This window comes from Mytilus edulis, chromosome 14, assembly GCF_963676685.1.
Source record: "Mytilus edulis chromosome 14, xbMytEdul2.2, whole genome shotgun sequence".
Classification (NCBI taxonomy): Eukaryota; Metazoa; Mollusca; class Bivalvia; order Mytilida; family Mytilidae; genus Mytilus; species Mytilus edulis.
The window spans coordinates 59,334,840-59,400,345 of record NC_092357.1 but is presented as its reverse complement, the minus strand read 5'-3'; the positions used below and the strand labels follow the sequence as shown (position 1 = coordinate 59,400,345).

Below are 65,506 nucleotides of genomic sequence, written 5' to 3'. Positions count from 1 at the left end.
CATTATCATAAACCACTTCTATAAGATATTTTGTATTCTTTGATATCATAGCCATCGAAAATTCTCATTTTGCATATAAACTAGTCACCAACATCTATTATTCTGATAAGAGCTAAATCCCCCCTCTTTTGGACGAGTGGGGGATATGTGCAGATATGACATGTATCCCCCGCTAAAATATCTCAATTAACCGTTTCTGCATTATGCTCTACCGATGCCTGTAGATGCTCTCTATATCGCTCTGCTTCAATCGGTTCACTTAGTACATGTATTGGTTTTCACCTTTAATGCTATATTAGGTTCCCGATATAATTGTGAGAGTAGAACATCTTATCTGATAAATCAGAGCAAGAAAAAAGATTCTGAAAGGTGAATGCTGAGATTTTGCAAAGTCTATGCATTCTAAACCCTACTATTATAATCTCTTCATCAAAACGAAACTTAAACCCTTTCACATAATAGGGATAAAACATAAAGATGCTTAACCTAGGATATAAAAGTTATCTGTACGTATTGCCAAATGTCAACTTCAAAGGGATGAACTTACCACATATATACTTTGAGGTATTAACTACATCACTAAGTAGTTAACTTATTTTTTTATCAAGAGCCTACACATAGAGAAATCGACACAAAGCATTATATAATTCATTACATAGAATTAATCCAATCGAATCATATCTGCACTCAGGAAATGTTTCAAATATATTGATATAAATATATTATTTGGGTATATTGTTACAGGTACGTGCATTGACGATTTCATGAAATAAAGAAAGCATCTAGATCAATTTGAAATGCTTATAAAAATCGAAAAAAGATATGTAAGTTTTTTTTGGATAAAGGCAAATTAGATATTCTACAATAAGAGGCAATATATATATAATAAATTCAAGAAGATGAATAGATTGGACATTAAAAAAAACATGTCCGACGAATTTTAAGATAGTTTTCTTTCAGCTTTATTATTCAAGTGTATATATTCTATAAACAAAGAAAACGTTAAAGGTTTTTATCAAAAATTTGAAATTTGCATAAATTGTCATTGTATAACCTAAGAAGGTTATGGGCCTTAAAATGAAGATTTTGGCAAGTATTTACGATTTTAAAAAATCTAAACACGTTAAAGGAAAACCACAGCATCAACACTAAACAGCAATTCTATATCTAGAAATAGTTCTGCATAGCGGAAAATATCAGTCCCCTTCCAATAGGATTTATTCCCTGAGAGTCGATGTCTCGCCCATTATTTTTGTTTTGGGAAACAATTATAACGGAAGGTTGAAAATGAAATAAACATAGAAACAATGCTTGCCTTTTAATGTGGTGTAGATTCGTTTTATCTAAAATAAGATCAAAATTGGGAATAGATCTTGGGCAGGAAAAGATGTTAGATACGGCAGATAAGTCATGATATTATAGTAAGGTATTCAGGACTCGATCAACAATACGATTTAAATTTTAACGTAATCTATGATACTGTGTGTAACTACTTAACTTTTTAGAAAGGATATGTATAATGTTATAATAAACAGTGACCATTTCCGAAGATAAAGATTGATTCAGGTTGGAGAAACAGCTCTGTTTGAATTGGGCGCTTCGCATGATTCTGTTGCCGGAGAATTGGAATCTTCCAACAATCTTATCTTATCTGGAGTTTAAAACTGACATACATTATATTGTAAAGTTATTCATACTTAATTAAGTAGATTTGATCGTTGGCGTTTTTAGTTATTTTTATGCTCAGGTGAATTTGTATCTCGCCTTGTTCTTTCTGTATTGTGACCATGATGGTGGAAGTTTTTAACGTCCTTGACTGGCAATACAGCCCTCACACGTTCGGCCAATGTGGCCACAACAGACATATCGTATTATGTATCGCAACTCGGGTTAATTAGTGAAGATGTGATTGGTTTATCGAATTTCAATAGATAATGAAGTAATTAAGCAACCTAATCATGTCATGACCATTTGGAAATAATTATAGAAAATCGTTAGGATATACACATATATGACATTGTACTCAGCTGGACTGCATTTTAGCTTAGTACAATAAACTCATCAATGTTGCAATGTTGCCAATGCATGATATTTAAGGAATGACTAATATTTTTTCTGTCTATGAGGAAATAACATAAAAAATTTGGTGCACACTGAATAACGCGTGTGCACCACATTTTTTATGTTACTTCGAAAAGACAGAAAAAATATTACAGTCATTTCTTATAATTTAATTCTAAATTCCATTTTAAACCGTAGAAAACCATGAAAAAACGTTGATGACGTCACGGTCACAGGACTAAATTATGTCTATGGGCCAATAACAAATAACGTCAGCCAATCAGAAGACACGTTACATCCAAAATTAAATTATTAAAATATATAAACAGAATCATCGACCAGTCCAAATAAAATCATTTGTATCATTATTTTCCTCATATTCCTATTGCTATGGTTATCAAAATCATAAGTATCTTTTTTGGTTCATACTTTCTGCTCTAGATGATTCTAGTATGATATGTTTACCATTCCGGAGCACATGATATCAACCTCTGTTTTTCAGGGGGTTCGTGTTGCTTAATCTTTAGTTTTCTATACTGTGTCTGGTGTACTTTTATTTGTCTGTTTGTCTGTTTCTTTTTTTAGCAATTGTGTTGTCAGTTTATTTTCTATCTATGAGTTTGAACGTTCTTCTTGTATCTTTCGCTCCTCTTTTGTAACCTTTTCAAATAAAATCTTTGGATTGAATATCCGTCCTTGATCATGAGTTGAAACCGTCACAATTGCTAAAACCTCTGGATAAAAATCTGTTTACCACAACATACAGGTTTAAGTTAAGTTAAAATATATAATAGAAATATGGTTTTTTTTTCTAAATTATAGTAAACCAAAATTTTCATTCAGAAAAAAACGATGCTAAGTATCTGAAAATGGACATCACCTATCGAAAAAAAAATCAGCATGCGAAACGTGCTGACATCTATAAACCAAAAGGTAATGAAAGTAATTAAGTAATCATGACATTGCCATCTGGAAACATTTATAGAAATTCGTTGTGATATACACATATATGAATAAATAAAGGCAACAGTAGTATACCGCTGTTCAAAACTTATACATCTATGGACAAAAAACAAAATCGGGGTAACAAACTAAACCTGAGGGAAACGCATCAAATATTAGAGGAGAACAACGACACACCATTAAAATGTAACACACACAGCAACGGACTAAGCATTAGACAAAATCCGATGAAAATAACCAATATAAAATCAAAACCAAATACATGCATTTGGGATAGAAAAGTACCGTGACACGACATTGTACACATATTGCCTTTAGCTTAGTACAATAAACTAACTAATATTGCAAAGTTGTCAATGCATAATATTCAAAATGTACAAAGAATCATCGACCACTCCAAATAAAATCATTAGTATTCAGTACTTCTGTGTTGACATGAGTTATCATTGGTATGTTCATAATAATAAATTAACTGTTAACAAAACTTTAAACTTTTGAAATACTAAGGCTTTTCTACCTCAGGAATAGATTAACTTAGCTGTATTTGGCAAAACTTTTAGGAATTTTTGGTCCTCAATGCTCTTCAACTTCGTACTTTATTTGGCCTATTAATTTTTTTTTGAGTCGAGCGTCACTGATGAGTCTTTTGTAGACGAAACGCGCGTCTGGCGTAAGTGTAACATTTTAGTCCTGGTATTTATGATGAGTTTATTGTATCATTATTTTTTCCTTATACAGTGAATCCTGGCTAAACCGAATTCTGCGTAAACCGAAAACCTGTATAAACCAAATATGTTCTTAAGCACTGTCATATCAATTTGTATACGTTGTGGACCTGATAAAACTTAATATTGGCCAAAACCGAACACAATCTTAAGTCCCACAGAGGTTCGGTTTAAACAGGTTTCACTGTACATTGTTATAGTCTCATTTCATAGTAATTATCAAAATCATAAGCACAGTTTTCAGTTCATACTTTCTGCTCTGGGGCATTCTTAAGGTGGTACCTAACACTACAGGGAGATAACTCTATGAAATCAGCTAAACGTTTTAATTATGTTGTGTTGTTGAGTGAATATTAAGCTTCTCAGTGATCAAAATTAAAGTTTGTCAAACTGCTATATGACCAGTGTAATTTTTCTGATAAAATGGTTGGTTCAATTTTTTTTGAAATTTTTATATTTTTGTCAAAGGGTCAAAGTAAATACTTTGTCAAAATTTTATGAAAATTAAACGAGCCAAATAAATTTTCGTGAAGGTGTTGGGTACCACCTTAAACGAACACTGTAGAAAAATATCATGTCATACGGTTGGTTAGTGAATTAGAGTGAAATTATTTTCTCTTGTATCTTTCTTGATGTATGCGAAACCTGCTGAACTCTAGTCAAATTAATTTTAATAATATAACTACACGTGATGCAGTTTTTCTCTTATTTAGATAACTATCCGTTTAATCACCTTCGAGGGAAAATATTGGATTTTGATTACAATAGGAGACAGAAAATGCGTATTTGAATAGTATAAAGGTATATTTGAATCCGCATCATTAGACGACAATTCATATGTTTCTAATGTTCATTACTGCAATATTTTCAGTAACATCCAGTTCTATACGATGCTTTGGAATGTAAACAGATTCCGAGTAAAGCAAGTGTTTTTATTCATTTACATGTTATTGTTTAACCGATAAATATATTTGAAGTATTTGCTTAATGTCAAAGTCAACATAATATAAATAGATTCTGAGTAAAGCGAGTGTTTTTAGTAATTTCATATTGTTGTTTAAACGATTAATACCTTAGAATATAAAAACAGTATTCGATATTTACTTATTGTCATAGTCAACATGGTACTTAAATTGTTTCTTTTTCAAGCAGGTCGTTTTTTCTTTTGTCAGATTACATAATTTTTTTAATTATTTAACAAGAAAAAATCCGTATAAAATATTTAAGATGCGTATATTTTACGAAAATATCTAACGTTGTCTTCATGTTTCATATGTTTTTAATGTATTTAATGGGTTCTGTTTTGAGAAAATGGCAACAAAACAAACATTTTTTTTTTAAATCAGAGATGAAAAGATTGTTTTAAATAATTCATTTCGTTCTTTTGATAGGTAAAACATCATTTTAGAAATATGACCTTTTTGAAAATTTGTGTGATCCTTGTCGGGTTGTATTTTCGTCATTCTGCAAATTGTGTGAAAATAATAAACATTCTTGGGATGGAACAAGAAGATAGTTTTGGTATCAACAAACTTCCCGCAATTTTCCTTGGAGTGGAGAAAGTGAACAGTATTTACAACGATACATTTCAATTGAATTTGATACGGACAACTTTTGGAGAACGATGCAGCCCTAATGACAAAGCAGTGGCATTTGCAGAAATATATTACAAGCATCATATTTCTGTTTCATTTGGACCAGGTAAGTCACAATTTTTAACGGCACTGGGTCGATACTTCTACAAGTGGACTATAAGTCCCAGGGGTATCATCGGCATAGTAGTACGTACTTCGGTAAAATTTATAACAATCTTTCTGAAATTGTCTGTTTATCAATTTTAAAATCTTAAAGAAACTGAGGCTTCAACTCCATTAGACAAGGTGGAATTATATTTGAATTTGACAAGTTTAATGTAGTTTTGGTCATACAGCTCTTTCAAATAATTGAATTTAAGCGTTCCTGTTGAAGAGAAATCCGGAAAAGCGCTTCTAAGACATTAAACAATAACGTGTTGTTTTTATAGTTTTTAGAAAACCATTGCACTTATCTTTAAAAAAAATAATTACTGGTAAAGATGACCGTTAATAGTTCATGGGGGTATCTTCCGATAAAAATTGTAAACAGACACGTCCCACTGGCTATGATCCTCTTTTTGATATGTCCTATATATCAAAGGGTTGCAATTTTACCAAGGTTGAATGAGAATATGTCAGTTATTTTTATTATTGCATAACAATATAATATTTCCCACAGAAAGTAACAAAAAGTTAACGTTTAATAAATTATAATATTGCACTAGTGCAATAAATCTTCAAAATGCATGACGTCATCAACGACAAAATCTTAGTTTAAACCAATTTTTACTTTCAAATATTATATTGCTATACAATAAAAGGGTTATTGCATGAATATTGGGGAACATTGTCCCTCGTAGAACATATATTGCACTCGCAAGCTCGTGCAATATAAAATTCTACTCGGGACAATATTCTTCAATATTCATGCAATAACCCTATATTAATAGAAATCTGTATATATTCTGTGTTACAAACATAAATGTATACGGCATATATGAGTTATATATGAATTGGCTATGAAATATACCAATGTAAAAGGATTTTTTACAAGACTTCAATATATGAATGGGGATGCTTTGAAATTCCCGCATTAAGTCTATACCAGATATCCCATAATTGGACCCATATTCTCTTGTTATAGGATCTGTTAAATCTAGTATCAGTATTATTTTCAGATAACTAGAATTACATGCATCAGGATTTACTTTATGCAAAGATAATCTAATTAGATATTATTCATATCTTACAAAAAGAATAAGAAAAGCCAAGAATGAGAGTGACATCTATCGGAATTTTAGTACTTCCGAAAAGATTGAGACAATTTTGTTGAAAATATAAACAGTTTCCGTTATAAAAATTGTGTAATGCATCTTCCTAATGCATATTTCTGATTCCTTTTCCAGTTTGACGTTATTTTTGTTGCGTTTTGTTTTGTTTTATCAGATTTTCATTATTTTATAAGGTTTTGAATTTTCGATTGATTTGTCCAAGATCATAACTTATTTAGTAAAATTAGTACCGTTAATGTAACTCTTTTGTCTTTGTTTTTTATGTTGTGTTTTGTGTACTGTTGTTTGTCTTTTGATCGTATTTGCATGAGTAACGTAAACACAAAAAAATAATTCTAAATACATTTCAAATATCAAAGAACACCACGTGCAAATGGAAAGAGATATTTTTTCTTGTTCTAATAAAGTGTTGTTGACTTATTTGCATTGAATGCATTTCTAAGAATTACAGTTTATTGCGTTTAAGGATGTTTGCTCCTCTACTTTTTGAATTTTGCCAGATTTTCGGAATCCTCTGGTTTTATCCATGTATTACCATTAAAAAAAATTGCCCACTAACCCATACTTTTCTTTTCATATTTTTATTTCATATTATTTAAAAAGCCATATTTGAAAATCTCATGAAATCCTTTTTATTTTTTCATAGTTTTTTAAACAAAAAAGGTGTCAATGTTAAGTAAAAGAAAATTCTAGAGAGAATTATTTCCCGCCAAATTTTCAACAGCTTATATCTCGAAAACAAGCACACTTTTTTCTGCTTATTAAGTTTCGTTATTTATATACTTTCAATTTATAACAGTCTTTTAAAAAGCTTGTTATTTTTAAACAGAGTAGCGAACATCCTTAACGTATTCAAATGTTTGCTTAATCATACAATTATCGGTAGTAAAGAGCTGCATACATTTGCTTACTTATATTACTTACTGCATAGAAAAAAACTATCGTTAATTTAATAAAAGTTGTACAAATTCGACTCCAGAAGAAAAAAAAATTAGTTTACTTACTATTTTTAAAGCTAGATTATGAAAACCTATTTTTTTCAAATGTTGGGCATCACAATTCTTTGATTAGGTGCTAAATTACGTTGCAAAGTATTCCTAATATATCATCGTCGTGCACTATAAAACGTAATACGAATAACTGTCATATACAAATGTATTGATAGAAAACTAAACTTCATTGGCCTCGAATTTCGTACCCCTGCAGTAGATTAAGTGTGATTAAATATAGTTCATGCTCGTTTTCAAACGCAAATACTTTCAAATTCGCAGATTCGATTGAATGGAGAGTTGTCTCATTGGCACTAATACCACATCTTCTTATAGCCTTGGATGAGATTTGTCTCATTTGCACTAATACCACACCTTATCTTCTTATAGTCTTGGATTAGAGAGTTGTCTCATTGGCACTAATATTAATACTTCTTATATCTAGGATGACGTGATTGCATTTTTCGGTAGTTAAGTATGCTGTTTATTATGAACGTTGCAAAACCAAAGCGTTAAATTTGGATAGTTTTTTTTATGCCTTACATATTGAATGCTCATTGCTTGATAAACGATATAGACCTATAACAATAGAAGAATTATCGTTGGGATCCAAATATATCATTATTTTTATTTCCATACTACAAACGACTTATGTGTGGCACTCAAATATACGTTTTTTTTGTTTTTTTTTAATTTTATACGAAGATATTACATTCAATGCTTATTTAAGGTGTGATAAGTCAGTTATCGACAATAGTTTCCATTTTCATTTAGAAATAAAAGCCTTTCTCAAAGTTATTTTCCTTTAGATATTAAATTTCATCATTAAAAGCTCTCATGTAAATATCAAAACTGTCATTGAGGTACTCAATTTCTGAACATCTCTATTTGAAAAGTAAAGTTGTTATATAAACAATGCAATTCCAAATGTCATACTTCTAAATGTTCTCTAAGTTGGTTAGAAATTCATCTTATTTGTAATTTGAGACTCTAGAGAGAAAGAGTTGTAGAGTTTTCATTTCAAGAAGAATGGTATTTTTTAAATAACGATTTCAAACACAGTGAAATATATAATATTTCATTAAAATTGAATTCTATTTTATATAAAAAATGTAATCAAATATTTACTATATAATTATACAGTCTAAACCAGTTATCTTATAAGAGTATACGCTACTCTTCCGAAAATCATTTTAATTGTATTTTTTTTTCTTTCATTTTATTACTTGGACAAATTTTTTCTTCATCTTTAGGTTAACAACATCCCTATCATGGGAATTGACCATCATAACTGAAGACCTTTAAAATAACAATGAGGATAAAATAATTAAACCGTTCCAGTATTTATTTAATGAATGGTAGTTAAATCCAGAAGACCTCAACAGTCTATTGAACATTTTTAACGGTTTTGTTCCCGAAATTATTGCTCCTGGACATCGCTTTATAAGATCATGGTTGATAATGAAAATATCAAATGATTAGATTAACAGTTTTACTTTGAAGGTCATACGATTAGAATAGTTCAATCACTTTGTTTTGCCTATGCAATACTAATTATCACTTTGAAATGACTTTGACATTCACGTTGTATAAGATTAAAAAATGTAAATTAAGTAGTTTATCTCCCTCGTGCATACGTTTAGAACCTTGTCCAGGTTTGGATATACTTTTGGTCTTTTTTATTTATCGAGTTTTTAATCTTTATTTTAAGTATTAGGTATTCATATGACTTGGCCCCTAGCTTAACCGAAGAGTCATTGATTGCGCATCGGGTGCAATATAATGAGTATTTTTATTGTAATTACTTCAGCAGCAAACTGTGCTTGATTTCCTAGGAAAATTCGAAAGGTAATTTGTATAATGTTTATGTGGGTGATGAGCAATCAATAGACGATGACAATGAAATATATCACGAACGAGATAAAATCTTCTTTAGTTAATTTCGAAAGAATCAACATTCAAATAGAAGCTTAAAATTAACTAAATACAAATTATTAGACTAGTATGAAACCACACTTGCCAATTTTGTTAGACTTTAACTTAATTTATCACAACTTCTGGAAATTGGACTTTAAAAGCTTTTGTAATTATTATCTCAGTTATTTAGCTCTTAAAGTCATTTAATATAATTAAATAGAACTATATTTTTCTTTTTAATTGACTTTTATGTAATGCGTTGTAAATCGGATATTTAGTACGCGAGTACGATTTAGTGAGATTTTATTAACATTTATTTTTAAATTGTTATTTGGAAGGAGAGTTGTCTCATTGGCACTCACACCACATCTTTCTGTATCTATTCTTTATCGAAACGTTTACTCCTAAATAGTACTTTGTTGTCTTAAAAAAATGCCTATTTTTTAAAAACATTATCTCTCCGATTTTTTATATTTCGATGTTGGATGAATATAATTTCAAAAATACGCTTCAAACGCACAAAATTCATTTTAAATATCTTATTTTGTTGTTGGTTGCTGACCTGTTATTGTAGTATTTTACAATTTACTACACTTGTTATTTATAATTCATGACTTTTCATAAGATTCATAATTGCATATCCGTGACTTATTTTAACTTGTAAGAATGTTGATAAAAAATATAAACTTCAAAGTTAATACATTTTGTTGTTGATGATTAGCCATATTATCAATAGAGATATTCATGCATATTGCTAATTTTTTTTTTTATTACCATAAAAATCATATTTATGTTCAATATCATAACTATTTACACACATTATCCAGCGAAATTGTTTTTTTAACCGTAAATGAGTAAGGACCCAATATGACTGATGTTTGTTGTTTTTAACCAAATCTTTGTTTGCTACTTTGCTGTGTGTATTTTTTGGTTTTGGTTAGTGACCTGGATTTGTTTTCGCTTAATCGATTTATGACTTTTGCCTTTATTTTATATATTTGTGAGATTTGGGCATTGGAAAAATACTGTGAACTTAATTTCACTCTAAATGCTCCTAAAACCACAATTTATTGATATTTACAAGATGTTCTTAACTTTTGAGTTAATTTTCTTTGCCACCTTCTAACAAACGGACAAAAGAAGAAAAACACTACTTAAGACTAATTACCTGTTTTCAACATAAACCTCCACTTCCAATACAGTCATGTGTGATTTTCATTCTTATGATCTCAATCGATAAACTATAAAGTTTACATAAACACAATCTATAAAGATATATTTTCAAAATGAACAGGAATCAGTTAAATATTCATTCCTGCTTTCGAACCATGTTGTTTGGACACATGCAATTACAAAGTCTACGAACTTTTTGCCTTTTTTTTTTTTATCTTAGCTGACACAACCTTTTAATTGTTCTTTTCATTAAAGTATTAACCAAAATTCGAGGTCAGATCCAAGGTACATTTAAAATCAAAAGTTAGGATTTTCAACAAACGAAATAAATGGAAAACATCCGTCATATTACTCCCTCTAGACAGATGTTTTCAGAAAAATGGTTGGCTAAACCTGGTTTTATATAAAGGTAAACTTCCAACGTGTATAACATTTGTTTATTAATCGTGTGCACATTTTTAATTTTGATAACAAGATTGCAAGATGACAAGCATGGAACAAAATATTTATTACGTTTTATAGTTTTCCAAACTATATTTTTCTCAGACGTTATGTCCTTTTCAATAATTTGTGTTAAACATAAAACGATTGATGTCATTGGTTCTTTGTTAACCTGCATGTAGTTCAGAGTATACATTCAAAATGATAGAATTTGTTCATTCTTTGCAAACACGCAGTAGATATCTATATATGTTCAAAAATAAATTAAAAATTTAGAGGTCACCGCGCATTTTCTCAAGTTACAGGTTGTAACAAAGTGACATGTTGATTCCTTCAAAAATGAACTATTTCAGAGTTATGTACCATTAAAATGCCAATTTAAAAACATAAAAAAACAAGCCAAATTATCTACACTCGTAAGCATATTAATATTTATAAGTTATAATCTTCTAAAATGTGTTTTTTTTAATGAAAATTGACATAGTTTTTTGCATTCCTGCATCAAATTGTGCTAACTTGATATAAAATCTGGACCTTAGGTTGTCAATTTCTTACAATCCAAGATTGAGAAAGACACTAATACCACCTTCGAATACAATCTTATATTAGTTATATAAGATCGAGGTATTTTTAATACGCCTCAAACATTCATATTCATTGTACAGTGGCAAATACTGGATGACAAATACTATTCGCTCGAATAGATTTTATCATTTTTGACAATTAATCCCCCTTTCTTCAGGCCCTCTATCCGCCTCTGTTGTACATACTTTTGTGAACACTGCTATTAAATATTTGTGCGTTGTTTAGAAGCCGTGTGAGTTGTCGCATGCTAAATCTTATTAAGTCGAATCAAAGATAATTGTAAATTGCACGTTACTTTATTAAATGTTTATTTCAATAGAATCGTGTCTCAGAAATTAATTTCATTAGTGCTCAGAAGAAGACCATTGTACACTCAGAGGATAATTCAAAGAGAAAAGTCCATAATCAAATGGCAAAATCAAAAGTTCAAACACATCAAACGAATGGATGACAACTGTCATATTTCAGACTTGGTATAGGCATTTTCTTATGTAGAAAAGGTGAATTAAACCTGGTTTTAAAGCTAGATAAGCCTCTCACTTATATGACATTCGCATCAAGTTCTGTTCAGGACTACGCTGACCAAGGCACCTACCTCATCAATGGAAACGACAGTAATGTAAAGTGTATTGTATTGACAATTTGTAAACAGACTCAATATATTTGTCAAGTACATGCATAATAACAAATATTCGTTTATGAATTGTTCACCGTGTCCTATTTCAAAATTTGATGTAATGCTACTAAATTTTTGCTTAATTAACGAATTTTACTGGGCAAATTTGTTCTTCAATAACATTGCTTGTTGTATCTAAAACTATATATTTTTTGTCTGATTTATTGTATTGTGTGCATAACTGGTTGATTATTAGCCTATTAGTGTTGATAATAATGGTTTACTTTTATAAATTGTTACTTGGATGGAGAGTTGTCTCATTTGAACTCATGCCACATCTTGTTCTTTTGGATACAATAAGAATACGAATTAAGAATACTTTATAAATCCAATTATGGACCCTTGCGGGTTTTAAATTTCATACAATGATTACAATGATTTGTGAATACATATATAGACTTTTCTAATTTTGACCTTCAACTGGTATTATTATTTTGATAAAAACATTATTGTTTGAATTATGCTATTAGTTTTTCTGCAACTTTAAGCATTCCAGGCTTTTGATTTGATACGCCTGACGCGCGTTTCGTGTACATCAGGGACACTCAGATCAAAATAACCATATTGACATATATTTGCTTTGGCTTTCAAATCGAAAGAAAGGAAATAAAGAACCTGCTGAAATTTGGGTAAATGACCTTGTATGAGCTATTGAAGTCTTATATGAAAAGAACAATAGGTGTTATGGGGCCAAATATTTTACCCTGTATCATAGGAAAAAAAACAAGGAGTTCGAACATTTGAACAAAATCCCTAAACCTCAGATGAGTACATCCTTAAGGGAGTTCGCTTCTCATTTTCAAAATAATTAACTTTTCAAAACACTAGTTTATATTGATAAGGGATTACTAAAGGAATCAAAAGTGCAAAAAACTATATAGGTCAATGAGCTTATTTTCGAGATATTAGTCATTGAAGTTTTGGCGGGAAAATATTCTCTCTTGACTTTTCATAGCTTTATTATTTACCAGTTTAAGTTCTCAAATTTTTTTAAAAATAATAAAGTTTTATTAGACTTATATAACAAATGGCTTATCATTATATATGTAAAAGATTTATAAAAAGAAAAAAGGGGGTCAATGGACAATTTTTTAAAGGCATTCAAATGGATAAAACCAGAGGATTCCGAAAATCTGACAAAAATCCCTAAACATGACAAGCGAACTTCCTTAACGACATTCCCATATATCGTAATCAGTGGAATAATATAGAGGTGAAAAAGAGAAACCTACAAAAAAAAAAACATTAATTTTTTTTTAGAAACGAACAACAATACAACTCTACATCCCCGTAAAACAATATAACAAAGAAAACAAAACACTTATATTCCACACATGAATTATGATACAAATACCGTTATAAGGGTTATAGATAATTGAAAACAACACGTTTAATAATTTCTATGCGTCCGAAGCGCTTTTCTGGATTTATAAGTGTTATGACTTTTTGGGCAGTCATATTGATGTTTAACCTCGGTTAAGACTGACTAGCTTGAATTGTTATTATAAAGCATGGAAGGAAGTCAGACAAGTTATCACACCAGGTGACGCCCTCAAATTACTTTGATTAGTTTTGCAAAGTGGTTTTGTTGATAATGAAATTGGATGTTGAGATAGTTGTTATCCATTTTCTTTAGTGTTTGAACTTTTGATGTTCGCATTTGATTACGGACTTTCCGCTTTGAATTTTTCTGGCTGTTTTTTCATTAGTTTATAGGACGATATAAATACTTATTATGAAGACTATTTTAGCAGAAGATTATAACAAAGGCACTAAAAGCAATATCCTGCCAATTCCAACACGTTAGATATTTACTGCATGCAGGAACATATATACATAAGTATAAACTTCTAGAGTATCGATGACGTAAATATATATAGCTTCTGATACATATCGCATATAAAACAGTTGTTATTAATTAACATATAATTATAAATATGGTACAACTAAATGCACTGTAATATCACTGGGGTAAAGCTGATGACCGTAACTGCATTCACGGTCATCCCAAGATGTCGGATGAAAAATTAGGTCAGTTTCTGTATTGTCTGTTAAAGTGTTTCTATATCATTTTCTTTACAAATCATACATTGAAACGATGTAAATTTATAAAAGAATCACTCGGAAATCACTAATTACTTCTGAGAAATGTGCATGAAACGGGAAATTCGATTTGAAAAAATCGCCAAGATGACCGTAAATCACAATCGAGATGACCGTAACAGAATCAGCGATTCATAACAAGGCTGACCGTAACTGCTTTTAAGATGACCGTAATTTGTAAATGATGACCGTAACTTTTAAAGGATGACCCGTATTTATATAACTATCTTTTTGTATCAAATGATTAATCGTGTTGGTATACACATATTAATATGAGAGTTTTATCCTATAGGTAGAAGAAAATAAGACGTGCTTCAAATGCAAAGATTACCATATGTATCTTCTTTACAGTAGAGGGTTTAATTTTTAAAATTAATTTGCCAAAAGACATGCAAATGAACAGGAAGGGAAAACATGCTACAAAAGCGCGATAAAATGACACCTTACAAGCATAATGAAAAAAATGCGGTGCACAGCCTTCAACTGCTCGACAAAAGATTTTTGTTTGTTTCTGCGATTCCTTTTAATGACATATAATAAATACACATTTTTAAAAATGCCAAAAAATTGCATGTACACCCATTGATATTATATCGTCTTTCATTTTGTCGTGCAAATAAAATAACAGAAATATTTTGAAAATATCATTCGAATAAACTAGTGAAGGTGAGCTCCAGCCAATCTAATTTAAAACCGATCTCTCATCGCTCCTGTTTCTGATATGTCGCGTGGGAGATCTAACGAAACCGGCTTTGAGGTCACATGTGAGTGAACTAAAAATAATGAATTTATAATGATATGCAAATGAGATGACGACCTATTAATAAGCCAATCAAAAAAGTTTATGAATTATTTTGACTGACGATTTCGTCGTAAATAAAATGAGTTACATCCCTTTACCTTACGTTAAACTTTCAAGATCGTGGAAGACTTAATTTCATTGGTCGAAAAAGACACACCTACGAGGTCACTCACATATGACCTCAAAGCGGGTTTCGTTAGATCTCCCACGCGACATATCAGAAACAGGAGCGATGAGAGATCGGTTTTTAATTAGATTGAGCTCCAGCAAAGTAGATCCTTAAAATAGTATTGTACGAAAAACGTATCACAAGGCGGAACGTTGTCAATTTGTATATATACAGAAATGTTATTCATACAGTCAGGATTCTACTTCTTCAAAATTATCTCCCCATTACGCCAGTTCATGCTCACAATCGTAGAAATGGAAGCCATTGTAGGGATGACGCTCTGTCAATTTTGCTCTTGAAAACTGATAAATTTATCCACATACCACCATTAAGATCGATCGTTATATGTCAGTTATATTTTAAAAGACAGATGTATCTACTAGCTAATGAGCATTAGTTAATGATCTTGTCTGCATTGATTCAACTTAAAAATATTGTCTGTTCGGATGTCATATGGAATTTTTGAAAATTCTTTAGATAGGTATCTCACTTGACCCATATATTTCATCTTTTCGTACTGTCATTTTTTTTACGTTATAAAGTCAACCTGTAGCTTTGATATATAATAATGATAGAATCTGAAGCGAGATGCTATATAAAATACTCTTGCTTTGTACGTTTTAAAGACAAAATATACACCCCAAACATGCCCTAACATAAAAAGGTGCACTCGATTTTTCTCTTTTCGATACAATCGTTACCTGTTTTGGGGAATTTTTTCTTGATTCACATAATGAAAGGGCAGACACGAAAATTTCTGAACTAAAAAAATGATATGTTCTCCGTCCGTGATAAAAAAAAATCAGAGGTTATGCATTTTCTACATCCAACTTATAGATACTATATATAAAAAAAGAAGATGTGGTATTATTGCCAATGAGACAACTATCCAGAAAGGACCAAAATGACACAAACATTAACAACTATAGGTAACCGTAAGGCCTTCAACAATGAGCAAAGCCCATACCGCATAGTCAGCTATTAAAGGCCCGATATTGTTTTGCATTACTATGTAATAGATACATTGAAAACTTATGCATATGGTATTTTTAAAATAAATCCTAAATATGGCCAATTATATTATAGTTTAAAAAAAGAAATTTATGAAACATATTTATATCCGCTAACCGAGCCCTTATTGAGACCGACAAACTCAACAAAAAAAGCTTTGAATACAATACGAATATTTCTTAGAATTGATGGTCATCCTATAAAAGTTACGGTCGTCCTATATAAATTACAGTCAGTCTTTACAAATTACGGTCATCCTTTACAAGTTACGGTCATCTTTTTACCAATCACGGTCATCCTTGTTTTATGTTACGGTCATCTTGAAAATATTTTGATTATGATTTACGGTCATCTTAACGATTTTTTCAAATCGAATTTCCCGTTTCGTGCACATTTCTCAGAAGTAATTAGTGATTTTCGAATGATTCTTTTATAAATTTACATCGTTTCAATGTATGATTTGTAAAGAAAATGATATGGAAACACTTTAACAGACAATACAGAAACTGACCTAATTTTTCATCCGACATCTTGGGATGACCGTGAATGCAGTTACGGTCATCAGCTTTACCCCAGTGAATATGTGTACTGTTTTAGATAAAGCAACTGTAGTATACCGCTATTTAAACAGTCATAATTCGATTACACAAAAACAAAACCGGGGAACACACTAAAACCGAGGGAAATAAACTACACGGCCACGTCCACTATGTAAAGCCTTTTTCAACTGGTTTTTATAGTTCGTTCTTATGTTACACCACTATCCCAGGTTTAGGAGAGGGTTGGGATCCCGCTAACATGTTTAACACCACCACATTCTGTATGTATCTGCCTATCTCAGGAGCCTGTTATTTAGTGGTTGTCGTTTGTTTATGTGTTACATATTTGTTTTTCGTTCATTTTTGTACAAAAATTAGGTCATTAGTTTTATCATTTGAATTGTTTTACATTGTCATTTCGGGGCCTTTTATAGCTGACTATGCGGTATAGGATTTTCTCATTGTTGAAGGCCGTACAGTGACCTATAGTTGTTAATTTCTGTGTCATTTTGGTCTCTTGTGGAGAGTTGTCTCATTGGCAATAATACCAAAACCTTCTTTTCATATATATGAGAGGAATACAACGGAACAACACTGAACTATTGTCATTTCGGGGCCTTTTATAGCTGATTATGCGGTATAGGATTTTCTCATTGTTGAAGGCCGTACAGTGACCTATAGTTGTTAATTTCTGTGTCATTTTGGTCTCTTGTGGAGAGTTGTCTCATTGGCAATAATACCAAAACCTTCTTTTCATATATATGAGAGGAATACAACGGAACAACACTGAACTATTGTCATTTCGGGGCCTTTTATAGCTGACTATGCGGTATAGGATTTTCTCATTGTTGAAGGCCGTACAGTGACCTATAGTTGTTAATTTCTGTGTCATTTTGGTCTCTTGTGGAGAGTTGTCTCATTGGCAATAATACCAAAACCTTCTTTTCATATATATGAGAGGAATACAACGGAACAACACTGAACTACAACAAAAGCATACACCATCATACACAGAGGCTGACTGTAGATAACATCTGCCTCAATGGTTTTGATGTGAATTTCAAAACAGATGGGAAACAATCGTCACAACTCGGCCGATTCCGTTAGACGGAGAGTAGCGGAGTCATCCGAGGATTGCCGATTGAGATGTGAACGATACCAAAAGGGATATGCAAACTTGTAAGTCGAAATAAAACTGGCAATGACATGGCAAAAAAAGGGAAAACCTCAAGAGACAAGCAACGAAACACAACATTGAATACTAAAAGCGAGCAACACGAACCTGGCAAGACATGTTTGAATGTTTTTTTTGGTATCTTTCGTCTCTCTTTGAACTTAAAACGTTAAATGAAATAAAAAGCAATGCTACAATACTATAATAATTTGGGTTCTACTTGTTCAATACTAAATAACCACCACACTACAAAAAATGTATGACAAAAATACCGACCTCGCAGGCAAATCCAAAAAGGGGAAGACAATAGATACTGACTAAATCAACAAAACAAGTATAACATGTATAATACCTGTAATATTCCTGAATAATTTAATTTTGGATGTAACGCGTCTTCTGATTGACTGACGTTATTTTGTTATGAGCCCATAGACATAGTTCTGTGACCGTGACGTCATCAACGTTTTTTCATGGTTTTCTACGGTTTAAATTGGAATTTAGAATTAAATTATAAGAAATGACTGTAATATGTTTTCTGTCTATTCGATAAAACATAAAAAATGTGGAGCACACTGTTAAATAACCCGCTACGCGTGTTATTCAGTGTACACCATTTTTTTATGTTATTTCTTCATAGACAGAAAAAATATTACAGTCATTCCTTAACTGTAAAAGCATTTTCCAAGAAATAAAGTGGGTTTCGTCTACAAAAGACTCATCAGTGGTAAATAATGTTCCTTTAACGGCGGTTCACTAGTATAAATTATACTTTCATACTTTCTGTCCTGAAGTGTACCTAGTGAAGGTCATCTCAATATTATACGTCAGGGAATTGTTTCTTTATAATCGAGTGTTTAAAATCACCTTGTTGGCCGGAGAAATGGGATTCTATTAAGGCTTCGTACATCAGTGATCATTAACTGAATTCAATTGTGTCCTTTGGATTAAGAATGTTTTGATGACATTATTTACAATGTGGTGTCATTGAATATATTGATACGTGTTTGTATTCCTTAAATATCTATTAAATGTTGCATTATCAAATATATGTTATTAAATATGTGTCCTTTGAATTAAGAATGTTTTGATTACATTATTTACAATATTGTCTCTTTTTAGAAATAAACTGATATGTGTTTGTATTCTTTGCTGCAATATTAAATCTATGTTATTAGAAATTGTCAATAATGAAACTTAATTCGTTTTTGATATCTTATTTGTAAGTTTTCACTAGAACACATACCGATGTTACAGATGATTTGACTTAATAATTTGTTGATTGTTGCAAATTTTAAAAGGCATTAAGGGATTTGGTAAATTTAGAAATCAAAACAATCGCTGAAGACGGAGAATAATTCAGCTTTGAAAATTGTTTACAATTCACCATTTTCTACGTATAGTTATACAATTCAATGATGAATAAGATAAATAGAAATAGTTTATTGGCGTTTAGTACTAGTAATTCGTAAAAGGAGTTGGCATATCTCGGACAAGAGGAAAGTAGCAGATAATCAATATGTTATTCGCAATCTTTCAACATTTTGGGAAGTTTCATCCAATGATGATATGTTACTTACCTCAGAGCTAATTACAAGCATAAAAGAGGGACGAAAAATACCAAAGGGACAGTCAAACTCATAAATCGAAAATAAACTGACAACGTCATGGCTAAAAATGAAAAAGACAAACAGACAAACAATAGTACACATGAAACAACATAGAAAACTAAAGAATAAACAACACGAACCCCACCAAAAACTAGGGGTGATCATAAGCGTCGGTCAAATAATTGAACAGAGCTACAATGTGGCGCTTTATTTATCCTGTTTACTCAGCTGAGTAAATGTTTGTACATTTACTCAGCTTTTTTGTACATTTTCACTTATCAACTGATTAAAATCTGAAAAAGAATCATCTAAACTACTTCTAGTTTATTATCAGAATAAGTCCTCCTATTAGTTTGCACAATAAAAGGTCAAATATCTGATACTTCCCCGAATACGCTGCCTTGTTCAAATTTCATCGAAACCTTGAAAAAGTCTCTACGACAAATTGTCTTATGGTGATATCGACGAACGGAGCTAAAGCTGTGCATTTTTTTTTTTAATTCTTTAGCTATTTGATAGAACTTTTTTGCACAGTGAGGGTTAATATATGACACAAGTTTAACAAATTCAAACTTTTTGGATACTGTAAACCAACATATTTACGCGGATACTTTATTTCGCGTTTTACTCTTTCTAATCCGTTTCGCGGCTATCTAATTTTACGATTTCTAATTAACTTGATATAGTTTAGTAAGAAAAGATCCAAGTTTTTCATATTCGCGACGATTTATATTCGCATTATTTTTCTACTCGCGAAAGTCGCGAATATAAATCGCTCGGAAAAATAAGTTGGTTTACAGTAGTCCCTACGAGCAAGGTTTCTCCTAAAGTCAAAGATATCAGCGACAGAAATCAAGGCTGGATTCCTGAGTTAGAAAATTGTACAATTGTTACATAACGGTTTTCAAATCTTCGAAACACTTCCTTCATATGTCCTTCAACGACTTGCCAACGAGAGTTCCTTATCAAATTAATCATATAATCAAAAAAGTTAATTCTTCATTAGCTTTATTAAAAAGAATCAAGAAATACTTGAATCACAATGCACGAATTCTATTTTACAATGCGTATATTCTTCCACATTTGGATTACTGTTGTTCAGTATGGGGAAACTGTAACAAGTTTTTAGTTGACAGTCTACTAAAATTGCAAAAAAGGGCAGCTAGAATTATTTTAAACGAACACGATATTCGAAAACCATCTATTGAACTATTTAAGAAATCTGGAATCATTCCTGTTACTAAGAGAATATTTTACCACAAATCATTATTAATGTATAAATCAAAACACCAACTGGCACCAAAATATTTATCCAATCTTATTGTGCCTACAAGTAGTAAACAATCGTACAATACTCGACTTTCATCATCGGATAATTTTATTGTCCCTAAATCAAATACAGAATTATACAAATCAAGTTTTTCTTTTAGTGGTCCAAAAGTGTGGAATTCACTGTCCAGTGAAATTAAAAAATCAAAAAGTATATCTGCATTCAAAAACTCTTACAAGTCATTTTATTTTTAAAAGTGTTGAATTTATAAGTTAAGCCACAATGTATACCATAGTTGTTTTTGTTGTTGTTGTTATATTACTTTATATACGTCTATTGTTTACATGTGTGTAACAGTAGATTAATTATTTTTTATTCATATTGTTAACATTGTATGCATGTAGAGAGCCTTATTGAAAATTGGTTTAATCCAAATGAGTCACTCTCTTTAAATAAAGATATTATTATTATTATTATTATGAGCGAAGATATGGCTGCTTTTAAATAAACTCGTTAACTCTTTGTTTCGGAAAATCAAATGCATTTCGCTCTTTCAGCTGAAACGGTTTTCTGCAGTTTTCAAGATATGATTTATGTGATTGCAATTTTGCGGTATTTATGCATAACCAGTTTGGCTTACGTTTGTTATTGTTCTCTAGCTTGAGTGAAGTTCTTCCTACTCCAAACGACAGTCAGCACATGATACATGCGTATAAACAATATATTTTCTTTGATTTCTTTGATAATTAAATTCATTAGTTGGATGAGGTTTTGATGAGTTGCAACCCACAGTTTTAATGAGCGAAGGTAAATTTTGTAAAATTAAATCGGATTGCAAAAATAACAATTTGTAGTTCTTTGTAATGTTTCGTTTTTTAAAAGGAAATATCCAACGACTTAAATGACTAGCAAGGAATTTAGAAAAATGAACATTTTCATTGTGTTAAAGGGATGTAATAAGTTTTTATTTGACTTTTATTTACAACATGTGTTTTATATTATCAGCCAAATAGTCATTGAACTGGTGTCCATGTGCAATTATGTATTCCGGATGTAACTCTTTCGATGTTACTGCAAACAACTTAAATTTTTTTCTCAATTAAAAAAAAACATAGATTTGAAGAATTGTGTTCACAGTTTATAATGGATTTGATGCAAACAAATTATCTTTCATCATAGGAACTAAAAATTTAAACCTAACTGTGTATTCCCTGATCATTATCATTTGAAGAAATTCGCTGGTAGAAAAATAGTGGAATATTAATATTGTAATTGGATTGCATATTACTCTGCATCTAGAATACCTATGACACAACTTTATTGTTTTGTTGAAAAGTCGATCTCATTGTACGATTTGACTAGTTCTTGTTGTCCGTAATACATACATACAATATTCAATTTTGATTCAACAATCTTGGTTGGTGAACACAATTTAAGAATTGTTTATAATATAAGGGAAACAAATCATTGATATCCAAAACTGTTTCCCTCTCTATACAAAGCAAGTGTTACAATCATTACATATAATAGAACATGACATTATTCTGATTTTATTATTTTTAAGCCTGGTTTTTTAAATGAGTTTAATTATTAACTTTGAATGCCACCCGTGGTCTTAAATTAATGACGGTTATTTCGAAATTAGTCAATAATAATCCTAGAATATTTGTTTCACAATTACAAATAATAACGTGTCTTATAATCTATCAATGTAACTTCATGTAGTGTTAACAAATCTATAAAACATAAATGTTAACAATGTGATCTGAACTGATCTTAATTGAACTAAACGTTACTCAGTAGTATTTTACAAAGCTTTTACATAGACGTAAAATAACAGTCATTTAGATTACAACAGCTGCTGAGAAATTCTAAATTTTGCAGGAACATTTGAAAATGTGTTGCAGTGAAAGAAAGCGTATATCGATTGGATCAACGACAATGCAAACATGCAAAAATATATACGTTGCTGCCAGACATGATGTTTCTTTGGTTCCTTTTCTAGTTTTTTCGATTTGTCGGGATCAGGAGTACTAAAACTATGCTTAAATTATGATTATTTGTATCTTTTTATAACTCGAAAATAACTGATTTGTTGACAAATGTTGAAAAGTATAGGTTAAGGGGAGGGTTGGGATTCCGCTAACATGTTTAACCCCGTCACATTATGTATGTATGTGCCTGTCCTAAGTCAGGAGCCTGTAATTCAGTGGTTGCCGTTTGTTTATGTGTTACATATTTGTTTTTCGTTCATTTTTTTAATATAAATAAGGCCGTTAGTATTCTCGTTTGAATTGTTTTACATTGTCATTTTGGGACCTTTTACAGCTGACTATGCGGTATGGGCTTTGTTCATTTTTGAAGGCCGTACGGTGACCTATAGTTGTTAATTTCTGTGTCATTATCGTCTCCTGTGGACATTGTCTCATTGGCAATCATACCACATCTTCTTTTTATATATCACATTTAAATAGGCATCTCATACTCAACTATATCAGTCATATTCAGGACCGATAACTCTGTCGATAAATATTGTCGTGTATACAATGTTGTTGAAATCAGAGGCAATTGTATACTAGTATATGTCTATGTTGAAATGTATACAATAACATTTTTTTTTACACAAGTTTAACTTTATATCAATTTATTGAATGCCTGGATTTTCCTTAAAATATTAGATTAATAAAAAAATTAATAAAATCATATTCAATGAAATCTTGTTTAATTTTCTAAGAAATAAAACAAATCCATTTAAATTAGAATTTGAATCAAAATATTTCTTTAAAATATATAATTATAGAAACATAAATATTAATTTGATTATCTTTTAAAGCAGAAATATTTTCTTTTAAAGAAATTGTTTTATATTGTTCATATTTTCTTAAAGTTTATTATGATAGTACATTCTTCTTCTGATTTGACACGGGAAAGAAAAGATATATTTGTATGAAAACTTTTGTATATCACAAAATTCAACTCTGGTAATACATGCATGTATACACAGGATGTTTAATGTCACCTGGTTGCTTTTGGTTTGCACGTCTACCTGACAATATATTGTTATGTAACATTACAGCCCAAGTCAGAGTTCACCTGAATAGAATATTTATCTATTATAATTGTTTGGGTTTTTTTCTGTCTTGGGACGTATATTTCTTTTGGTTCCAAAAAGGAAAGTATGAATATATTTCTAAAAGAAGATAAATTATACAGAAAACAGGAAAAACGCCTTTAAAAAAAGCAGAGAAAATTTTATTGTTTACTATTTTCTGGTAACAGTATATATCTTGGATATCAGGCGGTCAAAATAAAATGTTCCCATGTCACTCTTAAAATAATATTTTTTTATCAAGAAATTTTGAAATCAATCATATTAAAATATCACCAAAGAAAATTACAGAAACATTAGAGATTCTACATAAAAAATTAAATTAAATCAAGGAAGGTCGTACTATACAAATCCTTGATATGATGCAACATTTCCATATACATCATCCGCCATTTTGAAAAATCCCGAAATATTCACTTTTTTAAATCAATTTTTGACCGAAATTGCCCAGAAATTAAACTGTTTCAAATAGTATTTTTCGCCAGATATATGTTTGAATATTCTTAATCGATTTGCAAAGTTTAATTTTTATTATAGGAATTTCTTTATTTGTTGTACAAGTAGACATAGGTATCGGTAATTTAGCATTGAGTCAACGGAGAAATGACGAGAAAAAGTAATGTTTTTACGATTCTCATTTGACCGAATTTAATAAAAAATTAAACTGTTAGGATCAACAATGTCTGATAGAAATATGTTTGAATATCAAGGATTGATTTGCAAAAGTTAGAAAACGGGTGGGGTTAATGGGAAAATTAAACTTTATTGAAGCACCTATGCATTTTATATGGGGCAATATAATACAAAATTTTACGTCACAAAAGTCACGTGATGTCCGACTTAGTTGGATATGTGGTAAATTAAAATCGAGAACTTTTGGATCGATAATTCTGTCTGTGAACTGATAAGTCCCCGAGAGTATAACCAGCCTATTATCAGCCTAATATCAGGAACTTGCATTGATATACAAATATTTAACAACTATTTCTGTAGTAAATGTTTAGAGCAATCAAATTTGTGAAATGAAAGGAAAAGATAGAAAATAAGAGAATGTGGTAAGAGTGCAAATGATTCAACTCTCTATCCAAGGGGAAATCTGTAAAAAGTAAACTTTTAAAGGGTAAAGTATGGCTTTCAACACAGAGCCTGGAAAGTTTGTCTGCACCGAACAAGCTATAAATGGTCCCAAAATGACATGTGTAAAACAATTCAAACAGGAAAACCAACGGTCTAATCAATATAAAAAAACAAGAAACTAGAAAATGTTATAAACCACAACAACAACGCCAATCACTGAAAAACAGATTCCTGACTTGGAACAGGTGCAAGCACATGTAGCGTGTTTAATCGTTTTAACAGGCACCAAACTTTCCTCAACCTAAAACAGTAGTATGAATTTACAACATAGAAAGACACTGAAAAATATCAATCGAAATGGTTTTTCTCGAGAAAAAAAAATATTTACAAAAACAACATTTATCCTTAATCCTCATCAATTGATAAGTGGTTGCTTTGTTTTTGTCAAGTGACAAATATTTCATGCATAACAAATTCGCCTTTTCAGAATCTAAAGAACTATGGGTAATCTCATTGTTTGTACACCAAAATGAAAATAACGTCACGTCATTAGCTTTGGCTTTAGAACGTTCCTAACTAATCAAAACGTATTGGTGTACGCTTTTGAAAATATCACCCAGAATGCATTAGTTTCTGAAACGACGAATTGCAAGGCATGTCTGTCGACAAGGGTTTAGAACGACCTGGTTATTTACGAATTCCACTTCCTACCCAGTAAAACAAGGGGCTCGAAAGAGTCTTGGTCGCACACCTTGGTTTTATATGTGCATATCCAGCAAAGGACACTCTCCAATATTGTAGACGAGAATAGACCCTATGACAAAGTATCTATTTTGTTGATCTGGTATTATTGATCTTTTAGTTATTTTATGTTTCAAGCAGAAGATCTGTATTTTCTAACTTATCAGACCATATATTTCAATGCTTTGTTTTGCCTTACTTTCTATATTTTTCATATTTTTTATATGTCAGCACTTTATTATTATCTACTCTTTTTTTACCTGTTTTCTCCTTTTTCTCTATTCTTTACATTTATTCCTTTATCTGCACTCTTTCTTCCCAATTCTGTAATCCCCATCAAAACCTTTCCACATCGATGACCGCGAGCATGTGTTGTCTCACGTTCATTGATATATAAGATGTATTTCTCCTAAACTTGGTATTGTAATCTAAATTTGAATATAATATATCAATTACATAAATATGTTTTCCAACAGTTGATCATAAACGGTTCTAATGTATCAAAGACTTTTTCTAAATTACAAAAATTAGGTTTAGGTATTTCGCCCGAGATTTGTTTTCAAGATACATAACAGGATATCTTATATCAGTTCAAAATCCTATTGAATTGTATTATTTCTTAATGGGTTAAAATCACCTCCGGTTTATGACAAAGCATCTTCCAGTCTTTAAACTCAGTCAATTATTTTTAATTTGAAAACATCTATGGTTCAAACGTATGATAAACAAGCTGTTTTAAGAACCGGATTAATGTTGTATTTATATCACCATATGTATAATCTATTCATTAAACTGAAGATTTAATATCAAAGAAAAGATTATTAAGGTCATTTTTAATATAAGAATGGATTAATGTATTCCCTTGAAAACATACACCTGAAAGTAAAATTACTTTTATTGAGGAATCAGCGGTTAGGACAGAACTACTGCCCTTTTATGTTTTTAAATAAGCTTTAAATTTTTCCATCGAGCAACACCGAAAAGACATTAATTGTCGATAAGCGCATCTGCTGCAGAAAAAATTGGTACAGTCCTTGGATGGTCTAAACTTCCCACTAACACCATACACCGTTACACCATACACCATACAGGTTTACACCACACATCTTGTACCATTACATCATAAATGTTACACGTTTGCACCATACACCATTCTATCTACACGATCAGAAATTACCCATTATGCAATTAAATTTCAAATATTAAAATAATTATTATTGTTATTTTTAAAATTCGAAAAATTGAAATAAAAAGAACTTTGTTTTCAACGAATGAACTGTTGTACACCATTCATTCACACCATTCCCGATCGCACTTTACACAATCACACCATTCCTCATACACCATAACACCATTCCCCTTACACTATACACCATAGAACCATACACCTTACACCATTGTACCATATGCCATACATCATTACACCATACACGTTTTTTTTTTTGGGAAGTTTACACCATCCAAGGGCTGTATCATTAATGTTATCAAAACAATGAAAATGTTTGTTTTTTAATGACTAGTTTTCGTACTGACATGACAGTACTTTCAGGTACAAATCATGTGAAATTGTTGTCACACATTTCTGTTCTTTGGGTGGATGTAAACACATTTGTTCCGTAGCTAGCGTTTGGCCTCTTTTGTAAAGTCACATGGGCGTTTCCTTTTTTTAAATTACGTTACTTCTTTATCTCCATGATTTGGTAATTTTCCAAATAACGATAAGGAAAACAATAAATGTGTGTGAATCTGCGGTTCAATCTACACAACCTTTACTAATACACTGTTCAAAATGTGCATTTGAAAGTATACAATATGTTATATTAACATTAACGGTACCCATTACAGGACAGGATGAGCTTCTCGTCAACAACTGTTTCAACAGCGATGGTCAAGACCAACATTTTAAAAGTTCAAACTAAAAGAACGAACTTATTTAAAAATATATATACATATATTCAGAGTCGGACAAGGAATCAAAGCTTTACATGAGGGATATATATTCCTTATTTCAAGCTAATTTTCGAATATTTTGTAGCTTCAAACTTTTTAAACATATTACAGCCGATTGCATTTAGTGAGTTTATATATATTGAGGTAATTTCTTTGGTTAAGTTGCTTTCTATTTGAACCGTGAAGTCATTATTAGGGAAGGTAAACTATTTTCCTTTAAGAGTAGACTAGTCCGACAGATACCCATTCTATCTGTCTGTAGGACTATGCTACTTTAAATAACTTACCTATATAAATGACTTCACCGTTCAGCTAACAAGCACACTAACCAAAGATATTACCTTCACCTACAACCTTAATGCAATCGGCTATAACACAAAACCAATATCGCATACCAGGACCGACAAGACGGTTACTGGGCTTGTGAAACACTCTAACAGTCCACCAGCAGAAGTATCACACTAGTGGTAGTAATAACAAAAAATAAACAGCAAAAATTTTCCTGCACCAGAATATTTAAGAGTTTTCTTGATCGACAAATTCTGCACAAATTAAATGAACAGCGATTGGCAGAAAAAAGTAGGAATGCTATTTCAAAAGGCTCATATCTGCCCAAATGATTTGAGGTTACCATAATGTTTTCTGTATTTTAAGAATCCTCTAGTTTATCTAAGAAGAGTAGAAACAAATTAGTTGACGTCTTACTTTGTTATTTTGGAATTTTGGATCCTCAATGCTCTTCAACTTTGTACTTGTTTGGCTTTATAAATATTTTGATATGAGCGTCACTGATGAATCTTATGATGACGAAACGCACGTCTGGCGTACTAAATTATAATCCTGGTACCTTTCATAACTATTATTTATTTGTTGTTTTTTTTCCAGGATGTTCATCAACTATTGAACCAGTCGGAAGAATGGCCGCATCTTGGAATATTTTGATGTTAGTAACCGTAGGAACGGACGCTATGTTTGATGTTCAGGAAGATTTTCCAACTTTAGTACGAACTTCTGTTTCTGTAAACAAATTTTCACTGTTTTATGTCGAATTTTTTACCCATTTTTCGTGGACAGATATTGCCGTAATTTATGACCAGAATGCCATATACTGTCCAAGATGGCAGGAAGGCCTAGAATTAGTCTTAGCAACCAATGGTTACCAGGTTACGGTAATTAAGATGAGATCGATATCAACTGGAATACTCCAATTTAAAGAAAAACTTCAGAAAGCTAGTGAAGTATCTAGAGGTAATAAAACTAAATTCAATATTAAACTAAAAATTTAGAATGTAGAAAACAGGAAAATAGATATACGAAGAAGGGGAGAGCCTCTCTAAATCCAAGTCACAATTTATAAAAGTAAACCATTATAGTTCTGCCATCAAAGAACACGGAGCCTTGGCTCACACCGAACATCAAGCTATGAAGGCCAACCAAAGGTTTAATCTATATAAAAAACGAAAAACGAGAAACAAGAAACACATATAAAAAACGACTACTACTGAACATCAAATTCCTGATATAAAAACAGATGCAAACAAATGCAACAGGTGTTAACGTTTTACTAGTCGCCAACCTTCACCTTTCCCTGAAGCAATAGACGTGTAACATCACAACATAGAAAGACACTCTATAAAATATCAAATGACACATTGAAAAGCTTTTGTTTGGATTAGAGTTGCTCAGACTTTAGTTTTTATGTTGCGTTTAGTGTACTACTGTTTTTCTGTTTTTCTGTTTGTCTTTCTTATTTTTAGCCATGGCGTTGTCAGTATAATTTCGACTCATGAGTTTGAAAAAAGCCTCTTGTATCTTTCGCTTCTCTTCTCGCTATTTATCACATCGATTTTTAGAAAAGTTGAGAATACAATGAAATAATACTATTACAATTTTCTATCTTCCATACACATGATATCGTAAAATAGAATAGTTGTCTCATTTACAATCATACCACACCTCTTTATAGTATAAACAAAAGAGGGACGAAAGATACCAGAGGGATAGTCAAACTTATACATTGAAAATAAACTGACCACACCATGGCTGTAAAGGAAAAAAAGTCAAATAAAAGTACACAAGACACAACATAGAAAACTGAAGACTAAGCCACACGAACCCAACTAAAAAGTGGGGATGATCTCAACATGCTGAAATGTTCCGGAAGGGTAAGCATATCCTGTTCCACAGTAAATACATTGATGTTCAATATCTAAAATTTAAACAATCCCCATTTATAAATATAATCTTGGAATTATTTTATTTATTAATTAAGTATTTGCTGTTTGCTGCCACATGGATACCTTTCGGGAGCTGATGATTGAAGCATACAATCTTGGAATGACGAATGGCGACTATGTGTTTATAATGTGTACAAGGTACAACGGAGATTTCTTCGGAAACTATAACTGGCACAGAGGTGATGAATTTGACCAGGTATTTATACATTTTGAACTCCCATCTTATTTGACTATGATTGTCAGATTTCCTATCGAAAGTCGGTGGTTTTCTCCGGGCACTCGGGTTTCTTCCACCAAAAAAAAAAACCCTGGCCTCCACGAAATAGCCTAAATGTGGTGCTTAAAAGTGGCGTTAAAACACCAAAAAATAAATTAATTATACATTTAAAAATTCGCCGTTTCAGAATCTAATGCATCCTGGGTAATATTTTCAAAAGTGTACACCACGTTTACTTTTCTACATTGGCTAGAGGCATAGGGGGAGGGTTGAGATCTCATAAACATGTTTAACCCCGCCGCATTTTTTCGCCTGTCCCAAGTCAGGAGCCTCTGGCCTTTGTTAGTCTTGTATTATTTTTAATTTTAGTTTATTGTGTAGAATTTGGAGTTTAAAATGGCGTTCATTATCACTGATCAAGTATATATATTTGTTCAGGGGCCAGCTGAAGGACGCCTCCGGGTGCGGGAATTTCTCACTGCATTGAAGACCTGTTGGTGACTTTCTGCTGTTGTCTGTTGTCTGTTCTATGGTCGGGTTGTTGTCTCTTTGACGAATTACCCATTTCCATTCTCAAGTTTACCAAAACGTACTGATTGGTTAAAAATGTCATAAACAATGAGAATTCAACCAATGACGTGACGTTATTTTTGTTTTGGGGTACGAAAATTACAACTGGTACAGAGATGATGCATTTGATAAGGTTTTACCAATGTTATTTCAACTGATCGGGCGGAGCTTGTGTTTTAATTTGCATAAGGACAGCCTATTTGAAGATGTGTGTGATAAGGATGATTGCCGTTATAATTGATATTGAATTTTAATCACCTGTCAGTGTCACCAAACGCATATAGAAAAGAACTGAATAAATGAAATGGGACGAATAGCTGGACACTTCACTGATGAGTTTATCCCAATACTCCTGTCTATAGATGGACTGGTCTTACAAGAGCGAACTTTTTAAACCCCGCCCAGTCAAGTGAATTAAATCTAGTAATACGTTTACATTTTAAAATTGCTCATCCGATAAATAGAGTGCTTGCTCAGAATATAAACGAAGGTACACACCAAACAGAACAGAATAAAAAAAAGAAGATGTGGTATGACTGCGAATGCAACAACTCTCCAAAAGAGACCAAATGACAAAAAAATACAACTAAGGGTCATCGTACGGCATTCAACTAGTAGCAAAGCCCACATAACAGTACAACATGAGAACAGACTATAAAAATCTTTTGAAAAAATTTAAACTCATCATTTGGATTCTTAAAAATACGTCTAAAAAGTACAGAGCGGACGTGATTGGGTACTCATATATCTTACAAAAAAGACAATATGTACTTATCTAAGAGTAATGATACAGTCCATTATTACTGTCAGCTTTTCACCTTCATTGGAGTATATGACCAAAGCAAGAGAGTAGTACAACCGAATCGGACGAATCGTGGAATTAAAATGTCAGATATTTTAAGACTAAGAAATTACTTATTGACAATCTTCTTTTTGTCAAATTTTATTTAGGACTTGAATTCTTCTTTTTGTAAACTTATTGGATTGTAAAAGTATTGACCGAAGTACATTTTTATGAAGTGCAGAAACGTTTCATTTTGAAAAAGTGCTCAAGGTCAACTAAATAAATAAAATTTGACAAAAGAAGATTGTCACTATTTGCAGTGTGATACGAGAAATATCTACTCATGTAAAAAATTGATAACAGGCCACAACCATAAGAAAATGCATTATTCATCCAAATGTACATTAAAATATGCTATTTTTTTGCCTATACTTATCGAAGCATCATTACTCTTCTTTAATAACAGTCAAATTTTAGATAGCAAAAAAGGCATGGCAAACAGTGATGATGGTGAAGTTTAGAAATCAAGTTGGATCAGAATTTTTACAGTTTGAGCAAGACTTAATAGATCGCGCCAGAAAGGATTTTAACTATACCTACGACCCAGTAGTAAGGAAAATTTTAGCTTTTATGACAAGGAAAATAAAAAGACTGTTTTCATAATTCCAACTTTTGACCAAAATATATTATTTTTGGACAGATTACCTACTATATGGTATAAAATTCTGGTACTTTATCAAGAAGGAGCAACAAAAAGACAAACCAAGCTACAATCGGTCTAATCTCGGAAAACAATAACCTTTTTTTGAAGATTTTTTGTGTATAGAAAACCAAAACACGCTTTATTTTTTTTCTTCCAAATTGGTAGAAAATTATATACTTAGAGTTGAAAGTTGGTAACATGAAAGTACAGTGAAACCTGTTTAAACCGAACCTCTTCGAGACCAGGATTTTGTTCGGTTTTAGTCGATATTCGGTTTTATCAGGTTCACAACGCATACAATTTGATATGTTGGTTTATACTGGTTTTCTGTTTATACAGGATTCGGTTCAGTCAGGTTTCACTGTATTCCTTTTGCTTATTATGTTCCCTCTTTTCTTTACTATTTTGTGATCAGGGGTGGTGTCCGTTTGTCATCGCATTATGAGTTTAAATACTAAGATATTTGCTCCAAAAATAGTTTTTAAATGGCACTATGTAAAAAAAAATGGTCTACCTTATTTTCAGTAGAAATAATTGAGCATGCAATTGTTTTTAAATTAATGAATAAAAGAACTGTTTTATGTTGCTCAAAACACAAGTTATATGTTGTAGTCAGCCGAGAACCAGTTTGTTCGGGTGGTAAATTTAGTAAACAAACCCTAAACAAATATGTAGAAGACCTTGGATACTCCGAAATAGCAGGTAGTTCCGGTTCGAATTGTAAGCGTGTGATAAATAACGATGACATTTTGACTTTTTGGAAGTTAATAAATGTTATCAAAATTAAAATTACTGCAAATTTTTATTTAAAACAATTTGCACATACTTTTTTGTTATTTACAGTCGATGTCAATAAGTATGTTGCTAAAGGTAATGTCTTTGGTTGGCTTGCTTGCTAGCTGAACCGTTAAGTTATTGTTAGGTAGGGTATACTACCCTCCTTTCGAAGTAGCCTAGTCCTACAGAAAGTTAGATTGGTTATCTATCGAATTAGTCTACTCTTAAAGGAGGGTAGCTTACCTAACCTAACAACAGTATGACTTCACGGTTCAGTTAGCAAGCAAGCTAACCAAAGATATAACCCATAGCTACATACTCAATGAAATCGGCTGTAATTCTTTTCTCATTTATAGCCAGGACCTGATGTAATAGATTATTACGACTTATTTCTTATGTATGGCCAAATTCTGAATGAAACCATAGAAGAGGGCGGTAACTATAGCGATGGTGTTTATATGAAATCGAAAATAAAAGGAAAGACTTTTAAAGGTCAGTGTAAATGTTTTGCATTTGGGTGTTTAGATAAATTTCAAAAAGTTCTTGTAACCTGTAAGCTAAACGATGACGTACACCAGAAAATTGTATTAACTCGTTTAAACTTGATTCTAAAAAATGCAAAATATAACATTGTTATGTGAAATAAACGCTGATGAAAACATTTTGTGGTTAAAGTATTTCAATATGAAAAATGCAAAATAAAACGTAATTCAAAAGCAAAATGCACTAAAATCCAGTTTAATTTATCTAGCTAATTTATGATTATCTTTTTTATATTTAATAATACTTTCATATAAAAACATTTACTTCCAGGAATACAGGGCAACCTTGTTTTTGACAGCATTGGAGCACTGGAGCCGGAGTACTCGCTTCACGATGTTAACCCAATTACTGGAGAGTTTAAGGTAACTTATTAAAAAGTATTCACACATATTTACTTTTCCTTAGTAATTTTAGTCAGTTTAAATACTTGGATTAATACTTTTGACCAGTACATTTTTCTTGGCCTAAAAAATGAATGCCAATTATGTTTCTATTCTTATGGAAAACAAATAGTGTAAAAAAGGGACTAAAGATACCAGAGGAACAGTCAAATTCATAGATCGAAATAAAGTGACAACGCTAGGGCTAACAAAAAAAGACAAACAGACAAATAAATAGTACACAAAACACAACATAGAAACTAAAGACGTAGCAAAACAAACCCCACCAAAAACTGGGGGTGATCTCAGGTTCTCCGTAAGGGTAACCAGATCCTGCTCCACACGTGGCACCTTTCGTGTTGCTCGAGTTATTACAAACCCGGTAAATAGTGTAATACGGTAGGTACTATGAATGCCAATTATGATTCCATTTCAATGAAAACTAATCATGAAATCGATTTCAAATTGTATTGTCGGATATTTAAGATGACGTTCAGTTCATAATTATATTGTGGTGTACTGGGGTAATGTCCGATGTCGTAAATTCATAAGCAATGGTGTCCGTTTTTATTCTTTGATTGCAATGTTGTAGTGTTCTATTATATCTTATTTTTGTATGCATTTCTCTGTCATGAGTTTTCTTCGTTTTATTTGTAATGTATTCCTGTTGCATAATTTTGTCATTTAAGCGGTAGTTTTAACATTGTCAAATATCGGGAGGTTTTTCTAGCAATAAAACTAGGTTAAACCCACCATTTTTCCTAAAATGTCATGCTCCAAGCCAGGAATATGACAGCTGTTATCAAACATTTAAATGTATGTTTGCGTTCATTTTTGTAGCAGTTTAGTTTTCATAGATATAGGAAGATGTGGTGTGAGTGCCAATGAGACAACTCTCCATACAAATAACAATTTAAAAAGTAAACCATTATAGGTTAAAGTACGGCCTTCAACACGGAGCCTTGGCTCACACCGAACAACAAGCTATAAAACCCCCAAAATTACTAGTGTAAAACCATTCAAATGGGAAAACCAACGGTCTAATTTATATAAACAAAACGAGAAACGAGAAACACGTATATATTACATAAACAAACGACAACTACTGTACATCAGATTTCTGACTTAGGACAGGTGCAAACATTTGCAGCGGGATTAAACGTTTTAATGGATCCAAACCTTCTCCCTTTTTCTGAAACAATAGCATAACATCACAACATGTTTATTTGTTATTTTACTCTTTCAGTTGATGTGTTTTCCTCGCTTTTGGTTTTGACCCAGATTTGATTTTACTGATTGGATTTATGAGTATTGAACAGAATAATACTGCTGTTACCTTTATCAGAAACACCATAATTCCGGTTTTGTATTTCGAATAACGAAATGTTATACAAGTGCGAGATTAAGCTAGCTGTAAAACCAGGTTTAATTCACCATTTTCTACATAAAAGAACATGCATATACCAAGTTAGGAGTATGACAGTTGGTAGACCTTCATTTGATGTGTTTGAGCTTTTGATTTTGCCACTTACTTGATTAGGGACTTTCCTTTTTGAATTTTTGCGGAGTTTAATATTTTTGTGATTTTACTTTTTAAGGCGGTACCCAACACTTTAACTAAAATTAATTTGGCTCGTTTAATTGTCTTAAAATTTTGACAAAGTGTTTACTTTGACCCTTTTACAAAAATATAAAAATTTCAAAAAATTTGAACCAATTTAACAGTTTTATCAGAAAAATTACACTGGTTATATAGCAGTTTGACACACACTTATTTTGATCATTGAGAAGCTTAATATTCGTTTTACAACACAACGTAATTTTACAAAACGTTTAGCTGACTTTACAGAGTTATCTCCCTGTAGTGTTAGGTACCACCTTAATAATGCTATTTGAAAATCAAATGAAGTTTCCATGTATGTTTACTCTAGGTCGTTGGTGATTATTTTAGTTTTTCACGACAACTAATCCTAAGCAATGCGTCTATCCACTGGCCAGGTAATAAAGGACCGCCAAAGAATACACCTTATTGTGGATTTGTAAATGAGAATCCAGCATGTTCTCCAAAAGGTATGAAATAAAACTCATAATAGATACATTTACCAGGATCGAAATTTTATATTAGCGCCAGACGCGCGTTTCGTCTTAAAAAGACTCAAAAGTAAAGCTCGAATAAAAAAAAGAGTAACAAAATGTCCAGAATTCCAAATAAAGTACGGAGTTGAAGAGAATTGAGGACCAAAATGTTGCCAAATAATGCTAAAGTAAATGATTCATGATGTAGAAAAACCTTAGTATTTCAAATATCAACGTTTTATAAACAGTTATTATATAAACATGACCATATCAATGATAATTCACGTCAACACAAAAAAGTGCTGACTACAAGGCTGATGATACCCTCGGACAATTAATACTCCACCAGGAGTGGTATCGAACCAGTGGTAGTAAATATATAAATGTAATAACAAAGTAATTTTAGTTATATGAAGGTCTGAATAATGGCCCTATCATTTTTTTATTCCCACTTTTTGGGGGGTAATTTTTATCTATTCTTTATACATTTTGTCCATATTTTTCTATTCTTTTTTTTCTATCTCTACAACATTATCTTTTCTAATTTGTGTGTCTCCTTTTCTTGTTTTTCAGCGGAGCGGGGGTCTTTATTCGGCGCATTGTGTCTTTTATACTCTGTTTTTTAAATCCTTTTAATTATCATCTTATATTTTTGTTTTTATAGAACTATATTTGATTCATTGCTTTATTAAAAACCATAACTTAAAATGCCTACGTATCACATATCATTTTGGAGGATATTACGACCTTTTTGTAAGTTTTTTGTCATTCGAAGGTTAAAGCAAAAAAAAATGCCAATAAGTAAACAATAATGTAACAAAAAATAATCAAACATATTTATACTAATACTTAACAAACTTCTTTCATGTAAGCATCTGAAAGAAGTTATCATAAGACATGAGTTAATGAATATAACTCTTCAAAATCCCTTTTACGTGTGCATCTTAATTTTATAGTTTAATTTTATTCAAAGCTTTTAAGTACCACAGATTATATTAACTCATGTAGCGATACAGACTTAGAGATGGTTGATTTATCAATTATATCACAAATGCATTACTGATAAAGTCTAAGACAAATTAAAGTATATGAAACCCAACAAAAAAACTAACTACTAATAACACCAGACAAAGTAAAAAAAACCAAACGGGAACGGCGGTTTGGGGAAGGGGGTGAGGGTATGTCACACCTAGTTAAAGACGTTGATTGGTTTGTCACGTGTGATGAAAATTTCTCATGCATGTTCACTTCACACCTTGTAAAAGACGTTGATTGGTTTGTCACATTTGATGAAAATTTCTCATGTATGTTCACACCTTGTAAAAGACGTTGATTGGTTTGTCACGTTTGATGAAAATACCACGAGTTTTGCCTATCACAATTGGAACATACTGGTATCAGTCGTCATCTGTAAAGCAGATATTCCTTTACCGTCAACCGACTCGTGATAGCAGCCGTAAAATTTTTAGAAGGGAGGTTTCAACTTTAACTTTCTGGTTAAATGCCTTTTTTGTATGTTTAAATCATTTATATGTTTATCAAAGTCAAATTCATCAATATATTTTATGCATTCACATGAACCAGAATAAAGTAAAAAGTTTGATCCTTTAAACATATTCATAAAACATGTTGATGCAAACGTACCAACGGTATGTAAAAAAGGGACGAAATATTACAGAAGGACATTCAAACTCATAGATACAGAATAAAGTGACAACGCTATTGCTAAAATTAAACAAAGAAAAACAGACAGACAGAGAGATAATAGTACAGAAGACGCAATATAGAAAACTTAAGACTAAGCAACACGAATAACACCTCAAACTAGGGGTTATCCCAGGTGCTCCGGAGGGGTAAGCAGATCCTGCTCCACATGTGGCACCCGTAGTGTTGTAAACATTGATGCACTGTAACCTTGGTCTGCAATCTTTAAACAATAAATATACTGTAACTTTATTTTCGCGAGAGATTTATTTTCGCGACTTTCGCGAGTAGAAAAATAACGCGAATTTAAATAGTCGCGAATATGTAAAACTTGGATTATTCCTTATTAAACTTCAGCGAGTAAATCAGAAAATCGAGAATTTAAATAGCCGCTTAGTGGTCTAGAAAGGGTAAAACATGAAATAAAGTATCCGCGAAAATAAGTTGGCTTATAGTAGTCTATTTATCAATTTTTATTTCAGAGTTGAGCGTGTTGGCAATAGTTGCTGGTTCTCTTGTTGGTATTGTTGTTTTTATATTGCTTGTTGTGATTTTTGGATACAGGTAAGTGAATTGTATAATACATTGTATATTACCTCCCTATACATTTCCAGGAATATGATTGGTTTAAAGCGTCTGCGTGGAGACCGTGTATATTCCATATAAGAATACATCATATGTCATTTTATTTTAGTGTTTTGACACTATAAATGATTCGAAATATAAAAATAAGATGATTGGTATGACTGTCATTGAGAAAACTTTCTACAATAGACTCAATGACACAGAAATCAAAACAACTTAAGGTCACCATACGGCCTTCATTCATAAGCAAAACGCATACTGAAAAGTCATCTATAAAAATGTCCGGACATTTCATATTTGAAACGATTTTAAAGAAAATAACTAAAGGCCAAATGTGTGTACAAAATAATGAACCAAAAACAAATATCATTAACAGAAACAAACCAAAACCACTGAATTACAGGCTCCTCACTTGAGACAGGTACATACAAAATGTTGCAGGTTAAACATGTTTAAGTCAATTTTATATGCTTTTAATCAACAGACTTTCAGAAAAACAATTAAACTTACAAAAAATCTAGGTGGTCTTTGTTTTTATTTAATTGGATGCCTGTCATATTCCTGTACATCACACTCATCTTTTATTCATAGCTCTGAGAAAAAATCAGTTTCGTTTGATCATAAAGTACTGTGTATTCACTATTATTCGTGAGATATCAGTTTTCGTAGAATACATAGATACAGATAAATCATGAATTTAAATGTTCAACTAATGACAATTTTTTCTATAAACTTTTTGGCGGATTTTGAAAAAAACCACGAAATCAAATAGCCACGAAAATACAATTTCATCAATCTACGAAAAATTGGAACCCAAGAAAACAAAAGAATCCAAAGTAATAATAGAACTGAAGAGTAAAGGTTGTACTTACAGCGTCTGTGTGTACCACAACAACTAATGGAAATGTACTGTCATATAACTACATTGTACTAAGAAACGACAGATAGAAGTACATATGAGATCAGTTACAATACATTATAAACTGTATGCATCCAAAGCGCTTCAAATATGAAGAGCTATATAACAAAATAGGTCTTTAAAATAGCCAAATCTATCTTATATCAACTTTACCTGAATATAACTACATTGTACTAAGAAACGACAGATAGAAGTACAGATGAGATCAGTTACAGTACATTATAAACTGTATGCATCCATAGCGCTTCTAATATGAAGAGCTATATAACAAAATAGGTCTTTAAAATAGCCAAATCTGTCTTATATCAACTTTACCTGAAAGAGTTGAAGCCTTAGTTTCTAATAATTTAGTAACTGACAATTTTAGAAAGATTTATTATAAATCATGTCGGTACTTCGCTGATGATACCCTCGAGACTGATATTCCACCAGTAGAGGTATCGACCAAGTGCTCTAAAACAAAATGAAAACAGCACGTTATAAAATCAATGCGTCCAAAGCTCTTTTGTGGATTTACCGTCACCAGGAACGCTCAAAGCGATATATTTAAAAAGACTTGCATGGAACTGTTCTCAACAGATTAAGATCCGTGTTACCTTAAAATATAGCAATATACTTCTATCCTGTACCACGTCAGGAATATGACAATTGTTATCCATTTGTTTGATGGACAAAAATACTGAGTTCTAAGGAAAATTAATGAACAGAAAGTCCATAAGCAAACGGTTCAATCAAAACCTCAAACACATCAAACGATTGTATCTTTCAAATTTATAGAAAAATGAAACAAGAAGCACAGCTTAAAAGTTCTTGGTGGAAAATCAAGTCAGGTGACGTCAAGTTAAATAACAGTACCAATAATAGTTATAGTAGTAGACGGAGTCGCCTTTCTATGTTAAAGGTAAATATATATTTCACACCTTTAAATGGTGGCTCGGATTTCTTCCTCAATCATAGATTTTGAAGTACCAGATAACAATTGGTCTAGATCCTGCTTTAAATGTGCAAAATTTGATAGAAGTATGTAAACTTTGATATTATACAAGATTAAGGCGACTGAAATTAACCGTTGTTGGAGTCTCGTTAAAAATTTATAGTTATCAAAGGTGCCAGGATTATAATTTAATACGCCAGACGCGCGTTTCGTCTACATAAAACTCATCAGTGACGCTTAGATCAAAACAGTTAAAAAGCCAAACAAATACAAAGTTGAAGAGCATTGAGGACCCAAAATTCCAAAAAGTTGTGCCAAATACGGCTAAGGTAATCTACTCCTGGCCTTGAAGCATAAAGCTTTGTTCAGTGCTCGGAGCACAAAAATCATGCTCAAAATGTGAAATCCAGTAATTTCATCGGTTGATTCTTGAGACTGAGTACAAAAATCGTGCTCAAAAGTTTTATGACCGCAAGGCCAAGGGGTAAGAAGATCCTTAGTATGTGTTTATGTAATTGTTTTTAATTTTAACTTTTGTGAATTTTGTATTGATGTATAAACTTCAATGTATGTTTCATTTATGCTGTTTACCATATATAATTAATCAATAGAAAAGCATGTAGATTTCAGAAAATCATGTAAAGGAATCTGAGTAAAACTTTGAAATAATTATATGAGAATAGCTTAAGATTGTGCATGTACATAATTTTTTTTCAACAAGATTTATCAATATGCAGTCAAAATAAATATCCTGAAAATATCTGCGTTTTAATTTTATTGTATCAAATAGAATGGTTTAACAGACAATAAAATAAGTATAAACGCTCAAGTAATTAAGGTTTCAGTAAAAAATCATTAATCAGCATGGAAATCGATGCAAACTACTAACATATTTTGTTATCTAGATTGCTTAAGGGGGTAGACCTTGGTTCAGGGAGATAACTCTTTAAATCAGTTATGCGTTTGTAAAAGTCAAGTTTCGTCAATGAATTTTAAGCATTTACCTGAAACAGATTGGAAATAATCTATGTATCCAAGAAGCTTAGAACATATTTATGAAAATGGCTGACACAAACGTACTGATGATTTTCAGAGTTATTTCCCTTAACCTAGGTCTACCTCCTTAAATAGGGTTTTTTGAGTAAACTCTCTCCAACAGACGAGAAATGGATCATTTAACCAATTATATGGTAAATGAGTTTGAAAGGCATTGTTCAGATTACAGTAAATATTAACACAAAAAAAACTCATTTATTTGTTTATAAAATATAAGATACACGGTTATAAAGGCTTACATTTTCTAATAAATGACATAAACCAATACATACACCAAATATAGGCAAATAATTTAATTTTGGATGTAACGCGTCTTCTGATTGGCTGACGTTATTTTGTTATGAGCCGATAGACATAATTTAGTCATGTGACCGTGACGTCATCAACGTTTTTTCATGGTTTTCTACGGTTTAAAATGGAATTTAGAATTAAATTATAAGAAATGACTGTAATATTTTTTCTGTCTATTCAAAATAACATAAAAATGTGGTGCACACTGTTAAATAATCCGCTACGCGCGTTATTCAGTGTGCACCACATTTTTTATGTTATTTCTTCATAGACAGAAAAAATATTACAGACATTCCTTAAATATGTATGAAAACATATCTGGCTTTAAAGGATCTTTTAAACTTTATTTGTTCCATATGAGTCTTGTGTGGGCGTTACGTGACTCTAATGTACAAAATTGAAATTCTGGTATCTTTGATGAGCTTGCTGATTTGTTTGATTGTAGTCATATTTCATTTTGGTTGTTCCCACAATATTTTCTTATTTATAACCTTACGCATTTGCTTATTGTAGAGTACAGAAGAAATTTACTCCTATAAGGAGGCATATGGTCACTTTGCAGGAGATCATTGTGGGGTGTACCAGGTAATAGTAATGTTGGCCTAGTTTAAATGATTTGACATATATAATGTTTATTATATCAAATCAATTTGGGAATGGCAATCAGGAATGTGTCAAATAGTAAAATCACAAAAATACTGAACTCGGAGGAAAATTTTATCGGAAAGTCCATAATCACATGGCCATATCAAATGACAAAACACAAAGAGACAACAACCCGACCAATGGACAAAACACTATTGGAGGCCACCCATGGGTCTTTAATACAGCGAGAACATCCCGCAACCATCGTCGGGCTTCAGCTGTCCACTTAACCGATTGTGTACTAGTTTAGTTAAAATGGTCACACAAAACTCCAAAACATATAAAGAACTAAAATTTAAAAAATACAAAGGGGAGAGGCTCCTGACTTGGAAAAATACTAAAATTACGACAGGGTTTTACATGATTTATGCGAGGTCAACCCTCCCTCCTATATCACTAGCCAATGTAAAATACACTAATGTAGGTATCAGCGTAATCTGCATATACGTGACGTTAAAAAATATAAAACAATACGTTAAATAATTTATTGCGTCCGAAGCGCTTTTCTGGATTTACCTTCAGGAACGCTCAAAGCCAAACATTTGAAATCCGAAGATGTATAAGTACCGAAAATCGTTGAAGAGCTATATGTTAAAAATACCTAAAATAAATAGCCAAATTCATCTAAAGCCAACTTTGCCTGAGGGAGTTGAAACCTTAAACGAGGAGGCTTCATTTCGAAGCATACTATATACTAGTATTCAAATGAATAAAAAACCAGGATTCTGAAAAATGAAAAAAATTCCAAAACATAACAATCGAACATTGTTAATCTTTTTTATTTTCAGTCTCTATTGAAGTTGTTCCCTTTTCAATGTACCTTTTCACTTGACGAAAACACAACTAAGTCCTCGTTTCCATGAACATGACATTACCAAATGCACATAAGAGTCAACAATGTAATATAAACGAGCACTGCGATAGTTTTGGTTACTTGAGTATGAAAACTTACCTTCCAGGATCATTTAACAGATAGGCTAAAACTACCAGCGAGATATTCAATTTCATACTTCAAACAGACTGACAACACCATGGCTGAAAAAGAAAAACAGACAAATAATAATACACAAAAAACAATTCAAGTAATCTGTATTTTTTGGGAGGATTTGGGTTGTTTACTCTTTAGTTTATGTGTATTGTCAATTTATCAACGTTTATTTTTCTACCATGCTGCTGTACATGTCTGTTTCTATTTGACTTACAATGTATGGTTGCCCCTTTGGTATCGTATCCCTCCTTTTATCCGAAATTCTGGATCTGCAAGTACCAAACAGGAACAAAATATTTTGTTAATATTTATATTTTTGACATTTTTCAGGGAAATGTGGTGTTTTTAAAGAAAACAAAGCTGTCTAATCTGAACTTGAGTCGTTCTAAACTCATCGAACTTAAACAGGTAAACATGTTTATTCGTTACAATCTGGTTTAGTTCTAGTACATTGTTTTCATACAATTAAAATATTGCTTATGTTTATATCTATTAAGAGCTAATTTCATAATGCATGTAGAGTAAGACTTTGATTACCTTGCTTATAAAAAAGAAGATGTGGTATGATTGCCAATGAGACAACTGTCCACAAGAGACCAAAATGACACAAACATTAACAACTTTAGATCACCGTACGGCCTTCAACAATGAGCAAAGCCCATACCGCATAGTCAGCTATAAAAGGCCCCGATAAGACAATGTAAAACAATTCAAACGAGAAAACTAACGGCCTTATTTATATAAAAAAAAAATGAACGAAAAACAAATATATAACACATGAACAAACGACAAGCACTGAATTACAGGCTCCTGACTTGGGACAGGCACATACATAAATAATGTGGCGGGGTTAAACATGTCAGCGGGATCCCTACCCCCCTCCTAACCTGGGACAGAGGTATAACAGTACAAGATAAACATGAACTATAAAAATCAGTTGAAAAAGGCTCAACTCATCAGATGGACTAAAATGCTTTGTTTGTATTTTGTACAATTGAAATTGAAATAACATTCAATCAAATGTTAATATAATACATATTAGTGTAACTACGCATGTCTATACTATAATGCATGAACTAATGTGTGTACAAACAAAGCAAGCAAGCCAACCAAAGTCTTACTCTACAAGCATTAGGAAACCGAACATAAACATGCCTTTATCTGTTGTAGATCGGAGATTTGACTTGTCAAAATCTGGTTAAGTTCGTTGGTTTGTACCTCTTTGAAAAGAGTATTTACAGAGTCACTGAGTACTGCAGTAGAGGTAGTTTACAGGTATAACTATTTATAGCACACTCAGTAGCAAGCCATGTTGAATGTAATTTCAGACGGAACTCACAAATTACCTTAAGTATAAGTGGAATTGAATGTTTGATTAAATAAAAAATGCACAATAACAAGATAACGAACCCGAATTAATGAACGTACAGTAACATTCGTTTCAGTCGTCGTCTTTCATCGGTGACAATATAATGGAATGTGATACGACTGTCATACAAGTGAGAGGTTTAGCTATCTATAAAACCAGGTTCAATTCACCATTTTCTACATTTGAAAATGCCTGTACCAAGTCAGGAATATGACAGTTCTTGTCCATTCGTTTTTGATGCGTTTTGTTATTTGATTTTGACATGTGATTATGGACTTTCCGAATTGATTTTCCTCTGAGTTCAGTATTTTTGTGATTTTACTTTTTCATTTGTACCTATTTAAACATTTTAATTTCTTTAAAGCATTACAATGTCATGTTTCAATTATAAACCTTTATCGTAGCGTAATTAGAAAGAGTTTGTTTAGGAAAAGTAAATTTCAAATCGATAGTACACTTAAACTTAAAAAAAACAAACAATTGCTATACTGAATAAACGTTTCTTTTTAGGATATAGTGCAAAATGACTCAATCAATCTAGACTGGGACTTCAAAGTTGCATTACTAACTGATCTGACTAATGTAAGTTTTCAAGGTCACTATCCAAGAGATATATAAAATATCTAAAATATGATTTTTTTGGAGGGGTTCAATCATTATTCAAAGTGGAATAATGAAACAATGATTCGATTGTAGCAGCCAGTATGGTTCAATTGTGTCATAATAAGCTAAGAAACATTGATGATGAATTATCCACTTGCAAGTGAATAATTCGACTTTACTGAATCCGTATTTATGTGACCTTCAATTTAACCCCTTCACTTTAGTTGGATAACGCATGCATTGTGCGTACTGGGTTACTTAAAGAAAAAGAATGTTAACATTGAAAGTGAAACAAAGGTAAATCATTTGATTCACTGATTAGATTCTCAAAAAAAATCATTCTTATTAACAGGTTAAAAAGAATAAATAACATATATTTTTAATCTATAATATGAAATTAAACAGACCTAGAAAAATCAAATTCCACGAGTTCGCTATCTATTTATATTTATATTTCTGTTTAATTCGCTTATATGACTATCGGAGGTCTTTAGAGCAACTTGCTAGTTAATAAGATGGCGTCTATACTATAAAACACTCGAAACAAAGCTACATATAATTGATCCCATGCCATGCAAGTTGGTTTTTTTTTATAATTTGGATACCTATTTTCCATTGTTTTCAATATAATATGAGAATTGAGCGAAATCGGTGGACATGAATGTGACAGCTAGTGCCTCTTTTTGTACTTTCTTTCAGAATTTAAAATCAAATTTAGTATATTATAGTTTCCATTATTTTATTATTTATTTTATAAGTTGAGTCATTTGAAAACACATTTAAAAGGAAATACGTTACTTTTAAGGAGTAGACCTGGGTTCAGGGAGATAACTCTTAAAATCAGTTTAGCGTTTGTAAAAGTCAAGTTCATTGATGTATTTTAAGCATTTACCTGAAACAGATTGAAAATAATCTATGTAACATAAAAGCTTATAATACATTTTTGAAAATGGTTGACACAAACGTACTGATGATTTTAAGAGTTATTTCCCTTAACCTAGGTCTACCTCCTTAAATTGTTCTATCATGTAAAAACACTTTTCAAACGAATAATTTTCTTTTAAAATTTTAAATTCACAGTCATAATTAGTATTCCCATACTTATATTTTCTATCATGTAAAATTAAAAAAAAATCATTGTTGCTTTAATAATTGCATTACTATTATCGATTGAATTGGTAATTTTTTCACGTTTGAATTTCTGATATAGTTTAATATTATACTTTAAAAATTGCAGGGAATGGCGTTTCTTCACGATTCCCATTTTCTAGCTCATGGTCGACTGAACAGCGAACGATGTGTGATAGACAGTCGATTTGTCCTTAAGATAACCGGATATGGTTTGAATTTCATTCGTGGTGAAGATCCATTAAAATCAGTCAAGAATGAACCAGGTCAATTATATGTATAAATGTCATTACTGAAAATTAAGAAGTTACTGCGATGTTTTTATTATTGCAAAAAATGCGACAGGGTTATAATTGCAATAATTTATACTCGCATTTTGACATTTTTTATATGAATTAAAAAAGATTTTTCTCAATATCGGAAAATTTAAATCGCATTTTAGTCTAAAATAAAAAGTCGCAATAATAAATGCACGCAATAATTTAAGAATTTACGCTTATTATATTATTATTTTTTTTAATTTGATTTAAATAGTCCGCCAATTTTATTGACACAAAAATATCTACATGTGCAATGACAGCAATCATAAAAAAGAGGTAGAAAACTGATGTTACACAGTCACTTGGTCGCTATTTATCCGTCACAACACGCCGTCAAAGATGTTAATGTCATACAGGCAAATTTCGAAAGCAATATTGCAAATAACATAAACGGTATCATTTTTGTCTGCACCAGATGCCCATTTCGACAACCAATGTCTCTTCGGTGATGATCGAAGCCAAAATATTTAAAATCCAAAGCTTATGAAAGAAACAGAGAGCCACAAAAAAAGACAAAAAAGTTGTGACAAAGGAATCAGAGCTTTTTAGAGGGAGATACATTCCTTAATTTTAAGTATTTTAAAAGTAATTCGTGTGTGACGTCAATAATTCAAGTGTAAAAGATTTCGAAAAACCGTTAAGGTCCTTTGTTTGCAATTATCTTATAACCATTATAATCAGAATGATAATCTTCATGTAATAAGATATATTTCTTTTAAATAATATTCCATCCAATCGATCAGTTCAGCTTATATTAAAAAGTTGATTCAACATTGTATTTGAGAGAAAAAAATATTTTCCTTTGTAGAATATTTATGGTTTGCACCTGAAGTTTTAAGAGGGAAATGTAACGTTTCACAAGCAGCTGATGTTTATAGTTACTCTATTATCATGTTTGAGGTTCTCACACGTATGGCGCCTTTTGAACTGGATTTAGATTTATTGACAGTGAAAGGTAGTTGCTATCTACACAAAATCAAAGTAAAGTTATCTAAAACATACCCTTAGGGTGTCCATCTGCTACATCGCTTTTAACTATGCAATTCAAATGTAATCACCTAGAATAAGATTAATAAAACTCCTTAAAGATTGGTTTCCGTTGATGTTATTCAATTACATTCATTTCTCTTTGTCATCATGTTGGAAGGAAAATCGGAAAAGCTTTTCAAAAGTCGACAAACTTTTTTTCTTTTTATGTATTGTTTATTTAGAACCTAATTGCATGGCAGGTAATGCCAAGTATAACCCATCGTTTTAAAATATCTAACATTTAACAAAAATAAATTTTAAAGCAACAAAATATATTAAATTTTCCATTAGTTCTGTTTTTAAAAAAGAGTCTAAAGATAGCATAATGAATCAGTATCTGACAAATCACAATGCACCGTTTCGGAATCTAATGCTTTCTGGGTATTATTTTCAAAATTGTACACCCAAACGTCCTGATTGGTTAAAAGTGTTATAAACAATGGAAATTTAACCAATGACGTGACGTTATTTTGATTTTGGGGTACGTACAACGAAATTTCCCATAATTCGTTAGATTCTGAAACGGACAATTATCACATTATTTGTAAATACCTGATTTTTCATGTAACATGTTTTCTTATTGGCAAAAAGATTTTGTATCTATCAGTTCTTAGACGTTTATTATATGACAACGTGACCATATTTTAGAGATTGTTAGTAAATTAAGAGACGATGGACTACAACAACCGTTCCGTCCAACGATGCCTGGTGACGTTGAAAAACCCGCCATAATTGAGCTGATGAAGGAGTGCTGGGGCGAATCTGTATCCAATAGACCAACCTTCAAGGCAATAAAGAAACAATTGAAGGCACTAACCGGGTATGTTTTATAAATGTTTTTTTAATTGCTTTGATATCTAGGGTTCGGTATACTAATAGATGTTTAAAGTTACTTGATAATTATGTCTTCTAAAAATGACTTCATTGTGATGTCACTAAAGATATGCAATAGATACCAAAGGGATAACGAAACTCCTAAGTCAAAGATGAACTGACAATGGTATCACAAAAAACTAAAACCGACCAAATGACAAACAATTGTTTACAAAAAGCAACATAGAAAATCAAACGTTAAGCCACACGAGCTCTACCATAACAGAAATGATCAACATAGAAAATCAAACGTTAAGCCACGCGAGCTCTACCAAAACAGAAATGATCAATCGAAACCTATCACACGAATGCTAATGCAGTTAGACTTTTTTCTGCATATTTGACTGCTTAACTAGTTTCATTATCTATTCAATATTGTAGAATTTCCAGCAGCCATAACATATTGGATTCGCTACTCAGACGTATGGAACAATATGCTAATAATCTTGAAGATTTGGTCAGTCAACGAACAGATGCATTGATTGAAGAAAAGAGAAAGTCAGAGGCGTTATTAGATCAAGTTTTACCGAGGTTTGTATCCATTAAATTCGCCGTTTCTGCATACTGAGAAATATCTTCAAAAGCGTATACCGAGGCGTCGTGATTGGTTAAAAACGTCCTAAACAATTCAACCAATGACATGACGTTATTTTTATTTTGGTGTTTAGAACAATGAAAACAACCCATAGTCCTTTAGATTTTGAAACAATCAATTAATACCGCAACTGTTTGTGTAGCCGATGCCTTTTAATTTTAGACGCCATTCTAAACTAATACGTTATTACATGATAGTGGATTTAATTTAATCCACACTATCTGATATGCTGTTTCTGTCCTCCTTTTAACGTATTATTATATTTGTTAGAAACAAACCGTTAAAATATAGGAGTGTGAAATATATCCTAATGAAATTGTTATTATCTTTCTTTGCCATAATAAGACGGACATTAAAAAGATCAACAAAATGTTATTTACTGATAACCAAGATCTTTGAAGCAAAAGTTTTGATTGATACTTTATTTTTGGTCCCTTAATATTAGAAAAACCGTTATTAATACAAAAGGTTTTAAAGAATGAATGGTAAAATCTTGAGTGAAACAATAAAGTTTTTTACTGAATGAAGTTTTCCTCAATGTTGTTTTAAGGAGTGTAGCTACAAAGTTAAAAAATGGTCTTCCTGTGGACCCAGAAGCATACCAGTGTGTTACTATATACTTCAGTGATATTGTTGGATTCACAGGCATATCGGCTCAGAGTTCGGCTATAGAGGCAAGTAAAAAGTAATATCATAAAAATACTAATTTTCGAGGAAATTTTTAACTGGAAATTCCCTTATCAAATGCCAAAATTAATAGCTCAGACTTATTAAACGAATGGACAACAACTGTCATATTCTTGACTTGGTACAGGCATTTTGAAATGTAAAAAATTGTGAATTAAACCCGCTTTAATAGCTAAAAAAACCTTTCAATTGTATGACAGTCGCATAAAAATCGATTATATTAACAACGATGTGTGAACAAAACAAGCAGACATAATAGGTGTATTTGTCAAAAATAGGAGTATCAATGGATTTTTAATAATATTAATCACTGTTTTTATGTATTTTGAAAAAAGAGAAAGTCCTGAAAACTGTTGATGCAATATCGATGTTGACATTGTATTTTGTACTGTATATCAGTTTTGGAAATTTGTACAGTCCTTTTATGTAGTGTTACCACACGTACTAGACCAAAATAAGTACTTGATATGTCAGTATCTTCAGTTATAACACCACTACGTGTTTTCACTGATAAAAACCCTTTCCACTGGTAAAAACCCGGAGATATGAAAACTCTATGGATATTATAGAGGGAATATGGTATAAATTAAAGAAGAAAACAGAAATTTCATTTATTCTTCAAACAAAACCTTCCTCCTAAAGTTTCCATATCTGTCAATTTATAGATGAAAATATTCCTTCAAAAATATTAACGTTATATGTATGTTTTCTTTGTCAGGTTGTTGATCTCTTGAATGATTTATATACAATGTTTGATTCCATCATAGACATATTTGAAGTGTATAAGGTATGTAAGAGTACAAGAATGACGAAAGATACAAAAGGGACATTCAAACTCATAGATCGAAAATAAACTGGCCACGCCATGGCTAAAAACGAAAAAGACAAACGGACAAATTATAGTACACAAGAAACAACATAGAAAACTAAAAACTAAGCAACACAAACCCCCAACCCAAAACTTGAGTTGGTCTCAGTTGCCCCGGAAGGGTAAGCAGATCCTGCGCACATGTGGTTCCCGTCTAGATTGTCATGTCATTACAAACCCAGTAAATAGTCTAATACGGTAGGTCACATGGGTAGACGAAGTTTCAAAACGAAATATCAAGGTCAAAACATAAAAAAACATTGATGCTTCAACGCCAGGAATCAGATTAAAAAAAGTTAGTAAATCAACTTATGTCATAGGTGCTAAAACAATATATTGTATAAAAAAAAAAGATAACAGTAGTAAATCGTTTATAGAATCCGTTCACATGCACACAAAATGACTTTTTTTCACATGATTTCATTTTTTTTAATGTAAATTGCTGTCAGAAAACACAATATTAATGCTGAAGATGTTTCGTGCACGCGTGGGATCGCGTTAGATTTATTTAAGAATTGAATGCTTCATTTTGTAACTTTGGTGTAAAAGCGTTGACTGAAGTATATTTTGTATGAAGCGCGAAAGTTACAAAGAGAAGCATTCAATACTTATAATTACATTTTTTAACTAGGATCATGAAAACACGAATTTTATCATTTTTTTTATTTAATTCACCTGTGCACTTTATTGTGGGACCTCGTGTTATCATGAATGAAAAGTTTTATTCAGTAATGCAATTGCTTAAGGAATAACACGTGATGTGCAGTTAGCCAATCAGAATAACGTATTATAGTGAAACATACATCTAATGTAATTATAATAGCTAAGAAATTAACTACCTCGAGTATAAAATATGACTCTTGTAGTCGATTACGATTTAAACTTTCATCTTTGTTATTGATTTTGTATTTCAAACCTTTTAACTCTGGTATCCTTGAAAAGTTTCACCGATTACAAATTAATCATTTATAATACAGGTTGAAACTATTGGTGATGCTTATATGGTAGTCTCTGGCCTACCTACAAGGAATGGGAATGACCATGTCAAACAAATCGCTCAAATGTCACTAGCTATTCTCAAAGAAATCGGAAACTTCAAGATTCGTCACTTACCAGCCATTACTTTGGAAGCACGTATTGGGCTGCATTCAGGTATAATTTCATTTTTTTACTCGAGCTCCACTGATGAATCTTCTGTAGACAAAATGCGCGTCTGGCGAAAATACGATTTTTGTATCCTGATATCTATGATGAGTTTATATTTACAACCACTTGACCGATGTCACTGCTAGTTGAGTTTTGATTCCCCGAGAGTATTACCAGTCAAGTAGTCAGCACTTCTGTGTTGACATGAGTTATCATTGATATGGTCATATTTATAGATTAACTGTTAACAAGGCTTTTCTATCTCAGTAATAAATTACCTTAGCTGCATTTGGCAAAACTTTTAGGAATTTTTAGTCCTCATTGCTATTCATCAACTTCATTCTTGTCTTGCCCTTAAAAAAAATGAATCGAGTGTTACTGGTGAGTCTTTTGTCGACGAAATGCACGTCTGGCGCAAATACAAAATTTCAATCCTGGTATCTATGTTGAGTTTATTCATATTTCAACTTTATCACGATTGATAGATGAACATAACAATTTATCAATTGAATTATGCATGTACAAAATGTGTGGTTTAGTATTTAAGTGGAAAGTAGTAGCAACATTTTATTCGACTATACATGCCAAAAACATGTCCATAAATTGACTAAATCAAAATTTGATATATGAATCATTGAAGCGTATATAAGACTAAATAGTCTGCTAGGAAAAGATGGAACATACAAATGTTACACCCAAAAGGCATAAATCGAAAATAACGGTTCTCTTGGCCTACATTTATGTCATATAATTCGTCGTTTACACTAAATTGAAGAAAAATACATCTTTAATGGTGTTTGACATCAATATTTTTGACTGTCACGAAAGCAAACAATTGCGACACATGTGGCCCTTTTCGATAATTGCAACTCTTCAACGTTTGGTAATATTTTTGATTACAGGATATTTTGACTTCGGCCATTACTGAACTCTAAAAAAATATAAATATAGCATTCGTTTATTGTTGTTATTAAGAAAACTGCACAAAAAAAAACATATTCAGTAATTAGGTCTTTCAACCTTTCAGTTGTAAGACCTATAGGGTTTGTTCTGATTATTATTATTATTTTTTTTTTTTTTCTTCCGCCAACTTTTTTTTCCTTCGCTGTTTTTTTGTTTCACAATATATCGCTTAGATATAAGGTAAATGATATTGAACAGTTAATACGCTTCTGAAACTGACACCGCGTAACAAAAAACTTTACCTTGTAAGAGTTATCTCCCCGAACACTGTTTTTATTGTGGCCACTACTTCTTCGCAACCGTATAAGAAACCGACAAATTTATTTTTCCAAATTGCTCGTTATATCCTTAGGATGTTCTGTTTCATTTCAACCGAAGCTATCCAGAGACTCCATATGAGAGTTATCCCCCCTTTTATATATGGTATCAGTGATATGCATTTCTAACTGGTAAACCATAAGTGATAGAGACCTAGGGTCTTTTGATTTAAGATCCTTGGTCCAAAAAAATGAAAATTAGGTCAAGGTCAAAGGTCAAGGTCAAATTTTAAATTTTGATTTTGGCTTATTTTCACCTTTTTTCATTAACCTTATAAGATATCGACAGTTTTTTTTTACTAAATTGTTAGTTGCGACATGTCGAAACTCATAAATTTTGATTGCAAGGGTGCGTAAACAATAAAAGGGAGTTTTCGCCCCCCTTATATTAAGAATTATGCGTAAAGTGATTTTACTCATGAACCATACATATTAAGGAACTAGTGTCTTTTTATTTGAGATGTTTAGTCTATGACCTTGAAATTGAGGTCAAGGTCATAGGTTAATTGGACGTTCTAGATTTTGACCTTTTCTTAAAATTCATATTTGTACATCATTAAGCCATAGGAACAGACATTTTCAACTGAATTTTAATATTTTCATATCTAAATAGATCCTTATTGGTTGAAAGACCTTCAATTGTTCTTTGAACAATTGGTTTTTAATTTCTTACTATACTTGTTTCGGGGACAGTCTGTGCAAGTGTTCTTAAAAACTTATCTCTTACTATACTTGTTTCAGGGCCAGTCTGTGCAGGTGTTGTTGGAAAAAAGATGCCACGTTATTGTCTGTTCGGAGATACTGTAAATACAGCATCCCGAATGGAATCACATGGACAAGGTAAGAATCCGAATGGAGTCACATGGACAAGGTAAGAATCCGAATGGAGCCGCATGGACAAGGCAAGAATCCGAATGGAGTCACATGGACTAGGTTAGAATCCGAATTGAGTCACATGGACAAGGTAAGATACCGAATGGAGTCACATGGTAAGGGTAAGAATCCGAAAGGAATCACGTGAACACGGTAATAATCCGAATGGAGGTCAGAATCCGAATGGAGTTACATGGACAAGGTAAGAATATCAACTTAAATCACGTTGATAAGGTGAGAAAATCGAATAGAATCACGTGAACAAGGTAAAAATCATATTTGAGTCTCACGGACAAGGTAAAAGTCCAAATGGAGTCTCATGGACAAGGTAAGAATCCGAATGGCGTCTCATAGACAAGGTAAAAATCCGAATGAAGTCTCATGGACAAGGTAAGAGTTTGAATGGAGTCACATGGACAAGGTAACAGTCCGAATGGAGTCACATGGACAAGGTAAGAATTCAAATTGAGTCTCATGGGGAAGGTAAGAGTCCGTATGGAGTCTCATGGACAAGGTAAGAGTCCAAACGGAGTTACAAAAACACGATAAGAATCCGAATGGAGTCACATGGACAAGGTAAGAATCCGAATGGGATCTCATGGACAACGTTAGAATCAGAATGTAGTCTCATGGACAACGTTAGAATCCGATTGGGATCTCGTGGACAAGGTAAGAATCCGAATGGAATCATGTGAACAAAGTAAGAATCAGAATTGAGTCACATGAACAATGTAAAATCCGAATGTAATCACATGAACAATGAGAGCCAATCACTATACTTGTATACATGTATCGAATATTTGTTAGATTTCTTTAGATAGATTTTCTAATTCAATATCAATAGAATAGAAAAGAAAGGATATGGGGTATATATCATCACACAAATACAGTATATGCACAGCAAAAAAAAACAAACACGACGCTTTTGTGTGAACTTTTGAAAAAAATGTCCCAGAATACATTAGATTCTGATAAAAAAAAAACGGCGAAGTATTAAGCCTGTTGGCTATATAAGACATAAGAGATAAATTTTATAAGTGATAACGATGGCTTTCTCTTGGTAAAAATAACTGGCCAAATCAAACTTTGAAATGAATATCATTGATATGGTCATAACAATAAACATGATCAAAGAGGTTTTAAATTTTCGGAGAACAATTGTTAATGTTTTTTTTCTTTCTTCCAGCTATGAAGATTCATGTTAGTCCACAATCAAAGTTGCTCTTAGATGGCTTCGGATTATTCAGTCTGGAATCAAGGGGAGTTGTTCAAATAAAGGTATTTAATAAAGATAATTAAGACATGCTACAATCATGAACTTTCTTAACTAATGGTGTTTTTTTCTTTGTCTTAAAGTCCTGACAACTATTTAATAAGAAACTTTCCTAGAATTAAAGCAAATAGTACGGTGAAACCTTTTTAAACCGAACCTCTTCGGGAGTTAAGATTGTGTTCGGTTTTGGCCAATATTCGGTTTTATCAGGTTCACAACGCATACAAATTGATATGACAGTGCTTATGTTTTGTTTATACAGGTTTTCGATTTATGCAGGATTCGGTTTAGCCAGGTTTCACTGTACAACAAAAATCAAAATACTACTGATCATATTTTAGGTTCGAGGCGAGTTCTTCAATATTTATTACACTATCATTACATACAGTAAATAAACTCACCATAAAGAGCGGAAATACAACAAGAAAATTCCACAACCGAAAGGCGTGCTTTAGCTGGTCCCTAGACAAAAATGTGAACTAGTTCAGTGATAATGACGTCATACTATAATTATACCGAAAAATATAAATGAACGAAAATAAAAAAAAAAATCATACAAGACTAACAAAGGCCAGCGTCTCCTGATTTGGAACATGGAACCGGCGCAAAAATGCGGCAGGGTTTAACATGTTTTTTTGAACAGATATATCATGTTATGGAGGGGTATTTGCGAAAAATACCAGTCGAGAGAATGTTAATTTCACGAGCCGTAAGGCGAGGGAAATTTATTCTCAAGACTGGTATTTTTCGCAAATACCCCTCAATAACATGATATATCTGTTTAATTACACCGAATGTTAATGTACTAAAACGCATTGATGATCGTGACGTTACAAGCGTCCAGTCGGATAGAGTATTTTTTGGCAAATACCACGGCAGAGAGGGTTAAAAAGGCATATCCTTTTAGCAAATACCCCGGCGGCGTTAAAAATGAACGATATTCATTTGATAACAGTAAATTGGTGAAAAATACACTGGCTATTAACCAATCAAAACCCCGGATTCTTACATAAGGTGTAATTATTTTTTAAATCTCAACCCTCCCCCATACCTTTAGGCAATGTAAAAAAAAACACACACAGCAAAACGCAAACGTATATGTCACAAACTTGTAGTTTTATTGACATTTATAATAAATATCATGAAGATGATAATAATATTTATAATGATGACAATAACGTGAATGTTAATTTTGAAGGGCAAAGGAGAGATGACAACGTATTGGCTGTTGGGGGAATCCTCCTCTGTGGATTTGGCAATGCTAGAGAACGACGGCACATTAAGTGAACATGATATAATTTCACTACAAAACGGTGCTTTTCCCGCCACAAATATGATCTCGTATGAGACTGGTACTCCAATTAAATATATAAATAACTCAATCGGTAATTGTGATATATCAGTTAGAAATGAAACTGTATCAGCTGCAAGTAATGTCTTTTTATCCGACATTGAGAACATTTCGACTAAAAGTTCGACCAAATTTGAAAACATTTGAAAACAATTGAAGCGGAAGCGGTGCTATTCAGTTTTTTAATGCTCACATTTCAATTTGGAGTGGAATGGAAACTTGACATCGACTACTGTGATATGTCTGAAGAACATGTTGAAAGAATAGTTGACAGTAACTAAAAACGGACAATTCATACGACTGAACAATTTTAAACCCACACAGGAGGTCAAATTACTTACTCTGACCTTTTATAGTTATATGATATAAAATCATCCATTTCGTGCTTCTCTATATAACTTGGAGTGTACCTTTGTCAAACTGTTACATGTACTTATTATAATGATGTGTGAACTTTTGTGTGTAAATAATGATCAAAGGTACCAGGCTTACGATTTGATACGCCGGGTGCGCGTTTCGTCTACATAACACTCATCAGTGACACTCAAATCATAATAGTTAGTAAGCAAAACTTTGAGGACGCAAAATTCCATAACATTGTGCCAAATGCGGCTTATTAAGGTACGGTGACCTATAGTTGTTAATGTCTGTGTCATTTTGGTCTTTTGTGGATAGTTGTCTCATTGGCAATCATACCACATCTTCTTTTTTATATTTATGCCTGGTATAAGAAGATCCTTAGTAATTTGAATAATTCATACTTTACAAACAGTTAATTTATAAAAAAAAAAAAAATATTAAAAACCACCATATAATCGATAATCATGTCATCACTGAAATGCTGACTACTTGGTAGGTGATGCTGTGTGACCATTTTTGTGTAAGTAAACCTATAATCATTGATAGAGCAGCTGTTGATACACTATATAAGATTACTCTACATGGATAAAGTGAATGTAATAGGCAGACGTGCTTTTGATTAATCTTAAGGACATGAATGAACTAAATGATTGATTGATTCATTGATTGATTGGTATGTAAAGCCACTTTCAACACTATTTAGCCATTTCGTGGCAGTCAGTTTTTATTGGCAGAGGAGCAGGACTGGATTACACAGAGGGAAAAATCCACCTTCGATAGAAAGACTGAAAGTCCTAATTACTTTAGATTAGAGTCGAGTGCACCTGACTCGTGTGGGAATCGAACTCACAACCTCGGAATTCATAGGCTTTAAATACAGTAGTTTGTTTACCTTGTCCATTCGACAGCAGAGGTCCATAAATTAAATTTATGATAACGATTGCATGGAATATTTATTGAAAATAAGATGATGTGGTATGCTTGCCATCAGAGACAAATGAAGAAGAAGACAACAACTAGGACTTTTACAATGAGCAAAACCAATAGCTCTTTCTAAGCTATAAAAGGCAACGATATAACAAATGAAAAACAATTCTAACGAGAACACTAACCCTAGAAATTTCTATATGTATTCTATTTTTAACAAATAGCTTATTTCAAAAATAGTTTGTTTTTAGGAAGTCGTAGATAGCAATGCATGAAGTAATCACCTACAGTGAAACCTGGCTAAACCGAATCCTGCGTAAACCGAAAACCTGTATAAACAAAACATTTTCTAAAGCACCGTCATATCAAATTGTATGCGTTGTGAACCTGATAAAACCGAACATCGGCCAAAACCGAACACAATCTTAAGTCCCGAAGAGGTTCGGTTTAAACAGGTTTCACTGTATTTATTTAGTAAATAACTGTCAAATATAAGAGAACACCATAAAGGATATGGATTTTCTATAAAAATTTCCGTATGTTCAGTAATTGAAAGAAAAAAAAACGGACGATACTCGTTAATCTTGAACCGAACGGCTCTTCAGTGCAAACAATACTGTACGTGTATACACATGTCATATTACAAAACATATTTTTAAAATATATATTTATATGGCAAATGGGCCCTTTTTTGCTTCCTGTTCGGTGTGATCAAGGCTCCGTGTTGAAGACCGTACTTTGACCTATTATGGTTTACTTTTACAAATTGTAACTTGAATGAAATGTTGTCTCATTGGCACTCATACCACATCTTTTTATATCTATTGTCAGAAGTTTTATGTTTACACTAAAAATAAACTATTTGTAATCAGAATGTGTGTAATATTGAAATAAAATGTTGTCAAATTTATACATTTTGCACAATGAAACACAACGTTATAGGTAGACAGTAAAATACAATTATGTTCTCCTTCACCATGCTCGTACAAACTACTACAGTGAAACCTGGCTAAACCGAATCCTGCGTAAACCGAAAACCTGTATAAACCAAACATTTTCTAAAGCACCGTCATATCAAATTGTATGCGTTGTGAACCTGATAAAACCGAACATCGGCCAAAACCGAACACAATCTTAAGTCCCGAAGAGTTTCGGTTTAAACAGGTTTCACTGTAGTAGTGCACATTGAGATGAAAATGTGTATGATGTTATGCAGCAGTAATCATATTTTGAATCATCCGAGACAGTATGACAGTACTTTGATTACACAGTACTCATTGCGTAAACCCCTGAGGGTTTACGCAGTATATATTGGACGAGTGATGTAGTCTTTCGGAACACCGGATTAGCCTGGGGTCCTGGCTAATCTTGTCAGTATATGCCTTACGACGCGCAGCTAGATTGGGCCGGATCCCAGGCTAAACACCGGATGTTATTCGGAACACTTTTGTTCTTTCTATGACCACCTTTCAAATACATGCGCAATAGCTATGACCACCTTTCAAATGCATGCGCAATAGCTTACTAATCTGTTGAATATGCATTAGCATCTTAAGTTGCTATAGAGATATTTTACGTATGATCTGAAATTTATTATGATATAATATTTTCTTGCACACGATTACAAGCTGCTAATATTAACCTACATGCGTAGTATTTTAATTAGTCAAACGATGTAACCAGCTGTGTTTAGATATGAGATAAGATTTCATGTAAACAATGCGTTTTATATTCTGAACGAGAATAATTAAAGAAAGAGTTTTAGTAGCATTTTATTTTAGATTTTACGTTTAGTGAAGATGTACATGTTGTAAAAAGCAAGCTATTTAAATTTTTATACTGAAATTAAAGGGAAGTCTTTCTTGCATATGATTGAATTACAGTTATTTTTTTTGTTTGTTAAATATTGCAACTTTATTAAAAAAAAAATGTTTATTAAAAATAAATTGAATATGAAAAAATGAATAATAAAATATTTTGAACGAGAACAATTTAAAATAAAATCTTTAAGTATTAGCACTTTTTAAAATTTTACGTCTAGGATAGACCAAGGACATGGAAATATAATCATAAATACCGTGCCTCAAAAGGTGTAAAAATGAGGATTTTTCAAAAAAAAAATCGTTTATTGAAAATCACGTTAAAATTAATTATGAAAATTATGTCCATATTTATTTTCATTAATATTGCAAATTTAAAGTTATTTTCTTTGTTTGAATATTGCAACATTATTTACTTTTTGTTTTAAACAAGGAGGTCACATAATAACCTCTGAATCATTTTCGTCATTGAAATGCGACTGATAAGTATAGATATTCAATATGAAGGGGGAACATTAATATTGCAAATTTAAAGTTGTTTTCTTTGTTTAAATATTGCAACATTATTTACTTTTTTTTTAAACAAGGAGGTCACATAATAACCTCTGACTCCTTTTCGTCATTAAAATGCGACTGATAAGTAAAGATATTCAATATGAAAGGGGGGGAAATAACCGTGATTGAAATCTAAATCTAAAATTTATTTAAATAAAATACACATTTGACTGGGCCATGCAGATGTCACTTGAAGAAATGATACAACGAATTAAATGTGCCACTTTAATTACGACTGATAACCTAAAAATAAATCATGCATGCATTTTTTAGCAGATTTAACCAGGTCGGCGATAAGATATCGAATATAAAAAAAGAAGATATGGTTTGGTGTCAATGAGACAACTATCTACAAGAAACAAAAATAACACAGAAATACAAACTATGGGTCACCGTACGGCCTTCAACAACAGGCAAAGCACGTACCGCATAGTCGGCTATAAAAGGCCCCGAAATGACAATGTAAAACAATCAGTCAAAAAATGAAATTAACAAAGTCCGTATCATCGTATGCGTTACACCTTCTCCAACCATGCAACATGGGACTAGACATAGAAGTACAGGAACTACTCCAATTAGTTTGAGCTGTACAAGAACTACAAAAATATCCCGCCTGCCTCAAAGGTGCACATGATCGACCATGGTCCAGCACTAATGATACAAGTACCAACCAGAGTTACAATGACGTGTTAGTAAGTCTTTAAAGGCCACCGAGCGGCCTCCAAAAATGAAAAAAAAATATTTAGTCGGCTATTAAATGCCCCGACCATTAAGATTTAAAAACAAAAATCAAACAAAATTAAACAGCCTTATTGATTAACAAAATAATTTACGAAAAAAACTTGACCGACATGAATTATGAACAACAACCACTGTACTACATGTTCCAGGCTTTAGAATGGACATTGGCACATTAACAATGTGGTGGCCATAAACCCAACCCTCCGAATGAACCAAACCTTAAGGACAACACATCGCAAGAAAAAAACTGTAACATATCAGTTGCGATTCGCGTCCTTTAAAATATGGGTACGGTGCACAATAATCACTTACATAAAAACAATTTAATCACTGCATGATAAGCACTTACCGAAAGCTTTTCAAAGCTAGTGAACATGTAGACGAACCAGTGGACATAGACGGACTGGTAAACATATAAACAGAAGGGCGAATGTGACAGACTTATTGACAAACATTCACATATAGACAGACCTGCAATTGGGAATGTAGAAAGACTAGGAGAAACGCTTAGGTACGCTTTACACACAACCAATACACGCTTTAAGCTCGTTGTGCACACGATACAGATATGATTGACAGGTTGAATGCATCAAAGTTACTAGCGTATTGGTAACGTGCATGATTTTTTTTACCACGGCCGACGTACGTCGGATCTATACGTTGATGTGTGAAGCCGGTATTACATTAAGTAAACAGGCAATGTCAGTTTCTAATTCTTATGCGCAACAAAAGTATTATAAGACAATACATCTTTATTAAACAATTATCTAATATATATAAGGCCACACAAGCATTTGGGTTTACGATTGCATTTCTTTAATTTTTTAAAGAAAGCAACTTGTTATCACTCTTCACACAGGACTTACAACTACTTTTACAAATCAATATCCATTGAAAATAATTATCTGCAATACCATTTTGCATAATTGTATAACAATCCAGCATGCCAAGCAGTAACAATTGGACGATGGTATTTTATGGTTAATGTATTTCTTGAGCAAACTTTAAAAAATATATATATATATATATATATAAATGTCAATTGTTCTATGGTTCATTCTTACTTCAAACTGTTGTTTACACTTATGTCTTACTCAATTCGCTTAAAAACAACAACTTAAAATTTAAAAAATAGCACCTGGTCTATCTCAAAAGATTTTTTACAGCGTAGTGTGCTACAATTGGGACGATGATAATATCAAAATTATAAATAAATCTAAAAAAAACGATTTACAAAAATTCTGTATTCTCACGTGAAATATTACCTAAAATTCGGGTCATATTTTCGAACCGTCTTCTTTTGAATCGTCATTCATTAATAAAACTAGTAACTTTCAGCATACATTTATTTCATATTGCTATACTTTAAATTTACGATACAAACTAATCTGGGCTCTTAAGGGACGACTTCAAACAAATTTTTGTCAATTGACATCGATTTTATATATATTCTTATTGGTCAATCAATTTTTCCCAAATTAAGTTAAGAAAGGGGGGTGTAAAGAGGGGGGGTGTCAGTGAAAAAACTATATGAATTAAGTTTTCTATCATACATTGAACTTGTAATGTCATACCCGTAGCCAGGGGGGGGGGGGGGTTCGGACGAACCCCTCTTTGAAATCAAATAAGCACTGTTTTGTTCAAATTGTTACTGTTAAAGTCGAGTTCATGAGTCCAACGACCCCCCCCCCCCTGGGAAATTCCTGGCTACGGGCCTGAATGTCATCCCTAATGTTATAGATGTAAATCGATTTACAGCTAATTTTCTAGTAGAGTAATGTTTTGGACCATATGAGTATATGGACCATACGCGTAGGGTCATGACCATATGCGTATACTCATATGGTCCGACCATGTGCGTATGATCCGACCGTACGCGTATGGTCGGACTATATGATTATAATAACTCGTTTGGTTATTAACGGGCCGGACCATATGAGTATTTGGACCATATAGGTAAAAAAAGATACATTATAAAAGTTTCAATAATACAAAAACTGTATCTAAAAAAAGAATGATGGTTACATGACAATGTATTATTTTCATAATTAAATACTACGTAAAAATTAAACATTGATGCCATAGTTAGTTTTTATCGCTAATTACATTCTTGCATGAAGGCTTGGGGTGACATTTACTTTCACATGGTATCATAGATTTTTTGCATTTGCAAGTCTTGGTTGTGCACGATCCTTTTCATTTACACCTTTTGTTTGCGAGTGAAAAGCTAGCCTTTTTGTAGCTGCGTACAGTGATACCGAGGTCTTGGGCCATTCTGATATGTCTACGGTGTTTTAAGATGCTCTAGATCTCAAATATCGTAACATGATTGCAATATACCATATTCACAAGACAACTTAAATAAACTATGTTAGTTTCCAGTGACTTCTTGTGTAGCAGTTCATTAAGAAATTTTTGGAATTTATTTATTTAAGTCGACATATTGCCATTCACTCGTAATAACAGATCGGTAATGACCATCGGTAATGACCATCGGTATAAAATGTGTTTATCATAGTTTTGACAAGTAAGTAAAATTAACTATGTGAAACTTCTAATTTTTATTTAGCTTATCTTTTTATTATAATATAATAATAAAATTACCTATATGATAGCGTCTTTTTAATGAACGGTCATACCATATGAAGACTTTAGAAGTATTAAAAGTAAACTGTATCAGATTGTTAATTACCCCGACCATACGCGTACGGTCGGACCATATGAGTATATACCCATATGGTCATGACCAGACGCGTATGGTCCACATACTCATATGGTCCGGAACAGTAACACGTTGGCGGGCTTGCTTGCCTTGTTTGTAAAAAGGTTAAAACAATCGTTTAATATATACTTAAATTTGATTGAAAGTTATGCCAATTACAGTTGTCAATATATAACAAGGCAAGCAAGCTAACCAAAGTCTTACCCTGCATGCAGTAGGAAATTAGATGTAACAATATTTGATATTTGGCATTACAACAAAAGTATGAGGGTCTGGATGGGAGTCCTTCATTTCTTCATTCTTTATATTTTATTCTCTATTCTTCATTAATTGCCATCTTTCTGTATCATTGACCTATTATTTCTTTTCTGTTAACTCATCCAGGTCCTCAAATATTGCACAACTTTGTTTCAAATAAATTTAGAGACATGTACACTGTTGTCCATCCCATACAACTGTAAAACTCCAGTGTTCACATACTATAATGGCGGAATTTTTAATTGCAACATTTAAACATACTCCGAAACTCTTTAATTCGCAAAACATAGATGACGGGGTCGAATAATGGATTAATCATGAACAATCCATTTACGAAAGTTAGTATATCTGGGCTAAAAACATCGGTAGTAACTGCAGAGATTAAATTCATGATAACCGGAAGTAGGCTGCTTACGATCATCACTGATATTATAATTCCGAGCGTGTACAGCGCAAACTTTGTGCGATCAATGTCGACAGGAACTGCACTTCTTTCAAGACTTCTCACTCGTTGATGTCTTCCGCCAATCGAGTTTTCAACTTGTTGGTTTCTGTTGTTGTTTTCAGCACCGATATGTTGCACACAGGTAAGACATTGAGATGAACTATTTGCGTGTCTGCTGGTCTGCTTTAGAGGAGAAATCATTTTCCTTAATCTTCGGACTACAAGAGCGTAAACAATTGAAATAATCGTAAATAATGTTAAATGAACAATCCCGAGGCTTAATTGGAATTTCCATAAATGGTCACCAAATAGGGACTTCATATCACAGCCATTATGGCTATTTTTATCTTCAAATAAAAGATGGATCAAAGAACAAAAAACACAAGTTATAAAAAAAGACGCAAGGCCTAGGAAATCATAAACATTGCTCCATTTGTTGGCCTGTGTCCTTGGAAATGTTGCCAACAGCCGTTCAAAACAAATGAAGAGCACTTGTACTAAAGAAAACAATACTGTTATTGACGTCACAAGAGTACTTCCTGAACAAATGTACGGCACATGCGTGTCTTGCAATCTCAGCAGCAAATCTGTAATTAGGAATAGCGACGAAATGCTTGAAATAATGTTGCTGATGCTGAGGTACAATGTTAGGCGATGAAATCTATTTTGCTTTAGTTTCTTTGATTTTGAGAGAACATAAAGGGCAATGACATTCAATACGAATATTGCAGTACATACCGGTATTAAAACTATTGTGGCAATAATAATCGGTTTAGAATCAAGCTCTGACGTGACGCTGACGTTCGTTGTATTCGAAGTCATTCTGTTTTGTTTATCATTTCTATTAATAGCTTTTTTATTAACACTTTTTATATGAGTTCAATATAAAAAAAGAAGATGCGGTATGATTGTCTAGGAGAAAACTA

The 65,506-nt window shown here is 32.1% G+C and overlaps 2 protein-coding genes across 2 annotated transcripts; both read left to right on the top strand.

Annotated features, from left to right (window-relative positions):
* Positions 1-5,248: 5,248 nt before the first annotated feature.
* LOC139504340 (atrial natriuretic peptide receptor 1-like) lies at positions 5,249-48,639 on the top strand. The gene is made up of 15 exons (XM_071294412.1): positions 5,249-5,450; positions 28,834-29,196; positions 30,221-30,381; positions 33,593-33,728; positions 34,050-34,141; positions 36,091-36,229; positions 38,422-38,503; positions 40,221-40,344; positions 42,238-42,309; positions 43,688-43,765; positions 44,528-44,632; positions 45,237-45,308; positions 46,567-46,723; positions 47,586-47,732; positions 48,455-48,639. Exons 1-15 carry the CDS (start codon positions 5,249-5,251, stop codon positions 48,637-48,639), a joined length of 2,115 nt encoding a protein of 704 aa, XP_071150513.1.
* A 426-nt stretch (positions 48,640-49,065) lies between these two features.
* On the top strand, positions 49,066-57,205 carry LOC139503752 (atrial natriuretic peptide receptor 2-like). The gene is made up of 7 exons (XM_071293606.1): positions 49,066-49,210; positions 49,825-49,948; positions 50,680-50,748; positions 51,807-51,981; positions 53,997-54,095; positions 55,315-55,406; positions 56,600-57,205. The coding sequence occupies exons 1-7, from the start codon at positions 49,104-49,106 to the stop codon at positions 56,897-56,899; spliced, it is 966 nt and encodes a 321-aa protein (XP_071149707.1). The 5' UTR covers positions 49,066-49,103; the 3' UTR covers positions 56,900-57,205.
* The last annotated feature ends 8,301 nt before the right edge of the window (positions 57,206-65,506 follow it).

Coding starts and splice junctions, on each gene's coding strand:
- LOC139503752 (XM_071293606.1), top strand. CDS start 49,104: ATGGAACAATATGCTAATAATCTTGAAGATTTGGTCAGTCAACGAACA. Junction 49,211..49,824: donor TTAGATCAAGTTTTACCGAG/GTTTGTATCCAT, acceptor TGTTGTTTTAAG/GAGTGTAGCTACAAAGTTAA. Junction 54,096..55,314: donor AATGGAATCACATGGACAAG/GTAAGAATCCGA, acceptor TCTTTCTTCCAG/CTATGAAGATTCATGTTAGT.
- LOC139504340 (XM_071294412.1), top strand. CDS start 5,249: ATGGAACAAGAAGATAGTTTTGGTATCAACAAACTTCCCGCAATTTTC. Junction 33,729..34,049: donor AAAAGGAAAGACTTTTAAAG/GTCAGTGTAAAT, acceptor ATTTACTTCCAG/GAATACAGGGCAACCTTGTT. Junction 42,310..43,687: donor ATCATTGTGGGGTGTACCAG/GTAATAGTAATG, acceptor GACATTTTTCAG/GGAAATGTGGTGTTTTTAAA.